This window comes from Eschrichtius robustus, chromosome 20, assembly GCF_028021215.1.
Source record: "Eschrichtius robustus isolate mEscRob2 chromosome 20, mEscRob2.pri, whole genome shotgun sequence".
Lineage (NCBI taxonomy): Eukaryota > Metazoa > Chordata > Mammalia > Artiodactyla > Eschrichtiidae > Eschrichtius > Eschrichtius robustus.
The window spans coordinates 58332472-58400043 of NC_090843.1; the positions used below are offsets into that span (position 1 = coordinate 58332472).

General features: G+C 53.8%; 4 protein-coding genes and 7 non-coding genes across 18 annotated transcripts; 4 read left to right on the plus strand and 7 right to left on the minus strand.

The window, feature by feature from the left end:
* Positions 1-1083: 1083 nt before the first annotated feature.
* Positions 1084-19938, minus strand: ALOXE3 (arachidonate epidermal lipoxygenase 3). Its single transcript, XM_068531786.1, is given in 16 exon segments — positions 1084-1279; positions 5779-5942; positions 6543-6622; positions 6625-6642; positions 11266-11387; positions 11950-12119; positions 12661-12747; positions 12841-12852; positions 12854-13045; positions 13165-13309; positions 14019-14144; positions 16741-16866; positions 17169-17267; positions 17802-17883; positions 18950-19154; positions 19777-19938. Coding segments are annotated over 16 exon segments (1971 nt in total). The 5' UTR covers positions 19924-19938.
* Positions 19939-21105: 1167 nt separating this feature from the next.
* TRNAK-UUU (transfer RNA lysine (anticodon UUU)) lies at positions 21106-21178 on the plus strand. The gene has a single exon. It is a non-coding gene; the product is annotated as a tRNA-Lys (tRNA).
* Positions 21179-21767: 589 nt separating this feature from the next.
* On the plus strand, positions 21768-21839 carry TRNAQ-CUG (transfer RNA glutamine (anticodon CUG)). Its single transcript has one exon. It is a non-coding gene; the product is annotated as a tRNA-Gln (tRNA).
* Positions 21840-22274: 435 nt separating this feature from the next.
* Positions 22275-22356, minus strand: TRNAL-UAG (transfer RNA leucine (anticodon UAG)). The gene has a single exon. It is a non-coding gene; the product is annotated as a tRNA-Leu (tRNA).
* Positions 22357-22871: 515 nt separating this feature from the next.
* On the plus strand, positions 22872-22958 carry TRNAR-UCU (transfer RNA arginine (anticodon UCU)). The gene is given in 2 exon segments: positions 22872-22908; positions 22923-22958. It is a non-coding gene; the product is annotated as a tRNA-Arg (tRNA).
* A 563-nt stretch (positions 22959-23521) lies between these two features.
* HES7 (hes family bHLH transcription factor 7) lies at positions 23522-26047 on the minus strand. 2 transcript variants are annotated; one of them, XM_068531486.1, is made up of 4 exons: positions 26006-26047; positions 24974-25069; positions 24316-24398; positions 23522-23996 (listed from the first exon to the last, which is right to left on the minus strand). In XM_068531486.1, the coding sequence occupies exons 1-4, from the start codon at positions 26045-26047 to the stop codon at positions 23522-23524; spliced, it is 696 nt and encodes a 231-aa protein (XP_068387587.1). The 2 variants fall into 2 exon arrangements, with proteins under 2 accessions (XP_068387587.1, XP_068387588.1); XM_068531487.1 differs by having other exon boundaries at positions 23522-23976; positions 24311-24398.
* A 1718-nt stretch (positions 26048-27765) lies between these two features.
* TRNAG-GCC (transfer RNA glycine (anticodon GCC)) lies at positions 27766-27836 on the plus strand. The gene has a single exon. It is a non-coding gene; the product is annotated as a tRNA-Gly (tRNA).
* Positions 27837-42043: 14207 nt separating this feature from the next.
* TRNAS-CGA (transfer RNA serine (anticodon CGA)) lies at positions 42044-42125 on the minus strand. Its single transcript has one exon. It is a non-coding gene; the product is annotated as a tRNA-Ser (tRNA).
* A 423-nt stretch (positions 42126-42548) lies between these two features.
* On the minus strand, positions 42549-42622 carry TRNAT-AGU (transfer RNA threonine (anticodon AGU)). The gene has a single exon. It is a non-coding gene; the product is annotated as a tRNA-Thr (tRNA).
* Positions 42623-43043: 421 nt separating this feature from the next.
* Positions 43044-57880, minus strand: PER1 (period circadian regulator 1). Of its 7 annotated transcripts, XM_068530195.1 has the most exons (24): positions 57817-57880; positions 57455-57594; positions 52050-52466; positions 51834-51932; positions 51592-51746; positions 51370-51491; positions 51077-51278; positions 50872-50923; positions 50588-50730; positions 50127-50205; positions 49943-50049; positions 49610-49763; positions 49427-49535; positions 49207-49338; positions 48872-48977; positions 48601-48772; positions 48373-48503; positions 48050-48229; positions 47168-47413; positions 45747-46312; positions 45139-45313; positions 44762-44951; positions 44272-44422; positions 43044-43861 (listed from the first exon to the last, which is right to left on the minus strand). In XM_068530195.1, exons 3-24 carry the CDS (start codon positions 52322-52324, stop codon positions 43592-43594), a joined length of 3816 nt encoding a protein of 1271 aa, XP_068386296.1. In that variant the 5' UTR covers positions 52325-52466; positions 57455-57594; positions 57817-57880; the 3' UTR covers positions 43044-43591. The 7 variants fall into 7 exon arrangements, with proteins under 7 accessions (XP_068386296.1, XP_068386297.1, XP_068386298.1 ...); XM_068530196.1 differs by lacking the exon at positions 57455-57594 and having other exon boundaries at positions 57817-57843; XM_068530197.1 differs by lacking the exons at positions 57455-57594; positions 57817-57880 and adding an exon at positions 54018-54086 and having other exon boundaries at positions 48601-48727.
* Positions 57881-59706: 1826 nt separating this feature from the next.
* On the minus strand, positions 59707-63502 carry VAMP2 (vesicle associated membrane protein 2). The gene is made up of 5 exons (XM_068531069.1): positions 63369-63502; positions 62768-62888; positions 62129-62287; positions 61981-62032; positions 59707-61371 (listed from the first exon to the last, which is right to left on the minus strand). Coding segments are annotated over exons 1-5 (351 nt in total). The 5' UTR covers positions 63371-63502; the 3' UTR covers positions 59707-61354.
* Positions 63503-67572: the final 4070 nt, after the last annotated feature.

The window sequence follows — 67572 nt, forward strand, 5'->3', positions numbered from 1 at the left end:
AGAGCCAGAGGTTGAATCCTCCATGTGTCCAGAAGAGGAACCAGATCTCAGTGGCAATGTTAACAACTCCCACACGCGGAAGCTGGATTCCCAGGCTTTGCAAAATACCCACTTTTTTGTATCGGCCCCTTGAGCCTGGATATTCTTTCACCTCCTGATGGATAACACACTCTGGGAGGTGAAGGAATGTAGGGTCTGGCTAGGTGGTGGGTTGAGCTGGGAGGCTTCCTGTCTCCAGAGCAGGTGATCCAGGGACTCATTGCTGCTCCTTCTTTCTCTAATCCCCTGGTTCCCCACCCACCTACATACACACAGGAACAAAAACAAAAATGAAATGGGAGCCAAGTATATTGATTTTTATTGAACTTACTGGGCTCAAGGACAAAAAAGGTGGGGGATGATAGTGGGGATAGGAAAGAGCTGGGGAGAGACTCCACACACACACACACGCACACACACGCACGCACACACAAGCCAGGGAGCCTGGCCCTGAGAACTACAGCTAGAGGTACAGGGAAGCTGGGCTCTAATTCTAACCCTCTCCCTAAAGATGCTGGGGTCAAAGTGGACCACATGACAGATCCAGGGCACACATCCTTCCTCGTCCAGTTTCCAGGCTCTTCCGAAGAAGGAAGTTGGATTGGGTTGGTCCTAGGATGGGAGGAAAGTGGAAACAAAGAGGCAAAGTAGGAGAAGGAGTTTTGGAATGGGGAGGACTGGGAAGGCGCCCTCAGAGTCCCAACCTGGGCCCAATGGGAGGAGGAAGAGTTTTCACAGAAGGCGGGAGTAGGCTAGGCTTTCACAGGAGCCTGCCCAAAGTAGGGCAAGGGGTGTTGGGGTTCCTTCCTTTTGAAGGGCCTGTTGTGCGTTTGACTTTAGCCAGCGACTTCTCACCCTGGACACCGCTGTACTGGCAGCTCAGGGCCCAGTTCATGTGATGCTAGAGCCACCGTGGGTGGAAAAGGTCCCCACGTGCAGAGAAAGTTCAGGCTGACCGAGAACAGGGAAGACGGAAGGGCCTTGAGGACCCTGGGAAGCTGGGCCTCCTCACGCTTGGGCTTTCCCGGTGGTAGGAGGAAGGGGTTAAATGGAGACGCTGTTCTCGATGAGGGGAGGGTCCAGGTAGATATAGGGCAGCTCCAGGCCCCCGTTCCGCTCCCGCTCCCGCTCCCGGATGTCTCGCGAGATCTGAGCCAGGCGGCTCTGGAAGATGGCGATGTTCCGGAGCGGCCTTTCTTCGGTGAAGTGCTCGTCCGGGTAGGTGTCCAGGGGCCGTTGGGAGAAAAATCAGGTGCGGGGTCAGGATGATGTTCAGGACAGGATGCAGAATAATGAAGGGCCACATTTGCCAGCAAATACAGTCAAAGTGGCTTCTAAAGGCGGGCGTGACCCAGCCACGGCTACTGTAAACGCAAACCCTTCAAACCTCCAAACCACCACTCCAGCGACCTGCGCAGAGCAGCCTGGACACCCGCAGCCCACGGGTCCCTAAAAAGGTGCCTTCCTGTGCCTGGGCCACTGCTCTATGAACTAAATGCAACCACATTCAGAACACACCTGAAATCAACGTAAACACGCCCGAGCAAGTATGCCCAAGGATACACCTGTTACCTCACAGTTTCACAGATGTAAACCCCTGAAGACAACCAGGTCTGAGGCATCTCCCAGTCAACCAGTATTGCCAGCATAATCAGCATCACCATACACTCGTGCTTTACAGCGTAGCCAATCACAGTCAAGAAACAGCGCAGTGAACTTCAGTCAGTGCCATCCTGTGGCAGAACAGAACTGGCCCTCTGGGCTTGACCACAATGCACAACCAGTTAACCGTCACGGTTCATGGGGCCAGTCTCCGAACCAGCACACACTGCTCATACAATACAACTGTTGCCAACAATCCTGATGTTTAAAAAATTCTTTGTCTTGTTTTATTGCGCCAGTAAAGCCTCCCAAAACACTGTTAAATCACAGCCTTGTTTTCTTGTCCCTGACTTTAACGACCTCTATTGTTTCACCATAAGGACAATGTTTTCTGAAATATACTTTATCAAAACTCCATAAGGGAGTTTCATCTTTTTTAAGATTTTTTTTTTTTTTTTTTTGATGTGGACCATTTACAAAGTCTCCATTGAATTTGGTACAATATTGCTTCTGCTTTATGCTTTTGGGGTTTTTTGGCGGCGAGGCATCCCCTACCAGGGATCGAACCCTCACCCCCTGCAGTGGAAGGCAAAGTCCTAACCACTGGACCACCAGGGAAGTCCTGGGAGTTTCATCTTATACTGAGTTTTTATTAGTAATGGCTGTTCTCATTTATCAAACGCTTTTTCAGCATATATTGAGATGATTATATGGTGTGTTTCTTTATTGATGTAAGGAAGTGTATTGTTAGGTTGCATAAGGTTGAACCAACCTTTCATTCCTAAATTAAACTAGATTTCATCATGATGTATTATTGTTTTACTATTTACTGTTGGCCTTCACGGACTACTGATATATTTTTAAGATTGTTGTAGCTAAGTGGAATGAGTTTGTAATTTTATTTTCTTAATTACAGCTGATGTTGCAGGGGCTTTACATGGATCATCACAACGGCACAACAATTCTATAAGACAGGTACTCTCATCATTCCCATTTTACAGATAAAGAAACTGAGGCTTAGAGAGCCCGATTACATATCCAAGGTCACATAGGTGGGAAATGTGGATCTGGGACTAGAACCCTCTACCTGAGACTCACTTCTCTTCTTAAGAGCACTGCCTTTGCCAGGTGCTGGTATCAGGGTTCCCAGTAAAATGATTTGGGAAGCTTCTACTTTTTTCTACACTTTCAAGCAGTTTGAACGATTTAGGAATTATTTGTTCTTTGAAGGTTTAATAGAATGTCCCTTTACAAGGAGAGGGATCAGATCTTTTACAACCTTTTTCATTTATGTATGGTTTTCACCTCTTCTGGGTTTTTTGTTTTGTTTTTTTAGGTTTTCTTAAAAATATCACTTATTTCATCTAGGTTTCCAAATTTATTTGCATAAAACTAAGTATTTTCTTCTCCTTTTTTATTTTTTTAAAATTTTTTCAATCTTCTTGAATATGTGGCCATATGCCTTTTGCATTCCTGATGTTGTACATTTATGGGGTTTTTTTTCTTGATTTGAATTGTCTCTGGTTTCTTTATCAGTCTTTTCAAAGAATCAGCTTTATGTCTTACTTACCAGATTGACATCTAATTTCCAAAACTATAGTGTCACTATTGATAAAGCAGAACACAGAGATATGATAGACTGGGTTCATAGCCTACTTACTAGCTGTGACCTTGGGCAAACTGCTTGGTGCCTTTGAATCTCAGTTTTCTCCCCTGTAAAATGGAGCTGCCATTTATGGAACGCTTATATGCCAGTCACTGTCTTAAGCATTTTAAATATAGCTACTTATTTATTTTGTATTTTAAAATAGTGTACACAAGATACCTGATTTAATGACTGAGGCATGATAGATCCTCAGAAAGTGATAGGTGCTATTATTATTGTTGTTCTTGTTGTTGGAACTTTCTGGGTTGAACTTCCCACTGGCTTATGAGAAAGGGAACTCTCCACTCTCGTCGTCTTGTGTACTCTTCCCTCTGTACTGTGACATTGTGATTCATAATAAGAAATATATATTTGGTCTTCTTCCCGTTCCTAGCACAGAGCTCTTAAAACCCTTATAATTTTGTTAAGTGATAGAGTGTTAAAGGTGTCTTTTGTTATTCATAATAAGCCCTTTTCAACCCCACCCAAGCTTATGTTAATGAGGTGACTTCTGGAAAGCCCCTCGGGTGGCCGGTTGCCGGGAGAATCAACCTTGTGATTAGAGGGTGAGAACTTTGTTTCACCCCTGCAACCTCAGGGGAGAGGAGAGGGACTGAAGGTTGAATTAATCCCCAATGGCCAATAACTTAGTCAGTCATGCCTCGGTAAGGCAGCCTCCATAAAAATCCCTCACGTACAAGTTTGGAGAGCTTCCAGGTTGCTGCACATGTGGAAGTGCTGGGAGGGTGGTGGACCCAGAGAGGGAAGGGGAGCTCCGCGCCCCTTCTCCAACACCTCACTCTATGGAGCTCCTCCATCGGGCTGTTCCTGAGTTGTATCCTTTTAGCATGAGCCAGTCATCTAGTAAGTAAACTGTTTGCCTGAGTTCTGTGAGCTGCTCTGGCAAATGATCAAAACTGAGGAGGGGGTCATAGAAACCTCTTATAGCTGGTTGGTCAGAAGCTCAGATGACAAGCTGGGCTTGCGATTGGCACCTGAAGGGGGGGGAGGGGGGTGGAGTGGAGGAGCAGTCTTGTGGGACTGAGCCCTTGACCTGTGGGATCTGACGCTATCTCCAGGTGGACAGGGTCAGAACTGGGTTAAGTCATGGGACACCCAGCTGGTTTCGGAGAATTGCTTGGGGTGCGAACCACCCACACACATTTTCTGGCTGGAAGAATCGAGTTGAGAGTATCGAGAGTACCCACAGAGCGTTCCGTGAGTAGACAAAAAGCAGAGAGAGCTTTTCCTTTCTAACGACAGAAATGGGTGTCTCCAGATCCTTGGGACCTGGGACCAGAGAGAAGCAGCCTCCAGGGACGAGTTCCTGCATTCCCAGGTGATGAGATGATAAGTTAAAACTTGTTAGAGAGATAAACTCTCTGTGCCAAATGGAGTCAAGCGGGAGAAATGAGGATATCGCATAATGTCAGAAAGCTTGGGGTCACGACCTGGAGGGCAGAGACATGCCTGATAACCCGGTGGTGATAGTAATTGGTGATTAAAGGGCTGCTCCCCTGGCCCAGCCTAACTCAGAGCCTCCTTGCCGTCGTTCCTGCCTCCAGAATTGCTGCTCCCATCCATCCGCACAGCCACAGGAGACACCCTCGCTAAAACACAAATTTAGCCAAGTCACCCCAGGCTTAAACTCGTCAATGGTTCCCCTCTGTCCTGTGAACAAATACTGCACCCACACTGAGCCCTTTATGCTCCTGCAAACCCACCGACAGACTCTCACCTTCACTTCGCTTCACTTGGTAGAGTCCTTCCCTCTGCCTAGAAACTAATCCTGCCCCTCTTTTGTCTGCCAAACTCCTCCCTGTCCCAGAGGTTTCATCTGAGATGTCACTTCCTCCAAGAAGCTGTCCCAGGTTCTCCCAGAGTTGGTCAGGTTCCATGGGGCCCCATTCTCACCTCTGTCACTAGACTGTAAGCTTAGGACATCAAGGTTCATAACTGCCCACCAGTGTCTGGCACATTGCAGGTTCTCAGGAAGTCCAGATTGAATGGAGGAATTCATGAATAATTCCTACAAGACGGTGCCCTTTTCCATTTTCCTGTGTGTCTCCTCAACTTGGCCACAGGATTCTTGAAGGCAGGACGTTCTCACCCAGCTTTATGAGCCTGGCGCCCAGCACTGTGTTGACACATGGGAGGGATCCAGCAAATGTGTGCTGGATATCTGGGTGAATGGATGAGTGGTTGATGGACGAGTAAGTGGTCAGATAGACAGACGGACGGATAGGTGGATAGATTGGTAAACTGGTGAATTAGATGGAAGTTGTGCCCCAGCCACTAAACTGGTATTTGCTTCAGTGTATGTCTTTGGGGACCAACTGTCATTTCCTGAAGAAACTGAAGAACCCAAGGCAGCTCAGCAGTGGGCATAAATGCCAGCTGTCGGCTCCCAGACTCCCTGGGAGAGCTGCCACCACCTCCACTGCCCAGGCCCTGCAAACTCCCCCCACCCCCAGACACCCCCCCACACCTGGTCCTTGGGCTCTTGGCTGACCAACCAGAAGAGGAGAGGGTTGCTACAGGTGGTGTTCACTTCCGGGAGGGTGTCTAGGTGGCTCTTCAGGGTGGTCCCCTTGGTCTGCGGTGGGGGCTGCCTCATGGATGACGGGGCATTGGGCATCCAGGCCCCAAAGTCATGCTGTGGAGACCCCACCCCAGTGGAGTCGGTTGGCCAGAGAAAGAGGACCCTCTCCCTCCTCAACATCCCTGTTCCTGCACCTGCCACCCCAGATTTTGCAGTTGGGAAATAAGGGGGTCGGGGAGAGGGAGGAGAGGGAGGGGTATAAGGTTGAAAGTTCCAGAAGGGTGGCAGGAGCCTGGGTCACCCCTTGTCACTCCCCGCCCAATGTTCCAGGACTGGGTGGAGTGAGTCACCTAGGAGGGAGGAGGACCCAGAGTAGAGGTCGCCCGAGAAGTGGGTCTCGCGTTGGCCTCCCACACAGAGCAGGCTTCTGCTCCACTTGGCCGCGGCCCATCCGAGACAGGAGCCCCTAAGTTCCACTCCCTCCACATCCCAACTCGAGCCACCGTTACAAGCTTGCACCCAGCTCCACTCCAGTCACCGACCAGCCCCAGCGCTTCACTCCACCCAGCTGCCACTCCAACCCCGGCCTTATTCATAAACCCATCACAGCTCCGACCCTCCCACGCTCTCAACCCGAACTCTGGCCTCACGTCCATTGCTGGGCCTAATCTCGCGTGACCCAGTGCCCCCCAGGCCCGCCCTCCGCGGCCTCACCTGCCCACGGTTGACAGCGGCGTGCTGGGCGGAGCAGTTGAAGATGACTGCAGTGAGGAGCTTCACCAGCTCTCCCGGGTGCACAGCCTGCGTGGGAAGCCTGCGTGTGGGAGGAAGGGAAGAGGGTGCAGGTGGAGGGGACCAGATTCCCCAGGGCTGGGGCTCACCGCAGGCAGAGAGTGAGCAGTGCGGACTCAACATGTGGCCACCACTGTCTTTAGACAAGGATTAGGGTTGGGCTGAGGTTAGGGATGGTCATCACCAAGGTGTGGTCTCTGAAGGGGGTACTCGGATGGGACCAGAAAACGCCCAGCCGGCAGAGCTCACAACCGAAGAGCCAGATAGGTTCAACGTGACAGCCAAGCTGCCCCTCCCTGAACACCAAGGCACTTCTTTCTGCAGCCCATATTAGTACTTAATGACTTAATTCTCCCCAGTTCACCAAGATTTGTCTGAGCACTCAGGAGCAGATCCTCCACTGCTGGGTTTAGTGGCAGAGACAGATGGCCAGAGAGGGCGCTACTTATAAGCTCGCAGTGATAGAAGCAGAGGGAAGCTTTAAGGCCAGGGCTTGGCTCTTTGAGGAGAGGGCAGGCAGGGCAGGCTCGGCACTGGGGCTGGCGTGGTTAGGGGAGACTTTCCTGGAGGAAGAGAAGGGGCCTCCCTGGGTAGAAGAATGGGTGAGCTTTGAATGGAAAGAAGAAGACAGAGGAAGGCATTTTCAAGCTCAGCCCTTGGTCCTCTTTTCTCTGTACCTCAGGGGTCTCATTCAAGACTGTGGCTTTAACCACCTCCCACTGGCTGAGGATTCCCAAGTTCACATCTCTCCTCCTCCTGGCCCCTGAACTCTGGACTCAGCAGTGGGTGTCAGCTACTACCTGACACCTCTGCCTGAGTGTCTGTGAGGCATCTCAGACTTGACACCTGCCAAGCCTAATGCTTGACTCCTTATCCTGCACGCTCCCCAAACCCATCTCCCCCTCCCCCACCAGTGGTCCCACTTCGGTGCTCTCTGTCCAGTTGCTCCCGCCAAAATCCGTGCACTGGCTCCTCTCTTTATCTCATACCGCACATGTCAGCAAATTCTTGCAGAAGCCAATCTCGTCCCATCACTTCCAGTCTCCATACCACCCTGTCTCCATCATTTCGCTCCTGGATGAATCTAACTGCTTCCGCCTTTGCCCCTGACAGCCTGTTCTTCACATGACAGCTGGGGTGAGTGATCCTTTAGAATCATAAATCCAATTATGTCACCCCTAGCTAAAACCCACTAAGGGCTTCCTACCTCACTTGCCTCGCCATGGCCCTACTTGATCTGGCTCTCATTCCTTCTCCAACTTTATTTCCTTCCCTACTTTTCTCCCTCTGACTCTACTCAGCCACACGGGTCTTCTGATTCCTCAAACCCGCCAGCACACTCCCACCTCAGGGCCTTTGCACTGACTCCACCTCCGCCTGTACACTCTTGCCCCGGTTATCCACAGAACTAGCTCTCTCCCTTCCTTCACATCTCTGTCAAACATCACCTCCTTAGAGACTTCCCTGGTGGCGCAGTGGTTAAGAATCCGTCTGCCAATGCAGGGGACATGGGTTCGACCCTTGGTTTGTGAAGATCCCACATGCCGCAGAACATCTAAGCCCATGCACCACAACTACTGAGCCTGTGCTCTAGAGCCTGTGAGCCACAACTACTGAGCCCGTGCCCCACAACTACTGAAGCCCGCACACCTAGAGCCCGTGCTCGCTGTAACTAGAGAAAGCCTGCGAGCAGCAACAAAGAACCAACACAGCCAAAAATAAATAAATAAATTTATTTTTTTAAAAAATCACCTCCTCAGAGAGGCCTTCCCTGACCGCCTACCTGAAATAATCCCCCTACCTCGACCCACTATATCCCCTGATGCTCTTTTGTTCTTCTTAGTGTTCATAACCACCTGACATACTTGCTAGTTTATTATCTGTATCTCCCCATGAGAATGTTAAGTTTCATGAAGGCCAGGATTTTTGTCTGTCATATTCACTGCTGAACCCCAGCACCTGGAACAATACTTAATATTAACAGTACTTAATAAATCTTACTGGTTGAATGAAGTGAAAGGGTGAGAGGATAGGAAGCCAGAGTGGGAAGGCACGGAGGCATAAATAATGTGAGGGAAAAGGAGGAGACTTAATTGGAGGTGAGGCTGCAGCAGTGTGCCAGGCAGGGTGGTTTCTGGGCACTGTTTCAGAGGATTACTGGGGCAGTGGCCCCAGTAATTGAATTGGCAGGCGAGCAGCGAGAGGCTGGGAGGGGTGGGACGGGTTGAGCGGCGGCTGCCACAACGCACGAGTAGTGAGAGGACTGGGACTAGGACGGTGACAGTAGGAGATGATGGGGACAGTAGGATTAGCCACCTGCTGGATTTAGGGACAGAGGAGGACATCGGGGAACATGAGTCAAGATGGCGCCAAGGTTTGGAGTCAGGATGACAGGAAAGAGGCTGATGCAACAGAGCAGACGGAGAGGCTTGGAGGAAGGACCAGGTGTCTGTCTGCCTGGGAGTGTGTGGGAATTTTCTGAATGTTCTGTTCGTGGTGGATAGAATAAAAAAGCAAAGAAGCTAGACCGTCTACGGGAACTTTTCTGTAGCGCATATTGTTTGTTTTTTCCCTTTGAAATATGGAAGCAAAAGGCATGCTGACTGAGGTTAATGAATGAATGTGTTTTACCTTAAAACATGAGTCTAGAATTAGTTTGTGCTGGTTGGAAGAGATGTTTGTCTATCTGAAGGATGTCCTGATGTATTAAATCAGAGACAAGTTGAATAAAGAAAGATCAGAGAGTTGATCCCGCTCTGGGTCTTGAATAGGAAACAGATAACCCCAAAGAGAAAAAAAGCTGTCCCTGGAGGAGAAGCAGTCAGGATCAGGACGCCCCTGATTAATAGTAGGTGTGCAAAGCACAGGGAGGGGCTGCCCTTTAAAAGATCCAAAAGAGACCTGGCTGTCACCACCTTAACCCAGAAATCACACTTGGCATCGCTAATAGTGAGACAGCCTGACGTCACATGCCTCCCAATATGATGCAGTGCGGAGAACACAGCATCACTGGAGAAATACTCTTGCCCAAAACATTTAACCTTTAGGTATTGCTTCCGGTTGACAAAAAACACAGGCGGTAGAGGAATGACATCATGAGGAAGCAATTAGATAAATTTGGAAGGTGAGACATTCTGCAGAACAACTAGTCCTAGCTTTTCAGTAGCCCTTGTGAGATATCATGTGATTTCAAAAAGGGCCTGTCCTAAAGTGAGAGAGGCTTTAGAGTCAAAACAAACAAAGGTGTCATGTGGTCCTTGACTGGCTCCAGAATCAACAGGATCAGCTGAGGAAGAATGGGACAAGTGAGGAAATTTGAATATGGACGAGTAAGAGGGTGATGTTGGAGATTATTGTCAATTTTGTTAAACATGATGACAGCATTGTGGTTGTGTAGAAAAGCAGCGTCGTGTCGTGGGTTTGTTTGGGTTTTTTTTTGAGATGCATATCAATTAGGGGTAAAATATGAAATGTGTGTAATTTACCTTAAAAGACTTCAGCAATAAGCAAAAGCAACAGCTTAATCAAATATGGCAAAATGTTAGGAACTGTGTCTAGGTGGTGGGTAAATGGGTGTTCATTACGTCATATCCTATACTTTTCTATATGTTCGAAATTTTGTTTAAAAAAAAAAAAAGCTGGGACTTCCCTGATGGTCCAGTGGTTAAGACTCCGTTCTTCCAATGCAGGGGGTGCAGGTTTAATCCCTGGTTGGGGAGCTAAGATCCCCGCAGGCTGCACAGAGTGGCCAAAAAAAAAAAAAAAAAAAAAAACAACTTTGGAGCCCATTACAGGTAGGGCTACACCAGCTGTTCATTCTATTTCCTGGTGACCTGAGACCACGCCTCCTTCCCCAGTCTCCCCCGACGGGAATTTCTCTGGGTGGCCACCAAAAGTGCTAAGTCAGCTAAAAGTCACATCCCTGCCGAGAGAAGACATCCCAGGCAGTGAGAGTCTTCCACCCTCCGGCCAGGGCTGGGATGGGGAGGCGGCAGAAGCCCTGAAAGAAGTGGGAGGTTCCGAAGGACACGTCCTCCCTGGAGCAAAGGGAAGACTTTAAGAAAGGGAGGACTAAGCAAAGGAGGCCTGAGAGGGGGCCACTGGTGTTGGTGGGTCTCAGAGGCCACTCCGGCAGTGTCAGAAGAGAGGGGAGAGTTAGGGGCCAGTGACAGGTGTAAATAAGGGGAATCAGGCAGCAGCGGCACCAAGCTACTCCATGAAGCCAGAAGTGAGAGAGGTTGGTGGCTGGAGGGGCCACCCGGCAGGACGGGCATAAGAGGGTATGAGAGAGGATTCCAGAGTCCTTAGTGCTTGCAGCTGGAGATGGCTCCTACCACGTGATGTGACTCATCCACAGACCTCAGCAAGTGGAGGTGAATGGGTGGCAAAGGTCAAGCAGGGACCAGACACGCACCATGTAGTGGCTGAAAGCAAGGGCTTTGGAGATGTTGGGCGCTGGCTCTGGATCCCGCCTCTGCCACTTACTACCTGTGCAGCCTTCTGTGCCTGTTCCTTATCAGTTTGATGGGGCTAACAACAGCATGTACTTCCAAGGCTGGTCAATGAATAAGAACTGGGTCATGGTAGGGCCAAGGGGGACAGTGGGTTATTGGGAGTCTGTGGTTGGAGGATGGGGAGGGGATACCTGAGCTTTCCCGGCCCAGGAACGCCTGAGCAAAGATCTCTCCTACCCAGGCCTGCAGCTCCGAATCCTGCTGCACGGACGCATCACTGGGGTAATAGTAGCCCAGGATTTCTGAGACAAAACTGTAGGAAAGAGATGTCCCTGCTACGGCAGTGACCTTGGGCTCAGGCCTCGCCCGAAAACCAAGGCCCAGTGCTGCTCAGGCCAGGGAGAGCCAGCCACCCAGAGTCCACTGAGAGTCCATGGGGGTTCAGTGGGGACCCCCAGATTCAGTTGGAACCCCAGTGCCCAGGCTTCCCTCAGGTCTCACCCCCACTCCAGAGAGGCCACCGAGGAGAGCCTGACGGGCTGCGTCCCCTCGCCACTCAGCACCCAGGAGAAGGGAAGACCTGCCCACCTAAAGGCCCCAGCCCACACCTAGCTGTTGCTGCTGCCCTGACTCCTCTGGACGCCCCGTCCTTCCCCTTCCCCGTCCTCTGCTCATTCACACACAGCCCAGCCCCTCCTCAGCCCACGGCTACCTGCCATTTCATAAGGAACCCCAACCGCAACTCTCACCCTTGAGGTGCCCCACGCTGGGCCTGAGGACACCTGAAGCCCCCAGCATCAAGCGCCCCAGCCTGCATGAGCACACGGGTCCACCCTGCCCCTGGGCCAGATTGGCTGCAGGTCCCGGGCCCACACCTCTCAATGACCACCCAGGTCTTCAGGCCGTCGTCTCGGTAATGGTAGTTGGGGATATCCAGGACGCCGCGGGCCCGCAGGCTGTCCGGAAGGAAGAAATTGGTGTAGGTAAAGTGGGCCAGACAGGTGCTCATGAGGTAGAGGAGGTCTTGCCTCCCGATGGACGGGACCTGAGGACAGAACACAGATGGGCTCCCGGGCCCATCCCCCACCCCAGTGCCTGGGGATGAGACTGGTCTAGTGACTCAGCAGAGGGCATTTTTCAGTCAATCGAGCAGTCCAAGACTAAGGATCAAACACCCATGAGAGCACGACATGGGCTGCGCAGGCTGCGGCCTTACTACGCGCGTAGGCGGTAATCCTTAGGCACGTGGGAACTGGAAGAATAAACTGAAGGCCGGGCAGGCCGGGAGGGGAGCGCCGACGCAGGGTCAGCGGGCGGCTGTGCTCAGGCCGGGGTGCCTTGCCCAACTCTAGGAGCCTTTGGAACCCGAGCCCGAGGAGGTGGGGCCGTTGGGTAAGATCGAAGGGAGGGAGACAGGGTTTGTGGGCGGGGCAAGTAGGAGACTGGAGGGGAGGGGCGGGGCTCGTGGGGAGGCTGGCAGGCACTGGGGAATGGGATTGGAGGTCCAACAGGGTTTGTAGGCGGGGCAAGGTGCCCTCGGGAAGGAGCCCCCTGGAAGGGGCGGGCGGGGAGCCGGGAGGCCGCACCTTGTCCACAAGGCCCTCTGGGTTGAGCAGCGTGGCCCGTGCGATGGTGTTCACCTGCAGCGTGTAGCGAGTGTGCGGAAGCAGGAGCTGCGAGCGGGTTGAGATCACAGGAGCCGAAGGTCAGGGGAGAAGGCCGCCCCGGCCCCGCTCCCTCTGGCCCTGCCCGGGGGTCACCCAGACCTTGTAGATGGGGGTGGCAGAGCGGCAGCTGAGGCAGCGTGGCCACGGTGAAGGCCTCGCACAGCAAATGCGTGCACAAAAAGTGCGTGTTGTTCTCGTGCACCAGGAACTCAGAGTTGCGCACCCACGTCTTGGCCAGCAGCCAGTCCCAGTCGGAGTCAGTGGGCAGAAAAATGGGGCTGTCTGGCCCGGGGGTCTGGCTGAGCTGCGTCCAGGAATAATAAGGGAGTAAGGCTCTAGACTGCTAGTGTGCCCCTTGAGGCCCCGCCTCCGAAACCTCGCCGCCCCCCCCCACAACCCCCCAAAGCCCGGCCCCAGGTTCACCTGGATGGCCAAGGGCGCCAGCGCCCCCTGAGGGTTGAGCCACAACAGGCAGAGCGGGGAGGCCGCATACTGCGGAGGGCCGTTTATGCAGTGGACGGGGACCTCTGCCAGGATCCAGTAGTCCGCTAGGAAGATGCGCCCCCCCCTCAGGGGAAGTGGCACGGAGCCTTAGAGTGCCCTCCCCACCCGCGCTCTGCTTCCCTCTCCGTTCTCTGGCCGCTCCCACTCCAGCCTAGGTCTCAGTAATTATTGGTGCCTGCACTAAAGGCCAGTGTTGGGTACCCCACCCTTCCCAAAATGTCCGGAATGAGGTCCAGCTGAGTCCTTCGTTGTGCAACCTCTCACCTGGCTTCCCAGCAGCTTGGACAAGCCAGCATCCTCTCCCCATTTCCCCATTCCTGGTCCTTCCTATTCTCTCAAGTCAGATGACTTCAGTGTATCCAATATCAGCAAAATCAACACACGAGGGGAACTCACCAGCCCCACTGGACACCGAAATTCGAAGAGGTAGAGTGACTTGCTCAGTTGGGTGGCAGAGCAGGGATTTGAACCAAAGTCTGGCCCCAAAGCCCAGAACTCTTGGTGGCAGGGGTAGGGGAAGAGAGGCAAGTGCATCTGATCAGGGTCAGGACTCCCTAAGTGACCCTTGACCCTCTCTGTCCCCACTCACCTATTCTTGTCCCCTCCCAGAGGGAGGAGAGATTGGTTCCTGAGGGGAAACCGGGAGATTGCCACCAGTGAAACCAGGAGCCCCTCCCTCTGGGATCTAGCAGTCCCCCTGAGAGGGCCAGAAGAGGGCCTTTTCCCAGGATGGGGCGGAGGGGTCTGAGTATGGGGTAGGGTGGAGGACGGACATCTCTGCCTGGCTCTGCACACCTGAGGTGAAGGTCTTGTGGCAACACGTGATATTCCGGATGTCATCCAGCTTCTTCCAGGAGCGCTTGCGGTCCAGCAGCCCTCGAAGCTTCATGCCCAAGGACCTGTGGGAGGGGAAGTGGGGGTGGGCAGGGGGGCTAGGGGCTGCCAACGGCACTGTGCCCCCAGCCTAGAGACCTGGAGGGATCTGACGAGGCCAGTGTCCAGAGAAGAGGTACCTAACAGTCCACATGGGATAAAAGTCTAGAGGCTACTTGAGGCTTTGTAGGGGTGACTCCACATGTGTGTGCAAAGGTGGCACGCAGGGTGCAGACAAGTCTCCTCGTTGGTGTTTCGTCCTGCTTTCTCCAAGCTCTCAGCTTGTCACAGACCTTCCCTGGCTCCTCTCCGCCCACACGACAAAGCCCCAACCGCTAAGGCTGCCTAGGAAGCTCCGCAACAGCTGATTTCTACAACCTTTCTAGCTTTTTCTCCCACCCTGTGCACTAACCAAGCCAGTCACAGCTCTCTTGCTAAACATAGCCAGAGATGTACTTTGTACGCTGAACCGGTAAAAGTGGGCTTGCCAACCTGCGGGCCGTGCACTTTTCACTTTGTGGATGTCGGTACTGTTTGAATTTTTTTACAATGAGCATGTATTATTTTATAATCAGAAAAAAATGCTTGAAATGAAGTCCGCTTTCTCCCCTGTCCAGGGCTTTGCTCAAGCTGTGCCTCTCCTAGAAAACCTTCTCCTACATCTCCACCTAGTATCAAACCTATCTGTTCTTCTGTGTGCATCTTAGATGCAAAGTCCTTCATGAAGCATGGCCTGATGGCCCCCCAAACACACGCCTGTGTGTATCTTTCACAAAATGCCCATGATTTCCTTCGTTACATCGTAAACCCTTAAGTACATCACTCCCTTTATTATCCTACAGTGTACTCAAATCAACTCCTAGTATACTGTGGGCTCCTTAGGGCCAGGACTGGGCTGTGTATGCCCGACATACCCAGTTTGTAATAATCGCTCACTAGCTAGGCCAAGTCAAATGGAAGGGACTGGAACATAGGACAGGAGGGTTATGGCAGATGGTCAGTAAGGTAGGCTGTGGAAGGATGCTGGTGTGCCATGAAGAGTGTGGGCACCTGGAGAGGGCGCGGGGGCCTTAGTACCTGACAAGCCCAGGGACAGCTTCCTACGTGGTGCTCACTAAGCCGCTCACTCCTCCTTCCATGGGTTTTTGCTGAGCATCTGCCCACTCAGGACCCAGGGGATGGGAAAAACTGGATGGGAGCTTGGTCATTAAAGCAGAGGCTGAGGAGGCAAGAGAGAAGAAAGAACAGGCCTTCCTTTTGCAAGGCCTGCCACACATGTCCTTCAGGACACCCTGCAGTCACCTCGCACTAAAGCCCAGTGACTCCCTCCCCTCTGTAAATGACCAGATGGCTGCCAAATGCCAGCTCCTCTTCCCATTGGCCCTTCTCTGAGCCTCACACAGGCTGTCCACGTGGTCTTCTGGGCCCTCCCTTGCCTAGACCCGCATATCCATCCGGGGACCAACTCAGGTGACTCTACCTTCCAGGATGCTCCCCTGGTCCCTTAGCCCTGCCAGGGCCTCTCAGCAGGTCCTTGTCCTGAAGCCTGAGCCCCCTGTGTCTGCCTGTGCACCCCAATCCACTGTGGACACACTCAAGCTCCGTACTCCGCCTCACCTCTGCATCCCCTCCCCCTAGTGCTTCTCCAGAAGAACCGTTCTGGCACCAAAGCGCAGAACACGAGGATCCGGCTCCTTGCCCTGGCCTCCTCTGGGCCTCCTAGTGCAGCCCCTGCGCAGATGGCCGAGCCCTGCACTCCTCCTGCCATACTGACCTGGGTCTGCCCAGGACCCACCCACTCTCCCCTCACTGATCCTCTCCCCCACCCGCCCAAAGCTTCAATCCCACCTGTCTCCCCAGCAGCTACCTCCTGAGCCCCGCTGACCTGCCTCCTCTAGACACTAGATGTCAACTGTACCCCCTCCAGCCACATCACACTCACAACCTCAGACTTGAGCTGCTTGTGACCCCTCCGACTGCTGATTAATTGTGCTGCACGTCTCCCGAGGGAGACTGTGAGTTCCTCCTGGCCACAACTATATCCTAATACTACTCAGTAACCTCTGTTGAGAGATTATTTTGTGCTGGATGTTAGCTCATTAAAGTCTCCCCTACACCTATGAGGTAGATATGAATATTATTTTCATTTTACAAATGAGAAAACGGTTTAGAGGCTAAGTGAAAATCAAGGTCATAAAGCTAGAAAGTTTTGGTCTGGAAATTGAACCTGAGGTGGCCTGACCACCTCCTTAAATCTTAAGAGCTGGGCCTCTCTGGTCCTACTCAACATGGTCCCACCAACAGTGCCTGGGACCGTGCTCTGCTCTGAGTAGGTGCTCAATTAATTCTATTGATTTGAGGAATGGAAAGAAAAGGGATAATTAAGAGCAAAGAGGTGGTGATGGGGAGCTAGAGAATGGAGTTGCTTAAAGAGAGAGCGGAGACGGGGTGGTGGGACAGGGAGAGGGGAGACTGGGGACGGGGAGAGGGGAGACTGGGGACGGGGAGAGGGGAGACTGGGGACGGGGAGAGGGGAGACTGGGGCAGAGACATGGATGTGCATCGAAGGGACAGAGGCTGAAGGGAGAGCGAGCAGGAGTGCAGAGAGGGCAGTGGCCTCACGCAGGGATGGCATTGAAGAGCAGCGAGGTCTTCTTGGTGGCCAAGTAGCGAATATTGGGTTCCGTGGGCAGCAAGGACGGGATGTCAGTTTTCATAGGAAAGCCGGGCAAGTACCTGTTTCCCCTGCTGGGGAGTGGAGGGAGCAGAAGGGCAGAAACCAGTCGGAGGGGCCTGCAGCCCACTCCCCTGAATCCCTCTCCTCCTCCCCCAGAATCCCCAGGCCTCCCCTCACTCCAGGCTCCTCCCCTGCCCTCTCCCCTCCTCTCTGCCAGACCCCAGGGGCCATCCCCACCCAGTCTGCTCCAGACACTTGAATTAAACTGCATTTGTCACAGATCCTGCTTTCCAGGCTGCCCACCCAGTCCTCACAACAGACCCTTCACTTCACGCCCCTCCAGCTTCTTCCCCAAATCTCAGTTCACCCTCACCTGTCGCCCTGGTCTGCACCAGGCACCGTCTTGATCAAAGCAAATTTCTTATCTGACTCCACCTCCTCAAAGCTGCTGACGGGGGCGTAGACTTTCCAGCTTCCAGGGGAAAGAGGTCAGAGGTGGCAAGTGAAGCTTAGGGTAAACAGGAACCTTAGCTTTCAAAGACCTGACTTTAAAACTCCCAGAAACCACCCATTTTCTGGGTAGGTGACAAAGTTTTTTTTTTTTCCTGAAGGCACTAAGCTTCAGATCAGGGTAGCATTTGAGGATGACATGAACGTCCACACTGGTTTAGAGTTGGGTTTGTGTTGAGATCAAGATCATGGCTGGTTTGGGGGTGAGGCTGAGGATGGGCTGAAGTTGGTCAATCCTAGGGTCATGTCTGGTATCTGGGTCACATCAAGGACAGCTGGGGTTGAGTGCGGGTTCATTGATGTTGTTGGGACAATTGTCGGTACTGGCATTTTGGGTCTGGACTCAGAGTCAATATTAGATTAAGGTTAGGTTTAAATGAGGGTCGTGATCAGAGCTGGGCCCCCAAAGTTGGAATTGAGTTTAGAGTTAGTACCAGTCTGATTAAGGATGAGGTCGGATTAAGAGAGCAAAGAAGTCAAATTAGGCCACCCTCACCGGTAGCATTCCTGTCGGGCCTGGAGTTCCCATTTCCTGTGATCCAAAAGGAGGGGAAGGGAGTCCTGACAAATAGTTCTTGCTGTGAGGAATGAAAATTACTCATTGGTAAGTCTCTTGCCAAATGACACCTCCTCCAGCATGCCTTTCCTGAACCCCCCAACCCTTGAACCCGATCCCTCAGTGACACGGATGTCCCACATTCTTTGTGCATTCATCAGTAGAAGGGATTCAGGACAACCTCACCCCCAAATTATAACAATCTTCCTAATTGTTTGCATGTTTGACTCCTTGGGGGCAGAAGTCACGTCGTATTCATTTTTTGTATTCCCAGCATCCAGCATGGTGCCTGGCACCGTGCATATAATATGCACTTGACAAAGGACTGATGACGAACATATTTTGTGAAGTGATGGGTGGATGTGCTGTGATGACAGATGGGGGTTCGGAGTGAAGTCTGTGAGTAACTCACAGTATTAGCAAGGGTGATGTTCACTCGCTTCACCTTGACCTAGAACATCATCTCTCATGCCTAAGACTCATCTCCACGCTCGGACTCGCCTTAGTCTTGCCTCTGCAGATGAGAGAGCTGCTCAGGAGATATGGGGGTCCAGGGGCTGAAGGAGCTTCAGCCCAGCAACCTTGAAACGTCCCACAAATTCAAGAAAGAATCTGAACAGCCCCTCACAGGGACTTCATCCATACCAGAAAAGCCAGTGGTAGTGGCCAGGGCCTCTCCAGCTAAATTCTCTAAACGTTCAGGGCTTCTTCCCCTGTTGAAATTCAGTAACTCAGCTTGCAGGTTAATTCCTCTCAGAGGAATTGGCTCTGGGGAAGGGCAGAGGGTGTCAGTGGTGAGCACACATATCTGTGTGTTTGTGTGTGTGTCTCTGAGTGGTGTGAGTGTATGTAAGTGTGTGTGCCTAGTCTCTGTGTTTCTGGGGGGGGGGGGTAAATACTGCCCAGAAAGCCCCTGCATTTCAGGGCGTTGGAGGCTTATATTTTCAGAAAGCACCTACTTGGGAGCCCTGAGTTCCGGTTACCCTAATTCCAGCCCTATTCCCTACACCCTGGGCTCTTGTGAGAGCTCCCCCCTGATCCCAGCAGATGTCTTCTGCAGCCCAGGCCAGCCCCTGCCTCTGGCCCACCTGTTCCTGGTCGAAGCTCTATGGTGCAGTAGCCCTCAATCCACTGATAGCAGGGAAAGTGGCAAAGAGTACCACCGTGGGTAGTGACGCAGATACGGCTGCAGTACCAGGAGTCCTTGGGGAAGAAAGCATAGCGCTCCTTGTGGAGCCGCAGCAGCAAGAGCTCCCCCAGCTCCTCTGAGCAGCGTACCTTGTACTTCTGCACCTGGGGGGCAAGAGAGCAAGCAGTTGAGAGGCAAGGAACTGCCAGCGTCATCCTTGCACCTTGAAAAGTGCGTCTGCACCAACACCTAGCCTGACATATAAACCCGAGCTGACCGTAACCCATGTGGTGCCTTTGCATGAATTAGAAAAGGGCATCCTTCATCCCGGCAGTAGCAGCCACGGCGCTGCAGGAGCCCTGTGTGAGCAGAGTGGATTCGGGATCTCCCTAGCCTCCTTGGAGCCCTCACCTTATGTAGGCCACCAGCAAACAATCCTGGGGCCTGGCAGAGGCAGGTGGACCCCTTCCAGAGAAGAGGAAACCCAGGCTCAAAGAGGGCAAGCGCCTTCCCCAAAGCCCACCTTCAGTTATTGGAGGAGGAGCTAGGAAGCCAATGGAATTCTCCGGAGCCCCTGCCCAGGGCTCCTTCTCCACAGCCCTGCCTGGATAGGGTTTATCATCCCCAGAAAAGACAGGGACCAGAATAGGGGTAGTGATGAGGTCAGGACCGGCATCCTGAGTTCTGCAGGATTTGATGAGCTCTGGAGGAAAGACCCTCCCCTCCTTCAGGGTCCCCCGTCCGCCCTGCCCCTCGGGGTGGCTCCTCCCTCTCTCCTCCACTCACCGATCCAGGGGCGAAGTCCCTGCCCACGCGATCCAGCCGCCGCTTGGGGCTCTCACCACATGTGCCCACCAGTGTGACAAAAATGCTGTCCAGTGTGCCGGCCATCAGGTAGGGACCAGTGCCCACACACACGCGGTACACGGCCATGATGGGAGGGAAGGAAGGATGCCCCCGGCAGCTGGCCTGGAGGAGGTGAGCCGCAGGCCAGGCAGGGCTGGGCTGCTGGGCTGCTGAGCCGCTGTGTCAGGGCCTGGGGGTCAGGATAGGCCTTTGAGGAAAAGTCCAGCTCTCTCTGGGATGCTCTAGGGCTCACTCGCTGGCTCGCTCTCTCCAGAAGCTCTCTGTTGTTGCTAGCTGAGGGCTCCCTCTTCCCGCCACAGCCTTTCGCCGTAATAGTTGTTTGTTTGCATCTGGCACAGCCGGTCCCTCTGACTGGCAGGACCGGGTTCACCCAGATGATTGTCAGGAGCCCGGGTCCCATTGGGAAGGGAGGGACCAGATGCCGAGAGGGAGACAGGGATTCGGTGACACCTGTATGACTGGGACACTGATCTGCTCCTGGTCAGGGGCCGACTGATGCCCTGGGGCCCTTGTCCGCCCACTCCCCAACTTCCCCCAAGACTCTTTCATCCTCTCTCTCAGCCAGAACTGGCCACAGGGCACCCGCATTCCTACTTGTGAATCATCCATGTGAATCACTGTACACAAGTGAGCCGTAAATCACACGTGACTACAGCCACACGCGAGTCGGACACGCATCTCTGCACACTGCATAGGGGTCAGAAACAGCCCTCCTGTCACCTCCTAAACTCGGCACCACCACCCCCAAGCCCGACCCTCTGTGTCCCCGGTCTTTGGCATGCCCGATCTCAGTCTCTCGCTTGGAATAGGGCCGGTCTGGGGACCGAAGTGGTCTCCGGGCGCACAGCATCTGAAGGCCCCATGTGGCCTTCTTTCCGCTCCGGGCCGCCCTTGGCCTTGCGGCGGTAGGCGGGAGAGCCCAGGTGCGTGGGGTGCCTGGGATCTCGGTTATCCGGACTGGGAAGAACCCTCTCCACGAGGGACGCCCGCGGCCGGCAGCGCCCCCGTGCGGCCGATACCGACACCGCACCCACCTAGCCTCCGCGGCGCTCCAGCCCACAGCGTCCTAACAGGTGCGGCCGCTGTACGGAGGGGGTCCGATAAAGCGCAGTCACCCTCCATTAGCTTCACCGGCTTCCTCGAGGTGCGTTCTGTAGTCGCCTGCGCGCATGCCTACAGTACCCCTTTGCGTCAGCATTTTCGTAAATGCAAAACTCTTATAGGAAGTAGAAGAAGCTGAGTGGGAGAGCCCGGATAGCTCAGTCGGTAGAGCATCAGACTTTTAATCTGAGGGTCCAGGGTTCAAGTCCCTGTTCGGGCGTTCGCCCTTTTTCTCCAGCGGTACATGACAATCTTTAGAATACTTTTGAGTACAGTAAATAATTGTATTCCTTCGAACATAACAGAGGAAAAGAGTAACGCAAATATTGCTGCTTGGTGTTAAGAGGAAATGGTATTAAGTGCGTCAGGATTTTATTCAGAAGGCAGAACGAATGACAGTGGAGGGAGAGCAGAGATATTTTAGAGCAGTGCATATGCGAGCCATAGATGCGAATTTAAATTTTCTAGGAGCCACACATTAAAAACAGTACAAAGAAATAGGTGAAATTTCTTTGAAATTAATTTTAACATTTTACTTAACCCATTATATCCTAAATCTTATTTTATCATATAATCAATATTTTTAAATTATTAATGAAATTTTAACCATTTTTTTGTACTGTCGTCTAATTATAATGTGTATTTTATACTTACAGCACATTTAAATTCATATTTCAGGTGCTCGATAGCGGTATCCACCCTAATCCGACAACTCTTTTTTTTGTCTTCTATGAATGGCGAAGTATGGAAAGGCACAGAATAGGAAGTTCAGTAATATATATACTGTCAGAAGGCTGTCATAAGGAGTGGGTTCCATGGTGTAATGGTTAGCACTCTGGACTCTGAATCCAGCGATCCGAGTTCAAATCTCGGTGGAACCTTTACATTTTTGTTTTCACTCAATACCAATGTGTTTTATTATATTATTCATTAGTTTCATGTATGATATTCTCTTATGTTCTGAAAGGATCTGGAAAGAAAATTAAACTAGGATCTTACCTTCTGAGCTTTTCAGGCTAGATAATTCGAGCCTGTAGCACACCGTCAGGAGAACATACAGTAAGTCACTTAAATATATAGCAAGTTGCACTAATTTTGATAGGAATGTTATTTGACGACATGTTAAAGTGGAGATCGATTATGAAGGTCCGAGGTTTCTTTGGCAGTTTCCGTTATGTATTGGTTCGGGGCTGGGATGCAGACCTAAGTTCTGTCTGGAATACACGTTGGTGAGACCGCGACCAGGAGTTCTCATAAAAGTAAGTAATTTCCTTTAGGAATTAAAGAGTGCTTAAGCCTCGAGAAAAACTCTGGTCTGGCAGCGGTGGGATTCGAACCCACGCCTCCGAAGAGACTGGAGCCTAAATCCAGCGCCTTAGACCGCTCGGCCACGCTACCTGCGTGGGGGAAACTTTCTCCCACAGTCTTCCTAAGAGACTAGAAAGAAGGAGTGGCGCTACAAATAGTTCTGCTAAATTGGCTGGTCGTCTTTGGGAACTATCGAGATTCCTTCGGACAGCGGAGCAGCAGATGGGAAAGCAGAGAGACCAGAAGAAAGAGACACACAGAAAATTTCCACCAAAACAAGTTTATTCTTAGGGGTGGGGCCACATCTGGGAGTGGGATGCGCCTGGACTGGAGGCATCCCCCAAGCGGGCAGCTGGAGCTCTGTACTCGCTCGCTCGCTCGTTCATATTCAGTTGCGCTCTCTCCCAGTTTCTTCCACCCCTATGCTCCCGCACTCCCACGTGGCTCACGTGCTTTGCGCACGCTACCTCTTCCAGGCAAGCCTCTGAGGTCCAAACTACGCGCTTCTGTCACGCCCCGCCCAATTCCCTCACAACCCTCCCCCTCCCCCCGCCCCTTTCCCATTCTAGTACCCGTAAGCCGTCAGACGCCGCCGCCCGCCAGGTGGCTCTGTGGCGCAATGGATAGCGCATTGGACTTCTAGTGACGAAAGAGCGATTCAAAGGTTGTGGGTTCGAATCCCACCAGAGTCGATTTTATTTTTTTATTTTTTTTTTTTCCCTCTCCTCTTTATCCGGCTTTTCCTTAAAGGCTCCCATCCCTTCTCCCCCATCCTGTCTCACTGTTTTCCATTTGGTTTCAGTTCCAACCTCAGCCTCCGCTCTGCTCTCTTCTTTACTTACCTGTCTGCCCCGGGTCTTGGGCCAAGGAGAGCAGGACTGGGGGGGGGGCGGGAGACAGAAGGGGAGGGAAAGTGGGCGTGGACGCCGAGATAAAGGCAGGCCCCTGGCTCGGGGACACACGGGGATTTAATAACCACTTTATTCCATGCACTAGGGACTGGGGAAGGGACTGGGGCTGGGCCGGGGGCAGAGAGGGTACAATCCTAGACGCAAAGGGGGCAGGGAGAAGGGACAGGAACCAGGGAAATATATATTTATATAGATACTCTAATATAGACCACATCTCACCCGCGCGCCCCGCCGCCCTCCCCAACACCTCCTCACCCCAACGCCCGGGTCCCTCTGCTGCGCTCGGGCTGGAGTCTCTACCCCAACCCCCCAGCCCCCGTCCCCACCCCCACCCCCCCCAAAGCTCAGGGCCAAGGTCTCCAGAAAGCGGGCGGCGGGGGCGGCGGGGCCTTGGGCGCCCCGTCTTGTCTGTGAGGCGGCGGCGGCGGCGGCGGCAGCAGTCCGGTGAGGGGGGCCGGCGCGCCGGAATCCCCGGCTCGGGGGGAGCAGGGGGACGGGGACCATGCGCAGCGCGGGCTAGGGAGGCCCTTGTGCCCTGGGGGGCGCTGGTGCAGCGCGGGGCCAGGCGCTGGGGCGGCGGGGTCCAGCGGCGGGCGCGGCGCTTGGGGCCTCGGATCTACCGGTTCCGGCCGGGGCGGCTTGGGGCGCAGGTAACCTTGCAGCGCGGAGAAGAGCTGGGCTCGGGCGGCCGGGCTGGCGTCGTGCGCGAAGGCCGCCAGGCGAAGCAGGCACTCGCGGAAGCCGGACAAGTAGCAGCTGGCGAGCGCCTCGGCGTCCTGGGCTGGGGACCGGGGAACACCTGAAGCCGCGGCAGCGGGTACGGCCGGCGGGAGGACGGGCGGGCAGGGCAGGGCAGGGGTCCCAGAAGGAGGCAGGGAAGGGGCGGGGCGCAGAGATACCGAGGCCGGACAGGCGCACAGACAGAGACAGGAAGCCAGATGGACCGACAGAGGGAGAAAATGAGGGAGACACAGAGACAGACACGCGCGGGTGTTATTATTAACCTCGTCTCGGAGCGGAGCATGCCACTCCCCAAGCCCACCGTCCACCACAGGGTCCGCCCCATCTACCCCGGCCCGGGCCCCAGTGAATTCCCCCCTCCCTCCCTCCGCTGCCCCACCCCCGCGCTGTACCCGGGGGCTCCACCCGGCTTCGCTCCCTCAAGTAGCCCACGGCGAACTCCAGTATCTCTGCTTTCTCCAGCTTCGGGTTCCGGAGGTTCTACAGATGGGAGGGGAGGGCGCAGAGACAGAAAGGGGTGGGGAGAGAGGGGGAAAGTGGCAGGGGGAAGAAGGGAGGGGGGATGCGGGAGCTGGGGGTGCCCCTGGATCGCGTTTGTGCGCGGACCACAGAGCGCGCTACCGAATGCGGAGTGGAGATGACCAAGAATGGTCCTGGCCCACCCTGAGACGAAACTGTCCAACCCGAGGGGATGAAACCAACCCACACAGTGTGAGGAGCGGATTTGAACAGGAAACCCGGGGAATGAAATTAACCACCCCGCTGGCTATCTTGGGGAGTGTGGGGGAGGAGGAGGGAGAATTTACAGACCCTGAGGTTGAAACTGACTGACCCCGGGAATGAAATTTACAGAGCCGGGTGTGAAACTTACAGACCCGAGGGGTGGCGATGAAGATCGCGTTCTGAGAGCGAGAAGGGGTCTGGGATGGGATTCGAAGGGTCAGGATGCCTTGGGGCCAGGGTCGCCAAAGCAGCATATGCCCCCACCCAAGTGGGAAGCCCTGAGACAGGAGGACGGAATGCTTGGGGAGTCCGATGATGGCGGAAGAACTGACCTGGTCTCGGGTCCGCTCCAGCAGCAGCAGCCTCAGTTCTTCCAGGCTGCGGTTGATGCGGTCCCGGCGCCGCTTCTCCACAAGCGGCTTCAGCATCTGCGACCAGCAGGAAAGGGAGAGCGGGCCGACCCGACCGAGACTCAGCGCGGCCGCGCGGGCGTCGGAATCCCGCCGCTGGGATAGTCCGGCCTCCACCCCTTCCCCAAGACGCCAGAGAACCTAAGGCCGGGCCCATTCGATCCCCCTCCGCTCCCCCTCCCAACGCCCCTAGGGTCAATTTCTGTAGCTCGCCTCCTCTCCCGGGTCTTCTGCATTCTCCTCTCTCATTCTTGTCCTCCCTCCTCCCCTCTCTGTGTCTCTCCTCCTCCTCTTTTCTCTCTACGTCTCCGTCTCGTGCAGTCTTTCTCTGTCTCAGTGGAGAACTTTGGGGGCCCTCTTTGCGCCCAGACACGTGGGCCGCAAGGCGCCGGGCTGAGTTGGTGGCCCTGAGTGTAGAAAGGGAGATACCCAGCGCGACCGCGCCCCCTCTTCTCCCACTAACCCGTCTGTGCGGTCACCCTTCTCCGCTGGTTCTAAAATCTTCCACCTGGGCTCGGGCCTCTGGAACCAATGCCCTCCAGACTTTCTCTTACAAGGCTGCATTGGCCCAGCTCCGGCTCACACCCCGCGTGGAGCAAGTGCCTATCCTCTCCGCTTTTTGTTTCCACTCTCCTCCCTTAGCTCTGTGCTCCTCCTGCTTATTTTACTCGGACTCTTACCCCCGCCCAAGCCCGCCAGGCCGCAAGGTGTCAACTGCCATTACCCACCCCCCCCCCAGACCTCTGCTTCTGCCGCCCACCCAGTGCCAGCTCTGACGCTGACCCCTTCTCCATACTTCGCAGCTTCCTCCCCAGCTCCTGGCTCCTCGGGTCCCCCGCGCACCTCTCCCCCTTCCAGCCCTGCATCTCCAGCCTCTTCTCTGACCTTCCATCTCAGGGACCCTGTCCCCTGACCAGCCCAGGGACCTCTGCTTCCTCCCCTCCCGTCTCTCACCTTGGGGCCGTCCCTATTCTCGGCTCGATCCCGGGTGACCATCGCTCCTCCGGACCCTTGTGTGGACCGAGTCCCCGCTCTCCCTGAGCCTTATATCTCACAGGCTCCCGAGTAGGGGGTGGTAAAGACCCGGACCCGCCCCTTCGGCACCTGGCTCCTGCCCGACTCTACCCTGGGCACGAGGCTCCCGGAAAGGGGAGGAGCACAAGGGGGAGGGGTACGAGTGGAACTGGCCTGGGAGTGTGGGAAATTAGAGGCCAGTGCAGCACCGGCTGTTTAAGGACCATAAGGCTGTATAATGAGGCGGGACCCAGCTGAAGGGAGGAGGTAATTAGGAGAAGAGAGAGTTTGAGTAATTTGGGGATAGAACTCAGGAGTGGAGTTCAGAGTTCCCCCCGTTCACTATTTCAGCTTTCTTGGGAGCTCACTGTACCCCCCACTAACCCTGAAATCGAAAAGTTAGCACCCCTCAGCCCCTAGGCTGGATCCTATACATCTTTCCCCAAAATTCACCTCCTACTTGAGATAATGAGCCACCTGAGTGTGCTGGCTGGATCCGTTTATTCAACTGGCACTTTGTCTGCAGGTGGAAGAGAATCTCTGTTCAATCTAAGTCAATCATATTCAGTTCCCCAATATGTGCGTGTTCATTGTGCCCACTGGGCACTGGTCTAGGCTGGGACCGTTCATACTGAGATATGGACTGGAGGCCCAGTTTATTCCTGCCAGATTCGGTAGAAAATGCTGATGTGTTGTCAAGTAGCTATTTTAGAAGCACAGTGAAGTAGGTGCTCTGGGAAAGGGTCATCGTGAGGGACGGCTGGACTGGGGTGGGGGAAGCCTCATGCAAGAGGAAGCAAGGCTTTGAAGCACGGGTGGAGAGATCTTTCCACTTAGAAGTATTTGATTCAAAACTAATTATAGGAGATTCAGGTGTGCGCCTGCCAGGACACCTGATACAAGTGCGCTCGTGTTGCTTGCTCCTGGGGACCCCTCGTGATTACGGGGGGACAAGGAGCAGGCAGTTTTTTTAAAAAGATAAGAAAGGGAACAAAAAAGGGATCAACACCCACCTCAAACCAAGAGCATGCCACTCTGCAGAATGATGCGTGAGACTTGGAGACTTCAAAACAAAGTGCCTGAGAAGATAAAATCAGAGATTTAACGGGACAGCAAGAATGCCAGGGACAAGGACACAGAAAGACACGGTGGCGTTGCAGACCGAGTCAGAAGATAGCTGTGGAGTCAGAGACGGATGGGGCTCCTCCGAGCCCTCCCAGCGCCCGTCCACAGCTTGGTTTTTTCACGGAGCCTGCCTTGCCAAAGTCCGAGCCAGGGGAACACAGACCTTGGGGAGGGCGCTCCCATTTGGAATCAGGGAACCCAGCACATCCCACCTCCCCCTACCTGAGCCAAATGGGAGCGCAGATGTGTGGCCCCAGAACCCCCCGCTGCCCCCCTCCTTGGGAACCTGGGCTGGGCTGAGTTTTTCTCACCTGCACGCGAGGCTCGGGGCCCCCGGCGGCAGTTCGCACCCGGGTGTGGGGCCGCCCCTGGCCATATGGGGCGACTTTATGGCCGGGTGACCGGATCCAGGCGGGAGGAAGGATGGCCTGGCGCTCCACCCATGTCAACTATTGGGACCGTTTCTCTGCGAAGCCCCTGGCTATAAAGCCTTCCTGGCCATAAAGCCTCCCTGGCCATGGTCGCCTCGACTCCTTACAAACTGAGTTGGATCTACCGAAGGCTAGTGTCCACTTGCATTGGTGGTTCAGTGGTAGAATTCTCGCCTGCCACGCGGGAGGCCCGGGTTCGATTCCCGGCCAATGCATTCTCTGACTTTTTGTCCTTTCTCCAAAGATGTCTTTTCTGATGTATCTGAAAGGCATCTTAAGATTTCTACCCAATATTAATATTAATACTTAGCTTTTTTACTCTGTCGCAGAGTTTGAGGCGCCGGATCCAGACCCTGATTTCGAACGTCCTCACACTCACATCCTCCCAGCCTGGGGGTCCGGCTGTCCACACCCCTTCCTCCGCCCCCTGCCCGCACCTCCGCAGGCGTGACCCTGAGAAAGGACCCGGCGCTGGGATCCCTGCCCCGGGGGTCCTCTCAGCCCTCCGCGGGGGAGGGGCGAGGTCCTCCGCCCCTTGCGCTCTAAGGCCCTGGCTCTTCTTTCCTTTTCTCTTCCTCGCTCTCTCTCTCAGTTTCTGTTCTCTGGAGCCCGCCTTCTTTTTCTAAGTCCCCGGTCACGGCCTTTTTGTCCCGCCTTCTATCGGCGTCTCTGTCTCTTTCACATTCTTTCCAGGCCTCTTCACAACTGTTACGCTGGGTCTCTCTGGGACTTCTGTGGTCTCTGCATCTCTGGCTCCGGGTCTCTCCGGCCTCTGCATCTCTTTCCGCGTCTGCGTCTCGATCTCTGGGATCGTCTCTCCAGGACTGTGTCGCCTCCCGGCCCTCTGTGCTCCCACGCTCCGGCCATCCCCTGGGAAGGTCGCTCACACCTCCAGGTTCCTGCCACTCCCCGCCCGCCCCTTCCCGGCCGCTTTGATCCCGCACGCGTCGGGCCGGCGGGCGGCCGGGCTCCCGCCAGCTGCCGCGGCCACTTGTGAGCGGGGGCGGGGTGGCCGGGGCTCCCGGGCTTGAGCGCTGGTTTTCCGCCGTCTTTCCCCGCGCTCGCGCCCCTCCTCCGGGCACAGTCTCCGGCTGCTGCCCGGGCTGCCGCGGGCCCGCGTCTCTAGTTCGCTGAGTCTGGTCCCTCTCAGTCCCTCTCTCTGGAACTCGCCCCGGGTCTGGGTCTCTGCCTCTGGATCCTGTCTCCTGTCTCTTCCAGCTCCATCTGGGCTTCATCTTCCTGCTTCATCTGGGATAGGCTTGGGGTCTTTTTTTTCGCCTCTGGATTGTGTCAGCGACTGGGCATGCTCTCTTCTCAACTCTAAGGCGTGACAGTGGCCCCCAGAAGGAAACTCTACAACTGTCTGGGCATCTGTATGTCGGTGTGCACAGCCGCTGTACTCAGTCACGAAGCCACTATTTATGGAGTGCCTCTTGTGCACCAAGTGTTGTTAGGCATTGAGGATGCCTTGGATCTGGGCTCTCCTTACACTTACATTATGGTGGGGGCGGGGAGAAGACAGAAAATAACTAAGAAAGCAGAAAATAATCTAAGATGGTTATGAGGGTGGGGCCGGGTACAACTGGTCGTGGCAATGACTTGAGAGTGAAGGGCTACTTTACTCTGGGTGATCACGTAATAGGGAAGAACCTTTGTGTTCTGTTACAACTTAATCACTAAAGGGATGTTGCCCATAATCTTAAATTACACATAATGGCCCGTCTCTGGGAACCCTGCCTCCCAGGTCATGAGCATTAAGATAAAATACCCTTGTTAGCTCACAGGAAACCTCCTGACCAGGTCCACCTGTGCTGGAAGGCAGACATTAACACATCCCTTCTGGAGGCTGACCAGAACCAAGAAATGTTTGACTTTACTCCCTCCCCTTTTGGTATAAAAGAAGCTGAATTCTAACTCAGGCAAGATGGTTCTTTGGGATAGAAGTCCACCATCTTCTTGGTCAGCTGACTTTCCAAGTAAAGTAGCTATTCCTTGCCCCCTACAACTCATCTCTTGATTTATTGGCTTGTGGCAGTGAGCAAGCCTTGCTGATCATGCCCAGCTGGCCCTGCTTGGGGAATTCTCGGGTAAGGCCCTAGCAGCTGCCAGGACCACTCGTCCTGAGGATCTGCCCTTCAAAATTCGCCGAAGCAGCACCGACTGCCCTGGCCAGCACTTGGCAGTTGGAGCAAGGAATCCACGTCTGGGAGCTAATGGGCTCCATACTGTAGGGTAAGTCACTCCGGTGTGTACAGCAGGAAACTTTATTTCCTCTATGTTTGGGGTTTTTTGTCTGGAATAAGCCAATTTGTTTTGTATTTGAGTGGGGGTACCTTGTTGGAGAGAGGAAAGAGTTGCTGAACTTTTACCTAATTTGTGAACCAGTTCGTTTGTTTCTTTGGATGCTAGCGTTTGTGTGTGCCATTTGTGTTTTGTTTGTCTTACATTTCTGTATTCAAAAATGGGGAAATGTTTCAACTATCCCTAAAGAAAGCCCTCTGAGGCACGTTTTGATAAATGACCGGATTACAGCCAAGAACTCATGAGTGGGACGAATATATTTTATTGAAACAATGCGTGGCCACAGTACCTGTTAGGATCTCCAGAAGGGGTTTAGGCATGGTTATCTTGGGACCCTGTGCACCATGTACTGCTACGCTTGCTGTGTTAATTATATCATTTGTGGTCTCCTGTGTCGTTGGTATATGTAAAACCCCAAGACCAAACTTGAGGATTTATTTAGGATTTTCTGTTGTCCTTTGGGTTTTTCACTTCATTTTGTTTGGTACTGTTTCTCCATTTACAACCAAATCAATTTTGCGATATTTAGAGCTTTTACTGATGTCAAATGGAGGAAAGGAACAACGGGGGGAAAAAAAGAAGTCTGTGGGACATTCCCAGAGAGAAGAGAAAGGTTCCAGTTGGTTCCTAAAATCACCAAAAGCCCCATCCCAGAATTCAGCCTGGTTGGTTGATGCCAAAGCAAAAAGTCATCCTTTTGATGGTTAGAAATGATCAATTGCCATTTATGATTTTATGGTGGCTATTCTGTGAAAAAGCAGGGAAGAATAATGAAATCCTTTATGTGTAAGCGTTTTTGCTATTACATCAGGGAAAATAAAAAAAGGAAGGGAATGAGAGCGAGAATATGTTGCTTCAAACCTTAACTCCTCCATCCAAGCAAGCTGTCTTAGCTGCTCTGACCACTATGCCAGTATATCCACTCCTTCCAACACCTTGCACTCCTATCCAGCCCCACTTCCTGACACTGGGGCTCAGGACTTCCCCTCATCATAGGAATCAATTAGAAAATCCTGTGTTTGTTAGTTTCTGGGGCACAGGGACTTGGTCTGGTATTGTCACATAAGACCCAACTGGGCACCCAGTTTGGGCCAGAAGGCACTCCCGGGGTGGGGCGATTTCCCTCATGCCGTTATCTCATAGGGGGCCTGAATGCAAACAGCCAGTTGGCGGGGCTTCTCAGACTTGTTTAATTGGAAAGATTGCAACCCTCCTTTACAGGGAGGATCCTTCACACCTGAAGCCCACTTGGCAGCCCCCACAGCTGAACCCAGTTGGGACCCCAGCAAGGGAAGAAGGCCCTTATTAGAGCACTGCTTATTAGTGCACCTTGGCAGGGCTTTGAAAACGGGAACCAAAGCAAAAGGGTTTGAACAAAATTCAAGAAATTCAGCAAAACAAATGAAGAACTCTCGGAATTTTTAGAAAAGATTTATCAGGCCTACAAACATCATACTAATGGAGACCCTGAGGCCCCTGAAAATATTAGAATGGTAAATTTGACATTTTGGGGGGCAAAGTGCCTCAGCTATCAGGAGAGAGCTGCGAAGATGAGATGGTGCTTGATTGAACCCTTGATTGATGGTGCTTGATTGAACCCTTCTCAACTGGTAGATGTTGTTCCCTGTTGAACACTTTTAAAGCAACAACAGAAGAAAGAAGATGCAAAACGAAATGCCACTTCCTTTTGGCACAGTGGCATTGGATTCCCAGAAGGCGAATAACCTGAAAAAAAGTAAGCCCCCACTGGGGAAGGAACAACGTGCTTACTGTCAGGAGGAAGAATATTGGAAAACAGATTGCCCTAGGTTAAAACAGAAGAAGAAACACAATAAAAGAAGACAGCCTCTTGCATGGTAGAAAGAGAGGAACACTCTGATGAATGAAGAGGCCCAGGGACTCCCTTGGACTTGAGGTGCCCAGTTCCAATTTCCCCACAGGAGTCCCGGGTAAAATCGACAGTGGGAAATGAGCTGATTAACTTTCTGATAGACCTCACCCTGAAGTTTTTTCACCACAACAGCTTGACGTCAGTCCCATCAGAACAGGCTTTAAGCCTACAGATGGAACTCATAGTTAGGTTACTCTGTGGCTTCAATTTCTATTGGAAAAAATGTCCACTTTGTTGCTGGTGCTCCTCGGACAAATAGTACTGGCCGGGTAGTACTGTACGGTGTTCATGAGAATGGCAGTGTCACAGTTATTCAGTCTCACGGGGGTAACCAGATTGGCTCCTAAGTTGGTAGTGTGCTGAGTTCAGTCGATGTGGATAAAGACACATTACAGATGTGCTCTTGATCACTGCACCAATGTACACAAATGACCTAAAGAAAGAGGAGGGAAGAGTCTAGCTGTTCACTACCACAAAGGGCGTTTTGAATTGGCACCAATTTCTGGAAGGCCCCAAGGGTGTTGAAAATGCTCGGTTTGGTTCAGCAACTGCAGCTCTTTCAGACGTCAACCTGGATGGCTTTCATGACATGATCATTGGTTCACTTTTGGAAAATCAGAACTTAGGAGCTGTGTACATCTACCATGGTCGTGAGGGCAGCATTTGCATGAGATATTCCCAGAAAATCTTGGGATCTGTTGGAGCCTTTAGGAGCCATCTTCAGTACTTTGGGAGATCCCTGGATGGCCATGGAGATTTAAATGGGGATTCCATCACCGATGTGTCCATTGGTGTCTTTGGACAGGTTGTTCCCCTCTGGTCACAGAGTATTGCTGATGCTTCCTTCACACCAGAAAAAAATCACTTTGTTCAACAAGAATGATGAGATAAACCTCAAACTCTGCTTCTGTGCGAAGTTTAGACCTACTAAGCAAAACAATCCAGTGGCCATTTTATATAACATCACAATTGATACAGACCAATATTCATCCAGAGTAACCTCTGTGGGTTTATTTAAAGAAAATAATGAACGGTGTTTGCAGAAGACCATGATAGTAAATCAAGCACAGAGTTGCTCTGAGTACATCATCCACATAGAGCCCTATGATGTTGTCAACTCTCTGGATCTGTGTGTGAACATCAATCTGGAAAAACCCTGGCACTAGCCCTGAAGCCTACTCGGAGACGGCCAAGAACTTCAGTATCCCTTTCTATCAACAGAAAAAAAAAAAGAAAAGAAATCATACACTAAAAAGGAACATCATTAATATATGTCGAGAGACTAATTTAACTTGGGATAAGGCCTTGCCAGTTGCCCTGCTCACAGAAGCAGGCTTAAATTAAGCCCCTTTGAAATATCGTGTGATAGGCCATTCCAGGTGTCTGCCCAGCAGGAGAATCTATAAATGCTCTGAAAGACCTAGCATTTGCCGATTATGTAAAAACGTTGGGCGCTATACTCATCTCTGTTCATGAGTTGGGGGGGTCAGAGCTGGAGGGTAAACATGGAGGAGCCATTGGAAGATAGATGGCTTTTAATGCCGTGAGACTGGGGTGCCTAGGGAGAGAGTGTGGAGAGAGAAGAGAAGGAACGTGCAGCATCCCAACACGTAGAGGTCAGGTTGAGGAGGAAGACTTGTCAAAGGGATGTAGAGTTAGAGAAGTAGCAGAAAAGCCAAGTGACCTGGAGACCAAGAAAAGAGAGTGTGTGAAGGAGGGAGCCGTCAGCTCTAGCTAAGCTGCTGGGAGGTCAAGTAGGAAGGGAGCTAAACAACCACCCGGTTTAGCTCTTAGAGATCACAGATGCCCTGGGGGGAGAGTGACTCCCTGCGGTCCCACTCGAGTGGGTCGAGGTGAGAATGGGATGTGAAGGCATGCAGACGGTGGCTGTAGACACAACTCTGTCAAGCTTTGCTGCGAATGGGGAGGAACACTGTTGGCAGCCGGAGCACAAGAGAGAGATGAGGATTGCTAGAGTGTGTTTGATGCTGGTGGGAGTAACCAAGGGTGGGTGGGCGGGTAGACTTCGCTACCAGGTGGAGAAATGGGTCTCAGGTAGTAGGGAAGACTCCTCACCCCCAGGGAGATGGGGAAGACAGGGGGTGTGGGTCACGTAGAGTGTGGGAAGGATGAGGCAGTTTCCCTCTAGTGGTTCCTGTTTTCCCAAAGAATGAATTAATCCTGTGATAAACCATAATGGAAAAGAATATGAAAAAGAGCATATATATATATATATATGTGTGTGTGTGTGTGTGTGTGTGTGTGTGTGTGTGTGTGTAACTGAATCACTTAGAAATAGACATAGAAATTAGCACAACATTGTAAGTCAACTATACTTCAATAAAATAGAATTTTTAAAGAAAGAATGAATCAAGCTTATTGCTGGAGGGGAGAGAGCTACAGGTCCTTTGAGGAGAAAGAAGGTGTGAAATGTTCATTTTGGGGAGTAGGAAACCAAACCTTCTAGGATAGAATAGGATTTCTAGGCAGGTTGAGAGTCCATTTGAGATGTGGAATCAAAAATTACAGTTTCAGAGGTGAATGTACCATGAAGCTAATGAAATGTACAATTCAGGACCCCTCACTTACGCAGGCCCCTGGGAGGGTCCCAGCAACGTGCTCACACGGCCATATGCTTCTGTAAAACTTGCCAAAACAAGATACTTTAACTGCAAATGTTAAAGCCCACTGTCTGTTTTCACTCCAGCTTCCCCTGTGTCACCCTTCCCCCCGCCCCCGGTGTTGGAGTCGCTGTGGGCATTCGAGGGTATGTTAATGGGAATGCAGCTAATGTGGTTCCCAGTCACTTCCACACATAGTTAAGCTAGCCCAGCCATCCTGGTGTGGGAATGGCTTCCAGGGAAACTCCTGTCACCTGTGCCCACTCACTAGGCATCATGCAGTGAAGGTGCAAAGCCCAAGGGCACATGTGATATGAATGCATCCAGTGCTCTTGTCACTATAAGTACATGGGTGGTAGAGGAAAAATGAGATTTGAAATATACAAAGTCAGTAGCCAGTCTGTGGAGAGTATTACAGGGGTATGCAGGCAATTAATTGATACCAGTAAGGTATTTTTCTGGACTTTGTAACCTTTGTGGCATTTGCCAGCCTTTTCAGTTTGTAAGTCGTGATCTCTTGTTTCACAGTAAATATTATATTTTTTCATCTTTATTGGAGCATAATTGCTTTACACTGTAAATATTACTTTTTGTACCTAGTTTTAGATAATTTTCTTGAAAAGCTCTCACCCCCCAAAACAATTATATACACTTCAGGCTCCCCAAACCTGAGACCAGTTGGCCTGGTTGGGGGATTCTCTCCAGCCATCGCTCCTGTGTAGATGTGGCTGTGACGGCATCCTCCACACCCATTCCCAGGGTTTCCAAGGCTACGGGTTGGGGGCCTCTGTGGATGGCACGTCTCCGTGTCAGCGCAGGCCTGTGTGCGTGTCCCTTGTGGTTGTCTGTGTACATGGTGTGTGTATGGGTGTCTGGGCCTCTGGCCTGTTCCTGGCCGCCCTCTCAACACGGGGCAGCGTAAGGGCTTGGGGGAGGGGAGCTCGTGTCCCACACGCGCTGGGGCCCTAGGGAGGCGGGAGGCGGGGAAGGAACTGAGACAGCACAGCTGGCCTAGTGTCGCTGCTTCCCCTCCCCCGCTGTGACGTCTCCCCAGGCCTGGGTTCCGAGGCTCAGCTCCTCCCTCTTTGTTCTTCAAAGAGAAGCCTGGCTTCCTGGGACCCCCTGGGTCCTGGGAAGGGGGAGTTCCTGGAGAGTTGGGACCTGGGGGTTGGGGGTGGGGAAGTAGGAGGCCCAGGCCCCTGGGCCAAGGGAAGAATCAGGAGAGAAGACCTCTGTAGAGCCCCAAACAAAACAGACAATAATCCCTGCCTTACGGCACATACGTCCTTGTGGGGGAAACAGTCAAATGCACATCGTACAGAATGTATCATTTGTCAGTTGGTGATAAGTGCTATGGAGAAAAGTGAAGCAAGGAAGAGTGGAGAGTGGGAATTGTGACTTTAGGCAGTAAGATTTAGGGAAGGGCTCACTGAGAAGGTGAAATTTACAGAGGTGAGGGCACAAGCTACAGGGCCACCTGGGGTAGAAGCACTCCAGAGGGCCAGGCTGGCTAGAAGGACAGCCTGCCAGGCTTGTCAAGGGAACAGAGAGCAGCAGGGGGCGGAGTGGGGTTGTCTGGAGTGGAGGTAGCAGGTGAGATCAGACCGACAAAGCAGGAGGCTGATTATGTAGAACCTTCTAGGCCATTGCAAGGACTCTGTCACCTCTGAGTGTAATATGAAGCCATTGGAGGACTTTTTTCCCCCTAGCTTTTTTGTTTTGTTTGTTTTTGGAACTTTTAATTTTTATATAATTTCAAACTTTCAGAAAAGTTACAAAAAAGTACAAGGATTATACATCAACTATGCTTCAATTAAAAAAAAAAAAAAAGAAAGTACAAGGAACTCCTGTGTACTCTTTTCTCTATTAATTGTTTGCATTTGCTCCATTTGCTTTATCATTTCTCTCCAAATATAATATAGATATAAAAGATTTGTTTTCTGAATCATTTGGGGGTAAATTGAAAACATCAGGCCCTTTTGCCTGAGTTACTCAGTGTGTTTTCTGAGAATGAGGACATTTGTAGTAATAATAGTACATAATAGTACAACTATCAACATCAGAATATTAAAATTAATATAAAACTATTATTTAATGCCAGTCCATACTTAAATTTCCTCAAGTGTTTCAATTATGTCCTTTATAGCCCTTTTTTCCCAATCCAGGATTCCATCCAGGATCCCACACTGCATTTAGTTGTTCTGTCTGTTCAGTTTCATTTAATCTGGAAGATTCTTGATCTTCAGTTTTTTTATATATATCCTGGAATTAAAAAAAAAATTTATGGAAGTATAGTTGATTTACAACATTGTGTTAACTTCTGCTGTACAGCAAAGTGACTCACTTATACGTATTCTTTTTCATATTCTTTTCCATTATGGTTTATCACAGGATACTGAATATAGTTCCCTGTGCTATACAGTAGGACCTTGTTGTTTAGAATCCTATATATAATAGTTTGCATCTACTAATCCCAAACTCCCAATCCTTCCCTCCCCACCTCTCCTCCCCCTTGGCAACCACAAGTCTGTTCTCTATGTCTGTGAGTCTGTTTCTGTTTCATAGATATGTTCATTTGTGTTGTATTTTAGAGTCCACATATAAGTAATATCATATGGTATTTGTCTTTCTCTTTCTGACTTACTTCACTTAGTATGATAATCTCTAGGTCCATCTATGTTGCTACAAATGGCATTATTTCATTGTTTTTGATGGCTGAGTAATATTCCATTGTGTATATATACCACATCTTCTTTATCCATTCATCTGTCGATGGACATTTAGATTGTTTCCATGTCTTGGCTATTGTAAATAGTGCTACTGTGAAAATAGGGGTGCATGTATCTTTTTGAATTATAGTTTTGTCTGGGTATATGCCCAGGAGTGGGATTGCTAGATCATATGGCACCTGTATTTTTAGTTTCTTGAGGAACCTCCATACTGTTTTCCATAGTGGCTGCACCAATTTACACTCCCACCAACAGTGTAAGAGGGTTCCCTTTTCTCCACACCCTCTCCAGCATTTATTATTTGTAGGCTTTTTAATGATGGGCATTCTGACCGGTGTGAGGTGGTACCTCATTGTAGTTTTGACTTGCATTTCTCTAGTAATTAGCGATGATGAGCATTTTTTCATGTGCCTGTTGGCCATCTGTATGTCTATTTAGGTCTTCTGCCCATTTTTCGATTGGTTTTGTTGTTGTTGTTGTTGAATTGTATGAGTTGTTTGTGTATTTTGGAACTTAAGCCCTTGTCAGTCACATCATTTGCAAATATTTTCTCCCAGTCCGCAGGTTGTCTTTTTGTTTATGGCTTCCTTTGCTGTGCAAAAGCTTATAAGTTTGACTAGGTCCCATTTATTTATTTTTGCTTTTATTTCTATTGCCTGGGAGACTGACCTAAGAAAACATTGGTATGATTTATGTCAGAGAATGTTCTGCCTGTGTTCTCTTATAGGAGTTTTGTGGTGTCTTGTCTTTAAGCCATTTTGAGTTTATTTTTGTGTGTGGTGTGAAGGTGGGTCTTCACAATTTTGAAGAGTACAGGATGGTTTCCTTGTAGAATGTCGTTCATTTTGGTTCATCAGATGTTTCTCCACGGTTAGATTCAAGTTATTCAGGTTGTGCATTTTTGGCAGGAACATCACCCGAGAAGTGGTGTGGTGTCCTTCTCAGTGCATCACATCAGAAGACACATGTCAGTTTGTCCCAATTTTGAGGTATTGACTTTGATCTTGAGGTTGAAATGGTGTTTGCCAGTTTTCTCCAGGTTATCATTTCCCCTTGATAGTAATTAATATGCAATTTGTGGGAAGATACTTTGAGATTCTTTACTACTTGTACCTCACTAAAAGTTCACCCACTAGTTTAGTATCCGTTGATGATTTCTAACTTCAGCCCTCCTTCTGTATTTATTAGTTGGCAGTTTACTGTAACAAGAGTTTTCTCTTTTCCTCCCATTTCTTTATTTATACTGATATGAACTTTGGATTCTTACTTGACTCAGTGCATTATTTATTTTAATGCTCAGATTGTCCAAGATTTAGCCAATGGAAGCCCCTTTAGCCACAGCCCCTAGCTGCTGTGTCTTTTTGATATACACCCAATATTTTTGAGCACTTCTTTACTTTCTGGTGAAACAAAGTGTTCTAAGATCATTTTGTAATTCCCCAGATGCAGCCCTAGAGACACCCTTTTCTCCAAGGAGTGCTGGTTCATTTTAGTGGAAAATGGTATTTAGTAACCAAGATCTGAGCACTTGGTGTGTTTATCACTACTGTGTGTCATTCCTTTTAGGCTCCCTCAGCAGACAGAGCTAGGAAATATAGGTGTATGTATACATTGTGTATGTGCATACATTTCCTTATATTACATTTCCTTCCTTAACTATACATATTAAAACCATGAATTCATATTGATACCCTACTGAGAGATTTTAAAGAGAGGAACGACAGAATCTGATTTATGTTTTAAAAGGATCACTTTGCCCAGTGTGTTCAGAGTAGACTGTAAGGGAACAAGGAACAAGAGTGGAAGCAAGGAAATAATTTAGGGGCTATTGCAATAATCTGGGTGAGAGATGAGGGTGGCATGGACCAGGGTGTAGTATTGAAGTGTAGTAACAAAGAGTCAAATTTTTTACCTATTTTAAATAAGAAATTGTTGACTGATTTGATGTGGAATGTGTGTGTGTGTGTGAGAGAGAGAGAGAGACAAATCAGAGATGATTCTAAGGTTTCTGGTCTGGCTAACTGAAGAAAAGCAATTTCCATTTACTGAGATGGAAAGACTACAGGTGAAGCAGTTTTGGGGGAGATGACCAGAAATTTGGTTGGGACATTTTAAGTTTGTGATTCCTTATTAGATATCCAAGTAGAAACAATAAGTGGGCAATAGGATATATGAATCTGTAATGCAGGGAAGAGTTTTGGAGCTAGAAATGAAAATTGGGGATGTGTTATTATAGTATAGGTTGATATTTTAAACCATGAGCCTGGAGATCATCAAGGGAATGAATATAGATAGAGAAGAGAAGGGGCTAGAAAATTGAGCCTTGGAAACACTTCGACATTTAGAGATCCAGGAGATGATGAACTAGCAAAGGAGTCTGTGAATGAATTGTTAACGACGTGGAAGGAATATAAGAAGAGTGTGGTGTCCTAGAAGGCAAGTGAAGAAAGTGTTTCTAAGCAGGAAGAGTAAGCATTTGTGTCAACTGCTGCTCAGTAGTGATCAATGGATATAGCAATGTGATGGTCATTTTGTAACGTTAACAAAAGCAGTTTTGATGAATGGGGGTTGGGGGCACCTGATTAGAGAGGGTTCAAAGGAAAATGGAAAGATGGTATTGGAAACAGTGGGCATAAGCGAAGTTGTTTTGCTGTAGAGGGGAACAGAGGAACATAGTGGTAGCTGGAGGGAAGTTGTGGGATTAAGATGGTGTTTGTTGTGTTGCATGTTTTAAATTGAGATAAACTTCATTGTGTTTGTAACCTGGTGGGAATAATCCAGTTAGAAAAGGGGGAAATTGATGGTAAAGAAAGAAAACAGAGCAATGTCCTTGAGTGGGCCAGAGGGAATGGGAGATCTAGTTGGTGTAGGGGTTGGCCTTAGTTAGGTGGAAGGGTTCATCTACAGTTAGGAGGGAGGGCAATAGCATGTGGTCACAGACTCAGGTAGGTAGGCAGGTGCGATTGCTGATGTCAGTAGGAAAATTTCTTCGGAATGCCTTTTTTTAAATTGAAGTATAGTTGATTTATAGTGTTATGTTAGTTTCAGGTGTACAGCACACTGATTCAGTGAATATATATACGTTTTTTTCAGATTCTCTTCCGTTATAGGTTATTACAAAATATTGAGTATAGTTCCCTGTGCTATACAGTAGGTCCTTGTTGGTTATCTATTTTATATATAGTAGTGTGTATATGTTAATCCCAAACTCCTAATTTATTCCCCTACTTCTGCTTTGGTAGCCATAAGCTTGTTTTCTATGACTATGGGTCTATTTCTGTTTTGTAAATAAGTTCATTTGTTTTGTTTTGTTTTGTTTTTAGATTCCACATATAAGCCATATCGTATAATATTTGTCTTTGTCTGGCTTACTTCACTTAATATGGTAATCTCTAGGCCCGTCCATGTTGCTGCAAATGGCATGATTTCATTCTTTTTTATGGCTAATATTGTACTGTATATATATATATATATACCACATCTTCTTTATCCATTCATCTGTCGATGGACATTCAGGTTGCTTCCATGTCTTGGCTATTGTAAATAGTGCTGCTATGAACATAGGGGTGCATGTATCTTTGCGAATTATAGTTTTCTCCGGATAAATGCCCAGGAGTGGGATTGCTGGATCATATGGTAGCTCTTCTTTTAGTTTTTTGAGGAACCTCCATACTGATCTCCATAGTGGCTGCACCAATTTACATTCCCACCCACAGTGCAGGAGGGTTCCTTTTTCTTCACACCCTCTCCAGCATTTATTATTTGTCGACTTTTTGATGATGGCCATTCTGACCAGGGTGAGGTGATACTTCATTGTAGTTTTCATTTGCATTTCCCTAAATTAGCGATATGGAGCATTTTTTCATGTGCCTGTTGGCCATCTGTATGTCTTCTCTGGAGAAATGTCCATGTAGATCTTCTGCCCATTTTTTGCTTGGGTTGCTTGAACTGAACTGTATGAGCTGTTTGTATATTTTGGAAATTAATCCCTTGTTGGTTGCATCATTTGCAGATATTTCTCCCGTTCTGTAGGTTGTCTTTTTATTTTGTTTATGGTTTCCTTTGTTGTGCAAAAGCTTTTAAGTTTAATTAGGTCCCATTTGTTTATTTTTGTTTTTATTTCCATTACTCTAGGGGACGGATCCAAAAAGATATTGCTGCAATTTATGTCCAAGAGTGTTTTCCCTGTTTTCCTCTAGGAATCTTATAGTCTCCGGTCTTACATTTAGGTCTTTAATCCATTTTGAGTTTATTTTTGTATATGGTGTTAGAGAATGTTCTAATTTCATTCTTTTACATGTAGCTGTCCAGTTTTCCCAGCAGCACTTATTGAAGAGACTTTTTTCCATTGTATATTCTTGCCTCCTTTGTTGTAGATTAATTGACCATAGGTGAGTGGGTTTATTTCTGGGCTTTTATCCTGTTCCATTGATCTATATGTCTGTTTTTGTGCCAGTACCGTAGTGTTTTGATTACCGAATGCCTTTTTAACACTGTGAAACAGGAAGTAAAGCTGAAGGAGGATGAAGGGATTCGTGGTTTGATGTGAAAAGGAATGAAAGAGTCGTGTAGGAGAGTTGGAGGGGAAATGGATGGGGAAATGTGATATGATTGCTAATAGCACTGAGAAAACACCTGAGTTTGGAGTTATGAATTCAAATTGGCAGTTAAAACGGCTTGTTGCTTGATATAACCTTTGGAGGAGGAGTAGAGGCAGGAATCTGAGGCCCGCAAGAGGGCGCTCGTGGACAGGTCCTGGGTGGCTGAGTCCCTGAGTCTTGGAATAAAAGTGGGATCTGCTCCAAAGGAAGACAGCACTGGAAAAACAAGTTGTTTTCTTCACCGGAGGTGGCAGTAGTATCCGTTCCCAAAACTACTGACGCTGTGAGCAGGATTCGAACCTGCGCGGGGAGACCCCATTGGATTTCGAGTCCAACGCCTTAACCACTCGGCCATCACAGCCGCGTGCGGCCTTGGGTCTGCGCAACTATAGCTGCCTATCAACACGCCCGCCTCTCGCGAGCACCGTCTTATTGTCTTGATGTGTCAGTGCGCGTGCGCCTGAGGCAACGGCCCTACGGAAGCGGCGAATTTCCAGTTCTCTCTACCTGCCCCGAGCCACAGTACAAAATGGGACCAACCAAACCTGAGTCCACGTTCCCACCCCGCTGAAGGCAGACAAAGGGATGCCGCTACACCCTGGTTCATGACAGCTGGCGTGAGCCTCCAAATTCGCACTAAAAGTGCACAGGGAGGGAGACTCAAATAGCAACGGGAGGGATGGCAAGAAGAATAATCCTTCGATATGTACAACAGAGAGGCCCCCTCTCAAAGTCTGGAGATGTGTCCCCTTCGCAGCAATAATATACTACAGTCAACTGTCCCAGGCACCGCTGGGATTCGAACCCAGGATCTCCTGTTTACTAGACAGGCGCTTTAACCAGCTAAGCCACGGCGCCGATGGGTGGGTCGTTGAGTCTAGATATTGATCAGCTGTTCCTGAGGGTCACTAATCGAGACACGACCGAAATAATGGTTGCCACGGGTCTTCAGTGACTCATCCTTTACAAGGTTCCCCCTTTCTTTCCCAAGTTCTGAGCCTGAGGGTTAATACTCTGCATCACCTCCCTCTCTCCCACACCGTTGGGGACCAACTTGACTATGAATGGGTGCGTGGCTCCCCGTCCCTTAGCCACCTAGACTGACCTGCTTTCTCAGCGAGAAAGGGTGTGGGGAGAAGAGGGATGCAGGTCCTCACGGGAGGGAATGGCTCACTCTCACTACAACCTTCCGGAAAGCGGGGCGCCACACCTCCCCACAAAGAGCTCCCCTAACCCAACCCGCAAAGTTCATTCCACAAAGTCCTGGTATTTTTTTTCTTTTTATATTAAAAAATAACAGACACAATATCAAAAACACAAATGTCATCGGTGGAGGGTACAGCTGAGAACACCTGGGTCCCACCTGAGGGGCAGCACCAGGGACTCCACGGTCCACCAACCTCCCCCACCCCGGAGCAGCTAGGGGTCTGGACCACTGGGTCCTGCTTGGGCCTCAGAGGGCTGGCTCCCCCAATAAATAAACGCAGCCCCAACCCTCAGGGACAGGGACTCCGGCTCGGCTGGGGCTTGGAGAACCACTTCAGCAGCTTGTCAGCAACCCTGTCCAGGGGAAGGAACGACTCCTCAGCAGGGAGGGGAGGTGCGGCTTCTCTGGGCTGGGCTGAAGAGCGCCACCCTCTGTTCTCTAAGAGGCCAGGGGCAGCCCCTGGATCCTGCTGCTGGTGGGGGGTAGGTCCCACCCCCGCTACAGCGGGAGAAGCCGGGACAGTTTTCTATTGGTTGGTCCAGCCACATCGGAGTTCTTCGAGTTGGGACATGGGAGAAGGAAGCTTCTCATGCATTCCCGGAGGTGGCCCCAAATGTAGTCTAGCTGGTGCCATTTTCTGCAGCAGGTAAGGCTAGACTGGATGAGCTCCCACCTTGTTCCTCCTCCTCCATGGCCAGGTCCTGAGAGCTTGAGACCGTGGCCCCAGCTTGGGCCTGGGCCTCATCACCACCCTCACCCTCACCACCACCGCCACCCCCCTCGCCTCCACCCTCCTCCATGGGCTCCAGCCCCAGTCCATCCATTTCCGAGAAGAGTGGGTCATCAGGGTGGCCAGGCTCTTGGGTGCTGCTACCGCAGTCCACACAGGCCTTGGAGAAAGAAAGGATATGAGTGAGTCAGGCAGAGTTCTCACTGCTGACCTGCCACCCCAGCTCCCCTTGTTCCCCAACTTGAGAGTACTTCCCAAAATGTACGCCCAAGAAACATTAATCCACACGGATGCGCATGGGGTCAACAAGATTGGAAAATGCATTGTACCCTGTATCCAGACCCCACTATGGGACAATCACAATATACATTAGCATAAGATTGCCCAAGAAAAGGTCTACAAAAACACATGGGGTTTAACACTAAATAACCCAGCAGCAAACTTAGTGGAATTAACATCCTTCAGAATTAATGATCCAAGGAACAATGAGGGGATCAACCCTTAGCCTCTACCCTTTCAACTTGAGCTCAATTCTTTCTTCTCCCTCCTGGCCCAGACTTCTCTTCTCACCATCACATCAAGGGCCCGAGGCAGTTGACCCTTCCGGACCCAGGAGTGCACAGCACCCAGTTCCCTCCGCTGGTCCTCCGAGAACCGAGGCTGCTGCTTCTGCATGGCCCGGAGCCGCTCCCGGTCCTGCTTCAGCACAGAGGCCATGTCCCTGCTCCGGGAAGGGGTTCAGGAGGCAGAGAATGGGAGCTGGGGCCAGGGCCCACAAGGCTGACATTTTTCCTTTACCTCAACTCCCCAGCTCCCCACTCACTGCCTCATGCTCCTCCCCTGAACCGGTGCTCCGGGAACTCAGGCCTTCCAAGACCAGGAAAGCTGCCCTCAGCCTGACTAATGATGGGGCTCCAAGGGGCGGGGGGCAGAACAGGAAAGCCCCAGGGCAGAGCCAGGCCCAGAAAGAAAACCCCAAGTTAGCTGCAGAGTGAGGGTGGGCCGCCAGCCTCCCCACTCCTCTGAAAAAGAGGCAGAGGAGGTCCCTGAAAGTCCTCACCTGGAGGGCACCTGATAGGTCATCATGACATGCTGGTCAGCATTGGCCATGAGCAGCCAGATGGGATCCTGGAGCACGTACTTAATGACCTGGTCCCCGGGCTCAGCCCTGGCATGGGCAGCCCCAGCCTCAGCCTCGGAAGAATCGATGCTGCCGAAGTACTTGCTCGTGTGGCTGCTCTGACAGCTGCCTGTAGAGTGAGGGGCGGGCAGCCAACAGAGTCAGGCCGACCGGCGCTCCACCAGGCCTCGCTCGAGCCCACTGGCCTTAGGAAGCAGGGCAGGGGCCCAGGCTGCTCGGCCAAAGTGGGGCCTGGCCTCCCAACCCCCCAGACCCTGTCCTACCCCGGGAGGGGTTGTGGGAGGCGGGGCACTCACGCGTGACGCTGGCTGAGGTGCTGCTCCCCTCATGGGAGCCTGAACCAGACCCAGAGCCCAAGGAGCCCGAGGCAGCGGAGCCGGTGCCAGAGCGCGAGTCCTCCTGCAGCAGCAACTCCAGCAGGTCGCTGGAGCCCGAGAGCGCATCCTGGTTGGAGGACTCAGTTATCTCCACCTGGGGGAGGGGAGGGGGACGGGGAGGGATTAAGGGATCAGCACCTAGGCTTCCCTTCAACTGCTGCCTCTGGCTGGGGGCACACCCAACCCAAGCGGCCTCTTCCCACTCCATGACAGTGGGCCCAGGCTGAGTGACAAGAGAGCTGGCGAAGAGTAGAGCCGTGACGCTGGACCCTTTCCAAGCGGCAGATGCACTCTCAGAAGTTATTGGGATGTCCTCACCACCTGTCAGACACAGGCCTGTCCCCACTTCATAGATGAGGCAGCTGATTTCTGCCTCATTCAGAAACGCAGCTGGGGCCGCCCACCCCACGACACCACCCTCGGGGGACGCCAGGTGGGCAGGGGGCAGGAGGAAGCCTAACGGGAGGAACAGGGGGAGAGGGCCGCGTGGGGGCCGTAAGAGGATGCGGGCGGGCCTCAGTGCTCACCAGTCTGGCCGCTGGGTCGGCAGTCTCCTCACTGGGAGGGGGGCGCCCAGCACTACTCCCCTCGACACGGGGGGGCTCCTCAAGCTGCAGCAGATTTAGCTGGAGCGGGGAGCTGCATCTCGAGTTGAAGAGCGGAGAGTCGGGGCGGCGGGGAGGGCTGGGGGGCGGCAGGGGCAGGGACGGAGAAGGGGAGTGGGAGGCGGGGGTCTGGGGTACCCCACAGGGGTAGGTGGGTGGGGCAGGGAACAGATAGTTAGGGAGCACCAAGGCCACCACTGGGGTCACCAGCGGGGCAGGGAAAGCTGCAGGAGACACAGAGGTGGGTGCAGGCGGGAGAGGCTGGGGGCCTCCTCTCGGGGAGAACGCGGGGAGGGGGCAAGGCTGGACCACAGCCGGGAAGGGCGGCGTGGCTGGTGGTGGGGGCCAGGGGGCAGAGGATGGCACAGGCGACGGGTGGGAGACGTGGCAGGGGGCTTCGGCCTGCGGGGTCGGGTGCTGGCGGGAGCGCTTGGCTTTGGATCGGCAGTGGTGGCGGCGGCCGGGGGCCGCGGGGCGGTGGCGGCAGCCTGAGGGGAGAGACTAGGGTGAGCAAGGCCCTCGACCTGGGGGTTAGCACCCCTGCCACCCCGGCTGCCCTGCCACTCGGACCAGGGAGAGGGTAGGCGAAGGACCCAGAAAGTCTGGCTCCCTGGCCCACACGTTAACAGAGGGGATGCTGGGGAGGTGGGGGGGACCTTCAGGGAAGAGTCACAGGGACGCGGGATTCACTGACAAAGCGGCCGGGGAAAGAGAGGTTACACGAGGCGGGGTGCTGGGGGTGTGCAGAAGACCCAGGCCTGCTGGCGGACAGGAGGCAGGCGAGGTCGTGGACGAGCGGGCAGGTGGCTCCGGTCCAGCCACCAAACTCCAGCAGCCACTGCCAGCCTGGGCGACCCTCCTGCCAGTGGGGCCGTGCTCCGCGTGGCTCACGATGGAGCCAAGGTGGGCGGGAAAGCCCAGTCCCGAGCCCTGTGCCCGCCTGCAGGGGGCCTCCATCTGCCCTTGAAGCCCTGCCCCCACCCGAAGTCGTCCCAGTTCTCCCTGCCGGTCCACACAGATCTCCCAGTCAGGGGCAACTGAGTCCTGAGTGGGCTCGCTTCCTGCCCCTGCCCCCAGACGGGGCCTGGAGTGGCTTACCTGGAGCAGAGCGCCTCTGCCTGCCCGTCTCAGTGCTGCCCTCCTCTGGCGGCAGCCTGGACCCCCGCCCGCTGGGGAGGAGCTAGCGAGGGCCCGTCCCTAGGCAGGGCCCTGGTGGCGGAGGTGGCAGCAGCCTGGGTCCCTGGAGCACAAGGACCTCCCTCAAGAAGCCCTCCCCCGACAGTCTGGTCCTAGACCGGGCCGCAGGCAGGCTCAGGGACGTCCCAGGTGGCTACCCGGCTCACCGGGGGCCGAGGGGCCCGTGGAGGAGCCGTCAAGTCCACGCAGCCTGCCGAGGTCGCGGAAACGGCTGAGGAAGGCCTGCTCCTCCTTCTGGGTGTGCAGGGACAGCACAGCCTTGGTCAGGCCCACTGGCCGGTAGGCACCTGCGGCTGGGTCAGGGGCCACCGTGGGGCTGGGGACTGGGCTGGGAGCTGGGCTGGGAGCTGGGCCGGGAGGCAGGCCAGGCAGGTCCTCCATCATGATGATGTCTGAGGAAGATGAGACAGGGGAAAGGTCAGAATCACCTTAAGCGTTAGCACACCCACACCACACGGCACCCTCCATGTCCAGCAGCTTAGCCAAAACCCTGGCCTCTGCCCTGCGGCCAAGCCTGGGCCTCCCCTGCATCTCTTGGCCGCCTCCCCACTGAGAACTGGCTCTGGGCCTTCTTCCCCGTGTAAAGCCGTCCCAGGGTAAGAAAAGATACTCAGTCCCCGCCAGTGGCACTACCCTAGGATGACACCCCCGTGACTTTCCTTGGAAGGGAAGCCCACACCTCGCACTTCCCTCCCTCGTTTTCCAGGTCAATGCCCGAAGACCCTTCAGGGCTTTTCAACAGTCCCTGCCTCAGACCCTCTGTGGGCAGCACCTCAGGTTGAACTACACCCCAGACTTTGTGTGTGAACTGACAGTGAGAACACAGGAAGCAGGATGAGGGACAGACAAGGCGGCAGAGGCTGGCGGGCGGGGGGAGAGCAAGAAGCGGCAGCCCCGAGCTAAGACGGGGGCTCCTTTTCTCCATCAGGAACCAGAGGGCGGGAGAAGGCAGGTGGGGGGTGGGGGTGGGATGCTGGCTGGGGGACCAGATGGAGCCTGGGCACCGCCCCCCTCAGCCACGCCCGTACCCGATTCCGGGGGCTTCTTGTCTCCCACATGGACGATGGTGGAGCTGAAGCTACACTGACTGGTGACGGACACCACGCTCTCCGCCTTATTGGCCAGGGCGAGCGGGCTCAGGGCGCCTCCTCCCACCACCGGCTCCTTCAGAGGGGCGGCCCCCTCCCCAGACAGCACTGCCGATGGATCTGTACGGAGAGATGGTGCCAGTTACCGCCCCGCTGGGAGGCTGGGGGGGGACGGGACAGAGTGAGGTGGGGCCCCAAAGACAGAAATGCAGACGCAGGAACAGAGGACGGGGTGGTGGGGGCAGGGCGGCCTGGCTCTTCACCTTTCTCGGCCCCCACAGAGACCACGCCCGCCCGCTGCCTGTCCTCGTCGGAGGCCGAAGAGGTGGTGCAGGAGGAGGAGGAGGTGCATTTGCGCTTGGTCGTGCTGGGGAGGTTGCAGCTCTCCAGGTATCTGAGGAAGCACCAGAGGATGTGAGGGCAGTGCCTGGGTGGGGCGGGGCGGGGCGGGGCCGGGGCCCAAGCGGGAGAAGGGGCCAGGATGGCCTTACCGGAGGATGCTGTCCAGGCAGTTGATCTGCTGGTAGGAGCAACTGGAGGCTTCTTTCCGCTCAGCCTCCTCAGGAGCCAAGGCTAGTGGGGCCTGGATTGGAGCAGGTGCCACCTCCAACTCTGGGTCTGCGGATTGGCAGGGAAGGGTCTTGGCCTTGAATGTGCCTGTAGCTGGGCCGAGGAGAGAAAAGCTCCTCTGGGTTGGGCTGAAGGTCATGGGACCCGCCCCGCCCCAGGCCTCACTCCTCACCCACACCCTCACCAACTCACCAGGGACGCGGGGCCGGGGCAGAGGCCGGGCCCGGGACTCAATAAAAAGCTGCTGCCCCTGATGCTTCACCAGGTGCACATCCTTACAGATCTGCTGGAAGGTCACCTGTGGGGCAGGGCAGTGGGCAGCATTGGGGGGGCGTGGCCAGCATGGGGAGCCCAGGGCTTAGCACAAGAAGAAGGCCCCAGTGGGGAGGCGCGGAGATCACGATGAGAGATGAGAGCAGGACGAGAAAGAAAAGGAGGTGGACAAGGCTCCTCTGGGCTTGGCAGTGCTGACTCTGAGAACAAGGGGACGGGGGACTAAAGGGGTGAAGTGGCAGAGAGGCACTCACCGGCGCAGGAGGCCCAGGTCCCTCGGCGTCACCCCCGTTGCTGGCATTGGAGGAGCCAGGGCTGAGGAGAGGGCCTGGGGAAGTCACCGGGCCGACTCCACAGAACCCCGTGGGGCTGGGGCTGTGCACAGGCTGAGGCAGGGAGAGCGACAGGTCAGATGTCCACGGCCCTGCTCCACACGCCTTCCTCATTCCCAAGCCCCCTCCCCTCAACTCTCACCTGTAACAGCAGCCGGTGGATCTGCTCAGAGAGCTCCTGGATATCAGGGTCCAGGGAGAGAGCGGGGCTGGGGACTGGGGGAGTGAACACGTCTTCATTCAGGGGCGCCCTGGGGGGTGGGAAGGATGAGCTGAGCCCTGCCCCCTCCACACTGGCCCGCCCTCCAGGGCACCACCCACTTACGTGCGTACTTTGTGGCGGCCCAACACAAAGGCCACCTTGCGGCTCCAGGGGTGCACGAAGCCAGCCCAGCTGGTGTCCATGGTGACGTACTCCCCGTTCCGGGCACAGAAGCGGATAGGGGAGTGGTCAAAGGGCTGGCCAGCCAGCTGCAGGACTGAAGAGAGTGGGAAATGAGGTGCAGGTCAGTGGGAGGGAGAGCTAAGTAAGGTGGTGGAGCCCTCCCCCCCACCCCAAAATCCAAGAGACCAAGGCACTGAAAGACACAACCACAAGGGCAGCTGTTAGGAAGCCCGTGAGACAGCCAGAAGGGCGCACAGAATGAAAGGAACTCACTCTTCTTGTGGATGGCCAGCATGAGGGGTCGGTCCTCGGGATGCAGGAAAAGGAGCACTGGGGCCCCCAGGAGGTCCTGGGGGAGGTAGCCCAGCAACGGGGCGGCCCTGAAATGACAGGAGGCATCAGAATGGCCAAAGCCTCGGCCCTGGACACCTCCTTTTCCTCCAAGTCCTGACCTCACCTTTCATCCACATCCTGGAAGAGGCAGCTGGGCGTGTGCCTCGTAGTGAAGATCCTCTTGTCGGGGGGAATCCGGGGAGCTGAGGCACAGAAAGCGTGGCCATTGGATTTCATCCAGAATGGTCCAGCTCCTCAGCCCTCCATGCTGCCTCAGGCCCAGGCTGGCTGGCAGACAATTCTCTCCACAGCTCTGCCCTGGGCCCTCTAGCCTACAAAGATGGTCTGGACAATCTTTGTGCCCCACGCCAATAATGAAACTGAAAACCAAGGTAGTCTCCTTTGCCTTCTCCTAGCTTAGGACTCTCATCCACCTCTACCTCTAAAGGGGCGTTCAAACCCTCATTCTAACAATACCTTCTGTGTTCCAAAACTGTCTTCCACACTCCTGTCCTGCCTCACCCCCAGCCTAGAGAAGGCCCCCTTCCTCCTACCCCAACCAGGCCAGGCCCCTGGCCCACCCACCTTCATAACCAGAGTGGATGCGCTCTGCGATCAGCAGGCAGCACGGCTGTGCAGGGGCCCCATCAGAGACCCGGATCTTGGTCACATATGGGGTTAGGCGGAAGGGCTGGTACCTAGGCCCTGGATCTCGGTCAGGACCCCCTCTAGCCAGGAAAAGAAAGAGGCATTAGGGACTGTCAGTGAAGAGCCACCCACCCCCCCACCTCAAGGTCAAGGGCCACACAGCAAAGAAAGACAGGGGGTGTGGAAGGTGCAAGGGGTCTGCTCCCACGTCCCCTGCCTACCTGATACGGCAGAAGACAGACTTCTCCTGGGTGAAGTCCTTGAGGCCTGAACCTGAGACAGACCAGGAGAGCAGTGAGCACAGCTCCCCATCCCCTCCCTGGGTTGAGAAGAACCCAGCAAGGAAAACCCTGGGGCCCCTGGCCCCTCATGGCAGGTGTTTCCTGGGACTGCTCATCCCTCCCCCCAGGCACTTGGGGACCTCACCTGCCGAGGCCCCTGTGCCCCAGGTGGGCAGGCGAGATGGGGCAGTGGAACCATAGAAGACGCCCACATCCTGGGGAGCCAGGAGCTCTGAGAAGCGGGCACCGCGGAACACATCCTGCTTGCAGCGCAGCAGGATACCTGCCTGCTCAGAAATGTAGACGATGCGGCCTGTCAAGAAGGAGACAGCCACGGAGAAGGTATCCTAGGCGAGAAAGCAAAGACAAGAGCAGGTTCAGGAGCTGTGGGAGTAGGGCTGGGGGTGCGTCGGGATACAGAGGCTGGGCCGCACTGACCTGGTTGCGAAGCGTGTACTCAGATGAGATGTGCTCCAGTTCCTCCAGGGTGTAGGTGGACATGTCCATGGCACAAGGCTCGCCCTCCTCCAGGCTCCACTGCTGGTAGTATTCCTGGTTGGCTGCAGGGTGCGGGCAGCGGCACACTTAGTGAGGTGACTGCCCCCATGGTAGTAGCCCAGGACCTGACCATTGCCCGCCCAGGAAGCACCACTCACTCACCTTGCACCTGCTTGACACAGGCCAGTGCGTACTGCAGCGTGGCCAGGGTCCCAGAGCGGCCCTTGCCCCTGCGCTCTGGTGGCAGCCGAAGCTTGAGCTCCCGCAGCGCTGTCATGAGTTCTTTCTGGGTCCTTGCCCGGGCAGACTGTTCACTGCTGCAGGGCCCACAGGGAGGAAGCGGGTACAGGCATTAGCCCCCAGCGTGGCCCCCAACCCTCTCCCCCAGCCCTCACCTCACGAACCTGCAGCCACTGGTAGACGGGTTGTCCTGCTCTGAGCTGGCACTCAGTAGGCTGTAGGCAATGGAACTGCTGGGTGGGGATGGGCTCTGAGAGTTTGTGCTAGGGGAGAAGCAACAGACCCAAGATGAGAAGAAAGTGGCCAGCAGCACGGGCCTGTCTCCCAGCTCAGTCTGCTCAAAAGACCACTCCTAGCACCTGCAACCCATCCAAACACACCTCTTGCTGCTTTCAGTGGTGTCCAGCAGGGCCGAGTCCTTGCCATTGCCGGAGGAGGAGCTATGTGAGCTCCGCTGAGATGCACCCCTGGACTCCGGTCCATTGGACTCATTGCCGCTGGAGCCATTGCTGTTGGCATCCGTGTCGTCAGCCAGGCTGGGGCCAGGACAAGGTCGATGCTGCGGAGGCCCAGGGGATGGAGCCCCTCCAGGACAAAAGGATTCCCCCGGCCTGGGGTCCCCTCCCCCATCAGCCCCTTCGAGGGGGCCGCTCATGTCTGGGCCATGGGGAGGGCAGGAGAACAGGGAAGGCGGAGAGGCCACCAGAGAGGCACGAGGGGGCCGGGAGGCCTGGCCAGGGGAGTGAGGTGGGAGACTCAAGCCTCAGAGAGCTGAGAAGTTTGATCACAGCCAGCGCCTGAAAAGAGAGACCAAGAAGGAGAAAAACCTGGGCTGTAAATTCACAACACCTGCCGGTTTCATTCAGACCCTCCCTTTCAGGCCCCCACGCTCCTGAGACCCAGGCTTCCAATATGGAGCCTAAGCAATTTCTGTTTCCTGTCCGCGTACGGGGCGGGGGGGGGGGGGGGGGTCGCGGGGCTGCAGGTGGGAAGGGGCCTCTCTTGGTCCTTCCCCCACATCCCCTGCCAGCGTGGCCTGGGGAGGTAGCGCCTAAGCGGTCGTCTAGAAAGAACTTCAGCTGTGAGCCACAGCCTGGATACTTCCCATCCCCAAATTGCCAGCAGGGCCCCACTCCGCCTGGAACTCCAAGGCCTCGGAGCAGGGGGCGAGCCTGCCGCCTTCTATATTTAGGCCTCCGGGCTAATTTTATCCGGGGGCGGTGCCACCTCCGCCGCACATGCGCGCGGACGTGCGCGGCCCCACCACGCGCTTCCGCCGCCACTGCGGTCGCCAGGGAAACCGACGTCAGCGGCCGAGCTCAGCGGTTGCTGGAGGGCCCGCAAGAGGGCGGGGGGGGGCGACCCCTCCCCCATTTCTCGGCGGAAGCGGGGAAACGACACACTCCCGCACTTGCAAGCGCGACCAGGGGTCGCCCACCTCTAATAGGTCCCCAGTCCCCGGAGGGCCGAGTGGCCGTAGGAAGAGGGGCAGCCATCGGGGTTTCAGAGGCTGGCCTTGCTCCCCAGGGCAAAACACAACCACCACCGCCCTCCGCGCAAAAGCCCCTAGACTGGCGCTCGCCAGGATCCCAATCATTCTGGTCAAGACAACACAGCCTTTCCTCCTCTGGCCCCTGCACCTTCTCCCGACCCCCAGGACCGAGGCCTCCCATTGTCAGGAACCCAGGAATCCTCTCTCTTCGGTCCCCTACTTTTCTATACACTCGCCACCACCGCCACCCCCCCCCACACACACACCCATCCGAAGCAGACACACTCTGCTCTGACCAAGGGACGGACAAAGACCAGCAGACGGCTGTTCCCTTACTCTCCCTCCAACCACACCCCCAACCTCAGAGCATTTTCTGAGCTTCAGGAGGAAAGGGAAGGCTGTGGCCAACAGCAGGAACTAGCACCGGGAACGAGATGTTCCAGTTTGAACCGGGCTGACATCACAGCCGGCGCGAGGCCAGGGACTGGAGGAGGGAGCGCGGGAAGCGCGGAAAGCCCGAAGGGGTCCTGGTGCTGGGGCAAAACCGGGGCCCCCCGAGTGGCAAAGGCAGCAGGGGGCATGCCTGATGAGGGTCAGGTGTGGGGCCGGGGCAGCTGGGAGCTGGGGGCAAAGCTGGAGGTAAGGTAGGCAGGTCAGGAGTGCGGACGCCCAGTGCAGGATTGTGAGGAATACCTAGGTCCCCGGGGACAGGGAGGGGGTGGACAACGGCAAGGAAGGCGGATTATTGGTATGCCATCTGAGCGCCCGGGTCGAAAGCGGCCCATCAGGCTGGAAGTGGCGGCAGTCCGGCTCCGGGCCGAAGACCGGCCCCTGGGGTGGCCGCGGAGATGCTTACCTGGCCACGCGAGTGCCCTCCGGCCGCCTGCCCGCCGCCGTTGCAGCCCGCAGCCGAGTGCAAGCTCCGCGGGGCCAGGAGGCGGGTTGCATAACGCCAGGCGCTGCCCCTCATTGGCCTCCTGCCGGCAGAGCCGCAGGCCCCGCCCCCAATTGGCTGGGGATCTCGTCCCGGCGCCTGATTGGCTACTGGCCCCCACTGAGGTCAGGGCTGTGTCACACACACGGGCGCACGTGGATCTGGGTGCTGGCGCTGGGCTGAAGGGCCCCAGACACCACAGCCCAGCCAATGGGCGCGGGACGCCTTGTACAGTAAATAATGGAAGGGAGGGGAGGTAAGCTGTCCCTCTTCAACGAAAATACCAGGGCCACAGTAGGTATTTAAGAGAGCTCTACTTCCTGAACTCACCAGCCTTGCACAACGGGACACCCTGGCCTTGCCAGGGGTGGGCAGAAAGAATGCAGACCTTAGGAGGTGGGCCAAGCTGGATGAGACAGCTGGTCCCTGGGAGGAGATGGACAGAAAACCCAGCTTGGCCTTTCCTAGGTTCCCCTCCCCAGCCTTGTCAACACAATAAAGCCATTTTACCCAATCCCTTCCTCTGACACTTCAAATCCTGTGAACAGCTAGGAGGAGGGTAATCGAGGGTCCACATCTGAGGAGGGGGTGGAGTGGGGGGAAGGATGCAAACAATAGAAGGGGCAGCCAGAGCCAACAGGAGCTGTGAAGGGAAACAATGGCAGGTGTTTCCATGGCCAATCAGAGAAAAGGTCACTGGGCAACCTACGTGGTGACTAGTGCTTCTCTCCTGAGGATGCAGCCGCCCAGTTACGGCTGCCCCAAAAGTAGGGGCCAGGCAGCCAGGGCTGCAGGGGAACAAAGGGGTGGCTGAGAGAAGAGACCTTAGACAGAGAAAGGTGGGGTGGCAAGGGCTTCAGGTCCCCACCGCAAGGAGAAGAGAAAGCCAAGGACCTCATCATCTGTCTCTTAACTGTATTCCGCAGCCCCCAGGAGAGAAGCTGACACACAGTAGGTGATCATAAACATGGTGACTTTATAACTAGAGCTAGGGGAGGGGGAGGGGCCTCAGTAATAGAGAAGGAGCTGGAAATTACATTTTTTTTTTTAAGAGGCCAGAAGCAGAACACTGAGTCCTAATTTGGGGGAATAAAGTGCCAGCTTGGGCCGCAAAGAGCTGCAGTTACACAGACCCCCTCCATCCAAGACTGATGTGTAGTTCCTCACAGGGCTCCCTGGAAACGTGGGTGGCAAGTGAAGAGGCTGATGCTGACGTAATCAGCGTGGGTGCACACCCCTCACTGTCACGTGGCCTAAGCTTTCCTTAACAATTGTGTTCCCCATGGGGGGGTGGGCAGGGTCAGAGCTCTGTGGAAAAGCTTACAGAATAACCCAGAAAAACCAAAGCAAGAAAACACAGGAAATAAAGGATTCAGGAGCCTGGATTCTCAGTCTTCTCTCCTTGAAAATGTCCCCCCAACTCATATACCGTGGCCCAGTCCCTTGTCTCCTTTTCAGACACCTCTTCTCTGGAAACATCCTTTTTCTTCTTCCTCAGCACTCCTTAGGGCTCAAGATGTGATCTCCCCCGACAGAGGCGATCCTTGCGCTCCACCTCCACCTCCACCTCCATATTTTTCTTTTGCGTAGACAAAAGGGTCCAGCGCTCCAGCAGCTCTCAAGGCCCTAACCCGGATCCTGCCTCACGGTCCCCACAGTAACCAGACCCTGCTGCCGTCAATGGAGGAGAGGGGGCGGGAGGCGGCGGTGACGTCAAACCGGAGGAACGGGGCGGGGCGGGGCAGCCGGGGAATGTGGGGCAGGGAGGCTGGAGAGGCAGCGGTTTGGGAGGCGGCCAGCCCGAGAGGGCGGCGGCCAGCGAACTTGGGAACATCATGTTCTTTTGGCTGGTAGCCCAGGACATGCACCCAGCCTGGGCGCCTCCCCCCAACCCAACGACAGCCGTCCTGTCCCAAAGCCAGGGATTCCTGGAGAGAGGATTAGGAGGAAGGGGTCCCCCCCTCCCCCGCCCCCACGCCTGGCTCTTTTCTCCAGACTCGCATCCGCCCTCCCCTTGGCTTGCTCCTACAGCTCCTGGCATTGGCTTTCCCCCTCTCCCAGACTGTACACATCTGCTGGCCCGATCCCAAAGCCAGGGCGGGGAAGTTGGAGGCCAGGTTCTGCAAGAGACCTTTGTTCCTTCCCTGAGGCCCCCTTCAGAGCCTGAATCTCTTGTTACTATGGTAGCAGAGACAGGGAGGAGGGATAGGGAGGAGAATGGGTCTAGGATGAGGAACTCGAACTGGGAAAGAGCAAATGGCCCAGCCTGGGGCCTGGATCTTGGGAGAGGGATAAAAGGGAGGAATGAAGGTTTGGGGCTGGTGCCTCAAGACAAGAACCAGGAAGAGGGAAATGGGGCGGGGGTCACCAAAATTTTCAAAACAACTTAAGAATGTGAGAATAGTTCCCAACCACAGCATTCACATAAATCTTACACCCTGTCACTGTTCTTTTGTCACCCTATAACAATTCTGTTTTACCTAAAAAAAAAAAAATTAAAAACATGACCCAGGCATTGCGCTGAGCACTTTACATACATTATCTTATTTAATCTTCAGAACAATCCTGTGAGATGGGTATCATTATCCCCATTCCACAAGGACCAACTAAGGCTCAGAAATTACCAAACTTGCCTAAAATGCCTCATAATCAGTTCTCAGGCTCTTAACAAATGGGACCCAGGGTTCAAATCTGAGCTCTGATAATGGCTTGTCATTCTGGTTTCTTACCCTTCAGGAACCTGTGCGGTGTTACCAGCTCTGGGAACCTGGGCCTCTCAAACACTCAGCCAATTCTAAGTTTGGTGCCTAAAACACAGACTCCATCCAACCTCTCCTCTACTCTGGGACATTCAGTTTGCACTCTCCACACACTTCAAATCATCACAGTCCCAGTTTTCACATGCTCACAAAGTCCTTGAGATCACCCTAGCAGCCACCAGCCCCAGTGATTTCCTAGGAACCCCACTTCCTCACTCTTCCACCTTACCGCAGGTCACTTTACCACAGGCCTGGTTGCTTGTACAGACAGATACCAGAGCACCCTGTTGGTGCCTCCTCACCTCCAGGGGCTCAGGAAGACACGTGTACAGCCAATCTGCACAAATCCATCCTCCCTCTCAGGATCCGACAGTTGCTACCCCACGTTTACTCCCAAAGATGGCTCCGAGTCCCAACCCCTCCCCTTTACACATGAGAAAGACATCCAGAGCCCTGATGTGACTAGCTCAGGGTCACACAAATCATCACCCCACCCTTTTTCAGATCACCGTATCCCCTTTGGTGCCCTCTCAACTGCCCTACCAGGCCCTCTCTCCAGCCTCAGAACCCCCGCCTATTTCAAGTGCTTAAGGCACCTACCCAAACAGCAGTCACGCACTGGAACGTCTCCCACCGGCTCTCAGGGGTCCTGTCCCGTACCTCCCTGGGAGCAGGGTTCTCAGCTCCCTCAGTTCGCTGGCTTCTGAGCCCCTCCCCGCGGCAGTCAGGAGTACAGGGACCTTAGGGCATTGAGGGATTTGAAGTCAGGGATTCCCGCTCCCCTCTCTCTAGAGCTGAGTTCGCAGCCCCTATTCCCGCGCAACCATCAGAGCTCCCACCGCGGTGATCACGCATTTGCAAGATCCCCCTCACGGCAATGCATTAACACCCCTCCTTACAGAACCACCGCGGAAAAACCCATACCGACCGCCGCTCCTCACCCTCCACGCCTGAGCACTTACCGCTCAGCGCGCACGCCGTCCAATTTCTTCCCAACTAGCATCAAGGAGACTTGGATTCGCTTCTCCAGGCCCGCCCGCCGACCAGGATGCCACACCCCTCAAGCTTATTGGCCGAAGGGCGCCGACCCATGCCCCGCGCCGCGTGCGGCCACCCAGCCCCCGCACTGCCACCATTGGCGCCGCCCGCCTCCCTCATCTTCTCATTGGTCAGTTTGCCAACCAGCAGTGACAGATACACGTGCGGGAGGGGCCGCCCTAGCACGTTGATTGGAAGCTGACCTAAAGCCACGCCCACATCCACCTCCGAGGTTCTTATTGGCTGTGGCAGAGTCCCCCGACCTGCCTAAATCGGTGACGCAGACGCCAGTCCAGTCCTCCAAATTTTCTCATAGGCTGAGAGGTCCCGGAGCTGTAGAGGACACGTGCGGGCGATCTCACGCGGCAACTTGTTTACCTAGAAGCTGGGGATTTTCCTTGACGACACGCTAACCCAGGACGGCCGAGTCTGCGCAGGCGCAGATGTGAGGGGTGGTGGCTTTGGTGGGGGCGCTTTGTGAGCCGTCAGGCGCGTGACAAGAGCGCCCCCGCGCTGGGACTGCGGACCTGGGTTCCTGAAGCTCCCAGAAGCTGAAAGCTGCTAGCATTACGGTGAAGCGCTCTTCAGGTCTCAGTGCCGCGTGGTAATAACGATGAAGATGATAGCCACCTCCCAGATTATATTTTCTGTGGGCCAGGCCATGCGCTTCTTACAAACCCAGAGGAGGCGGCTGATCTACTTGCCACCGTCTCATAAATGAGACTGAGATCCACAGAGGTTACATAATGTATCCGGATTAACACGCTAGTCTCCAGTGGGGTCAAGATTTGAACCCAGGTCCCTGATACGATAAAGAAGGTGGGTCCTAAGGCCTGCGGGAACCCTAAACCTGTGAAGGACTCAGTAGATGAAGCACAAAAAGGCCCTGAGCACTGTCTTGAAAATAGTAAGCCCTCAACAAGAGATGAACATTATAATGACTGTATACCTAATGGTAAGAATCACCCGGGTCCTTTACAACTGCTAAATCAATCTCCGGGGAAGGGGCCTGAAAATCTATTTTTAAAAGCATTCCCGGTAGTTCTTAGGAGCCTAAAAGTTTGGGAAACACTATTTAGGTTTCCTAAGCTGCTGAATCCTCATGCTGCAGCCCAGAAAAGTGGGCCCTCCAGAACTCACCTAGCACTCGCCACCCACTGTTAAAAGTGCCTGTGGGCAGGGATGCTAGGGTGCCACATCAAGGGCGTTATAGAGCTGGAGGTTAAAGGAGTTCAGTATGGGGTCCAGAGCCACCAGTCGGACAACACAGAGTGCAGGGGCAGCAGGCCATCTACAGCCAGCTCCACACCGCACTCAGCTGGATCTCCCTGAGCTGTTTTTTTCAGTAAGTATTTACTAACGCCTTCTGGATGTTAGCACTGTGCTAGGCACAATGAGGGAGAGATGTTTCACAGTTGTTCCATCTACTTCAGGCCTAGGAGTAAATGACCACGGGAGAGACTGCAGAGCATTTGAGACTTCAATCAAGGAGTAGAAAGGGATCCAATAAACAGCAGGAGCATGCCCGCAGGGAAGGGAGAGTTGCGGGGGGCGGGGGGGGGGGGGGGAAGCTGGGAAGCCCAGACCTCAGGGTTCACAGGACCGAGAGACACTGGGATCATGAACACTTCCCATTATCAACTCCTGGTGCCCCCTCGTGGCCATTTGGGGAATCACACTTTGCCTTTGCCCTGCCCAAGGTCAGGCCCCTTGGCAAAGCTGTCGCTTCCAGATGTATCTTTCTCAACCTTCCTGTTACACCTGCAGATCCAATACGCTTCCCACTGGTTAAGAAAAGATCTTAGAACACCACCTGGTTACTCATTACACATTTATTGTACATTTTCACAATCTGGATGCGCCACAGAATTGGGGGCATGGGGTGAGGGAAGGGGGGCAGGGGATACTGGGATAATATGGGGGGTCTAGAACACAGCACCCTCACCCCCAGCATCTCTCCCTACCCTTTCACACCACAGCTTTGATCTCCCTGCTCCCCCTCCACACAGGAACCTCGACTGTGGGGGGAAGAAAGAGTTTAGGGGGTGCCCTCCAGTGGCAGGTTAAGGGACTGCACCCTCAGACCCCTAAAATTGTGCCATTTAAAAAGACATTAGACCCTTCCTTCATCATTTCACCTAAAGGGGAGACCCGGAGAGGGGCAAGAATCCCCGTCTTGCAGCGCGTCCCATGCACACATTGGCAGTGACCAGTACCCCCAGCCTGAGTTCAAGGGGGCAGTCAGAGGAGCTGGGCAGTGACGGGGCAACACCCCCCCAGTGAGGGAGGAGGGATTTCAGTCCAGCCCCCAACAGGGGTGGGGCCAGAGATTTCAGGAAGGAACTGGGGGGATTCTTTGCCCTGCCCCATCCTCCCCAAGGCAGTGATGACCCCCCCGACACACTGGCAGCCACCTCTCCCAAGAGAGATCAGATTGTGGCCAAGCCCCAACTCTCCTGGTGGGAGGAGGAGGAGGCAGATCAGGCAGATGGGAGGGAGGGAGACCCCATGGGAATGTCAACTGAGCACCCCACATGGAAACTGGGGAGCAGGAATGTGGGGAGAGACTCCAAGTGGCAGAATTATTGGTCCATCATAACACACTGAACTCCAAGACACTTACACACCAGCTGGGGGGAGGGAAAGGAGGGACAAGAGGTTTGGAAAATCGGGGTAGGGGAGGCAAACTGGACTAGGGGGGCTAGGAGGGGGCGATCCTGGGGGCCAGAACAGGCTGGCTCCCCAAAAGCCCAGGCTCCCCACCACCTGCAAGTAACGTCATGCAAATGAAAGTGTGATACAAGGCCCAACAGGGACTAACTCCTCAGTAAAAAAGAAACACAGGTTGAAAGACTGAACAGAAGAGAAAATGGGGGGGGGAAGGAAACCAAAAGGGATGTCAGTAGGCAAATGGATGCTAATTAACATGCTGGAAGCTCCCAGAAGACCTTGGGATTCTTAGGACCATAAGGGACCAGTCTCGAAGCCTCCCAATGATGCAAAGAAGATGCACCTAGGGAGGCCTGGACAGTTGCTTTTTATATTTTTTGCAGGGGGTTGGAAGTATGGGGAAGTCCAGGGCGGGAGGAAGGATCAGCTAAATCCAAGGGAAGGAGAGGAAGAGAGGACTGCATAGCAGATGCAAATGAAGGGGACTTGAGGCTGGTCAGGAAGAAAGGGAAAGGGAAGGAGGGAAAGAGAAAAAGGAGGTGATGGGAACCTCAGGAAGGGGTGTTAAGGACAACCGGAAAAAATCTTCTAGTAATAAAACTACAAACAGACCAAATATATATAATATTATATATGTATAAATAACAGCTGGCTATTTACAAGGGGGCACACACACGACACACACACACGGATCCGGGGAGGTGGGGCTGGAAGATATGGCTGAGAGGTGGAGGAGCAGCTGGGGGTGGGGGGGAGAGGCCCTTCTCTGGGCAGGGCAGGCTCCTCAGGGGTTTAAGAGCTGAAGTAAACTGTGGAGAGGGAAAGAGAAGGAAGAAGAGGGAGAAGGGAGAAAGAGAGAGAAAGCAGTGTGTCAGCCCGGCCCTGCTCCCATCTTCCCCACCTCCCAGCTGGCTGACATCCCTTCCCCTCTTGGCCTCAGGTTCTCCATCTGTAACACAAAGAGGCTGGACAGGTCGGTTCCAAGGTCTCTGCAACTCCACGCTACGGCCTTGGGGCCACAGACCCCTAATCCTCTGGGCCTCTGAGACCACAGCTCTCAGCCAGTGGGGTGGTTGGCTTTCTAGCTGTTTCTCAAGCCCCTGGGTCTTTGCTGCTCTCCCACTCCCCAATTCCAGGGTTCCCAGACTGGGCTCCTAGGCCCAAAGGGTCCTCAAGGGAGCAGTGGGGATCCACCAGCTTTCCTGTTTCCAAAAATCTTAACAGAAATTGCCCAGAATCAGGCAAAGAGCAAGCTAAACAGCTTCAAGGTTTGGGGCTGTAGATGAATCAGAACTTCTATTGGCAGCTATATGTGCTTTCTGCTGAATAGTAAAAATTAGGTTAATGACCTTCAAAACCCAGAAATCACAGGGGAAACCTCTTCAAGAAAGGGCCCTAACCACTCCCACCCTACTCACCGATGATGATAATGAGGATGATGGCGCAAATCACTCCCAAGATGATCATCATCTGGGGGCGAGAGGGGAGGGTCAGTGAGACAGACCATGATACTCCCGTTCGCCCACCACTCCTCCTACTTGCCCTCCCGCCTGCCTCCACCCTTACCTTGAGGTTTTTCCACCAGTATTTGCGCTTGAGCTTGGCTGCACTTGTTTCAAACTGGGAGGCCCCTGCTTGGAGTGCGTCTGCACGGTCGTCCAGCTCCGACAGCTTCTGGTCCCGCTCCAGGACCTTGTCCACATTCACCCTCATGATGTCCACCACCTGGGGGAAGGCCCGCAAGGCAGGGGGAGTGTGCCAAGGCCCATCGCAAAGAGCACTCCTCCACCATGAGCCCACATATGCAACACGCACCCCGATGCTGCTTGGCTAACACGACAAGGACATACACAGAACATGCCTAGCACAGCCGCAGATGCGCCAAGGAGCACGCATCAGGGGCATGCTGGTAGCCAGACATCTCAGATATCACAGCAGCACCCTCTATTTACCGAGCCTCAAACAGCCTGCCAGTCACCAGAGCACACCCGCCCAGGGTGAACACCCCAGGCTAGCAAGGCTGACTGACACCCCACGGCCCTCCCAACTGCATGCTGACAAGGACCGGGCATGGCATATTTTTGTCCCCAAACTCATAAACATGAACTGCCATCACCCCCAACCCAAGACGGGCCCGCACACCGGTTTGCCAACCCTCAGGGTCCTTCCCACTGGCCTCTGACACCGCCCCCCCCCCCAACTCACCTCATCCACCTGGGCCTGTGTCTGCTGCAGTCTCCTGTTACTGGTGAGGTTTGGAGGGGGCGCAGGGGGGCCTCCCTCCCCAGCCGAGGCGGCAGGGGGGGCGGTGGCAGCGGTGGCCGACCTGAAGGGCAGGGACGGATCAAGACCCAAGGCCTGGAGCCCTTGGCCCCGCAGCCAAGGCCCCGCCCATCCGCCTGTCCATCCATCCGTCCCTCCCTTCCTCCTTCCCGGGAAGAAAGCCACCCGATAGGAACCCTGGACTCCGTCCGGCCTCGCGGGCGAGTTGTTGCGTGACCTTGAGTGAGGACCCCTCCCCCCCGGGCCTCAGTTTCCCCGTCTGTCAAATGAGGGTGGACCCGAAACGACAGGCGGCAGCGATGACAGGGGCGGGGCGGGCGCACGCCGGTCCGCTCCCTCCCGCGGCCAGGGCCCGCGCGGCCAGCCGGGGACGCGGGGCCCTCCGGCTGCCTGCGCGCAGTCACTGGCGCCGGCCTGGTCTCGGGATGCGGGGCGCGAGTCGAACCCCGGGCCCTCCCCGGGCCTGGGCCCAAGGGTGGCGGCCGGCGCGGGCCACCTGGTGCGGGCGCGGGCGCCAACTCACATGGCGTGGGCAGCGGGCGGAGGACTTGGCAGCGGCAGTGATGGCGGCGGCGGCGACTCGCGCTAGCTCCGACTGGCGCTGGCTGCCCGGGACAGGAAGATGGCGGCCGCACGTCACTCACATCCGGGCACTGCGGGCGGGGGCGGGGCGCGGCGGGCCTCTAGTCGGCAGCCGGGCCGCGGGGGCGGGGCGCGGAGAGTGGAGATCGCGCCTGGCTGGGCAGCTGGTCTGGCGCCGCGGGGCCCCAGCCACTCCCTCATCGCCCGGGAGCCCGGAGCCTGGCGGCCGCGGCTTCCCCACACTGACAGCTGGCCCACCCGGTCTGACCACAGCCCTCCCCGTCGTCCCCGTGCCCCCGCCGCCTGGCCCTTACGGCACCCTTCAGCCCCAAACACGTCCTCCTCCAACTCCGTGAAACCCATCAACCGGTCCGCACCCCACCCAGCCCCGGGTCTCGGCCTGCCCCCAGGTCCCAACGCCTGTTGACCCGCCTTCAGCATGTGGAATGGGCGGGCGGGGGGAAATCAGAAGGGGCAAGTGCAGGTTCCCGGGCCATGCGGATAGCTGGGACCCCGCTGCTGAGGTGAAGTGGTGGCAGTTGGTCCCCAGCCCCTTGCCCCGCAGGTGGATATCTCAAGGGAGGTCTGGGGCCCCTGACAGCTGAGTAGGGGGGATAGCAACACGATCGTCACAGCTGAGGTTCAGACCGGGGGTCCTTGGCAGGAGAGGCCTGACTGAGGTGGGGCAAGCTTAGGGCGCCGGGAGGAGAGCACGGGGCTGCCCCGTGGGGCTGCTTCAGGTGGTGGCTGCAGACTGGCCTAAACCTAGCTCCGTCCCAGAGTGGGGGCAGCTACGCCGGCAGCAGCAGGAGGGCTCAACCTCTGATCCCAGGCACAGGGCCTGGGCGAAAGGACAGGACTTTTGCTTTTTGTTGTTTTGTTGTTTTGGTTTTCCTTTAGGCAGAAGGACAGTAAGTAGGCAGGGACGGCACCTGCGGTACCCAGGTACTTGGTACTACTTTACGTGCGGATTAACCTCATGGGTGTCATCCTAAGAGCTCCTGTCCTGGCTCTGGACCCAAAATATACTACACATGTAGAGGCTACATGTATATGTGTTAAATGGCTTGATCTGGGACGCGGTAGGAGATAATCCACTACCCCTGCCGTCCCTGACTGGTCTCCATTTAGGTCCTCTAAATTGGCGCAGCAGCTGACACACCCACCCCGCTCCTTCCCAGAAGGACTGGCCCCCTGACGCAGGGGAAGATGGGAACAGGTGAGCTGCCTGTCCGGTGGCATGGGTCAGGACCAGCCTCAAGAGTGAAGAAGGAGACCTAGTGGCCCGGGGGCAGGGGTGCTCACTGTGTCCCTGGAAGGGGGGCAGGGGAGGCTGGTGGCCTTGGACAAACAGGAGCTAGCTTCTTCCCTCCCCCACCCAGGCTTCCCAGGGCCTCCGGGTGTGACAGCCTCCCCCATGCAGCACCCCACCCCCTCCCAGCAGAAGCCTGGGACTGGCTCTGTCACCAGAGGTGTCATTTCCCAGCTGTCCGGGGGAGGTGAGTGAACTGGGAGTGTCTGTTGGGTGTGGGGACCCAGCAGATCTAAGATAAGATGCGCTCAGCTCCCTTCCCCTCCCGGGAGCCGCCACTTCCCTGGTCCTTGGGCGCTGACACAGAACGTCTGGGTGGCTCAGCCTATGTAAAAAGGAAGAAAAGAGCAGCTTCCCTGATGGTCTCAGATGGTGCTGTGGGAGACTAGCTCTTGCTTTTCGGCCCTGAGATTACTTTACTTTCTAGCCAGAGAACAAAGATGCCAAATTCCAGGCTTTTGAGTTCAAAAGCCTCAGGGTCTGGGTCTCAGACAGCTAAGGTTGGAAGGAGGTACAAACAGGCAGCGCTCCCCACCCACACCCTGCCCCGACACCCTACGCTAGCAGGGGAGAAGCTAGTGGAGGACCAGACACGATGATAGACACGGGTTTAAGAGTGATCCTCATTCCCCAACGGCCAAGTCCAGGGGACATGGAAGGGACGGAACCCCGAATACACTGGGGGAGCCAAGGCCATGCGGTGTGGCTTGGAAAGCTGGCACATTGCTATTGCTGTTGGATCCTGGGGGCAGCAGCAGAATAGAAATGAGAGCACATAGATCCATGGAGGCGGGGACCCAGGAGGGTTTATCCCCAAGAGAGGACGCTCACCGAGCAGCCCTCCCCACCCACCCCACCTATGCTGTGATGCTAGGGAACTCCCCACATTTACATCAGTGGTGGAGGCGGGAGAAGAGGTGGGGTGGGGAGACCAGGTGAGTTCACCTGGAAATGACTAAGACAATGTTTTCTGCAAGCAGCTAGAATGGAGACCCAAAATAGAGGTAAACTGAACTAAAGAAAAATAAAGTAATATATTTGCATAACTGAGATCGTAGCTTCTACATTTACCTGCTTCTGGGGGTTGGTAGCCAAATTTCCAGGCTCCGCTCCCAACGCTCATTCGAAAGATGTGCGAGGGGGCCCAAGTTCACTTCTAACAAGCACCTCCAATGATTCTGACGTAGGCGGCACGGCAGGGACCTTTAATAAAGGCTTCATAAAGGTTTTCTTTTATTGCTTTTTCCTCTTCTAACAACTGACTTCAAAGTTGGGGTGGAAGGGAGCTGGGTCATTGCCCCACTGACTCATGAACTTGCGCTCCATCCACATGAGTCAAACTTGACCAAACTAGTAATTAATTTCAGAGACCTTGTGTGTCCCTCAATACAGCGTGTACGGAAAAGGCCTTCTAATTAGGAGGAGAAGCATGCCCCTGGGAGGGCTGCATGGAATGGGGACCAAGGGGCTAGCCTCCCTCACAATCAGCTACTCAAACCCTGTGACCTCGGGCTCTACCCTCCAAACTGGAAGGCTCGGGGCTGCCTGCCAATCCCTGGGCTCCTGGAGGGAAGGGAAACTACCAGGTACCTACTGCATGTGAGGAGCTTTACAGGGATTGCCACCCACGTTCAGTGTCCTAATTACGCAAATAATATGAATGCATTCTCCTCAAAAAACGTTAAAACGCTAGACATAAAACTGAGGTTCCCTTGGACACCCCCCACTTCATCGTCTTGTTTTACTTTCTGGAAGTTTTCCTGTGTCCTCCTTTTGGGGGAAAAAAAGTTTTTTGTTATATTTATTTTTTTCTATTACTCTTTATCCTTAAATAAAGATGGATGTTGATTACCTTTTTAATTTCCAAAGTGCAATATCTTCTCGCATCTCTCTGCATCTATATTTTTAAAATGCAGTATTACATTGTAACCCAAGAAATAGGTAACAATCAAAATTCAAAAGGTACGAAAGAATGTACAGCGAGCCTTTGTCCTGAGCCACCCAAGACCCCTATTCAACACAGCTGCTGTTTCAGTCTTGTAAATCCTCCAGAATGGTTGGTGCAGAGACACAGACATAGATACATCTTTTCTGTTTAAAAATACAAATGCTAACAGACTATATGCATTGAGTTTCCCCTTCCATTTTTTTTTAACTTCCCAATTATAGAGTTTTTTTCTTTTTTTCTTGTGCTTCTTAGTTTCTCTATTTCTTCCAGGTTTCTTTGATAGGCTTTTTAATGTCTGGGAGGAATATATGGGAGGAGTCTCTCTCTTTTCATTTTGGAGGCTTTCCTTAAATGTCTGCTGGTCGTTGGCTCTCTGTTAATATTTAATAGGGAGCCAGCAAGAAGCAGAGTGGAAGCTGTGTGTGTGTGTGTGTGTGTGTGTGTGTGTGCGCGCGCGCGCGCGCGTAGGGGGAGGGCACTCATTGACTGTCGGCTTTGCTGTAGGACAGTGGAAGCCTTTTCACGCAGACTCCCAAATGTTGACAGGTGGCAGGCTTTCTCTGGGGTCGTTCAGTTTTTTGAGAGAAGAATATCCTCCATTCTCCATCCCTGTCCTGCATGGGTGTGGCTTGGGAGGGCGGATCTGGAGCAGGGTGGGAGTTCCTGTTTCTAGCTTCAAGCCTCACCTCTGCTGCGCCTGGGGTCCCCAAGTCCAAAGCCTCCCCAAAAATGAGCGTGCGGAGGGTCGGTGTGTGTGACTCAGATGTGAGAGGTGAGGGAGACCCAGGGGTCTCGACACCCTGAACACAGGCTCTCGGCCACCCTCTGTGTTCAGCCAGGCCCTGACCCGGAGTCTAGGGACCTCCAGGATCTTCGAGCATCATG

Excerpts from the sequence above, each read along its gene's own strand:
- VAMP2 (XM_068531069.1), bottom strand. Across the intron at positions 62,288-62,767 it reads CACAGGCCCAGGTGGATGAG|GTGGTGGACATCATGAGGGT; the intron begins GTGAGTTGGGGG and ends GCCTTCCCCCAG. Across the intron at positions 62,033-62,128 it reads ACTGGTGGAAAAACCTCAAG|ATGATGATCATCTTGGGAGT; the intron begins GTAAGGGTGGAG and ends TCTCGCCCCCAG.
- PER1 (XM_068530195.1), bottom strand. The coding sequence starts at position 52,324 with ATGAGCGGCCCCCTCGAAGGGGCTGATGGGGGAGGGGACCCCAGGCCG. Across the intron at positions 50,050-50,126 it reads TTCCAGGATGTGGATGAAAG|GGCCGCCCCGTTGCTGGGCT; the intron begins GTGAGGTCAGGA and ends CTGTCATTTCAG. Across the intron at positions 49,536-49,609 it reads GGCCGCCACAAAGTACGCAC|GGCGCCCCTGAATGAAGACG; the intron begins GTAAGTGGGTGG and ends CCCACCCCCCAG.
- HES7 (XM_068531486.1), bottom strand. The coding sequence starts at position 26,047 with ATGGTCACCCGGGATCGAGCCGAGAATAGGGACGGCCCCAAG. Across the intron at positions 24,399-24,973 it reads TGGAGCGGACCCGAGACCAG|AACCTCCGGAACCCGAAGCT; the intron begins GTCAGTTCTTCC and ends TCCCATCTGTAG. Across the intron at positions 23,997-24,315 it reads GAGCGAAGCCGGGTGGAGCC|ACCCGCTGCCGCGGCTTCAG; the intron begins CCCGGGTACAGC and ends CCCGCCGGCCGT.